Source organism: Hibiscus syriacus, unplaced genomic scaffold (genome assembly GCF_006381635.1).
Source record: "Hibiscus syriacus cultivar Baekdansim isolate YM2019G1 unplaced genomic scaffold, ASM638163v2 tig00000778_pilon, whole genome shotgun sequence".
In the NCBI taxonomy this organism is placed as follows: domain Eukaryota; kingdom Viridiplantae; phylum Streptophyta; class Magnoliopsida; order Malvales; family Malvaceae; genus Hibiscus; species Hibiscus syriacus.
In genome coordinates, this window is record NW_024061825.1 from 2,109,692 (window position 1) to 2,181,780 (window position 72,089).

Genomic DNA, 72,089 nt, shown 5'->3' on the forward strand with positions numbered 1-72,089 from the left:
AAAACATTTTCTGAAAATTATTTTATGGTGTTTGGATAATGTTATTATTAAAATATTATATCTATAATTCTATAAATAAAAAATATTAAGATTTTTATATTTTATTAAAATAAAGTTATTATAAATTATATTAATTATTTATTATAATTAGAATAGCATAATATTGATTATATTAATTACTTATTAAAATAATAATCTTGTTAAATTATTAAAAATTATAATGTTAAAATAAAAATATTATATTATATTTTAAGGAGTATTTTTAAATATTTGATAATTCAATAACATTATTTTTATGAAATTAATAAATAATATTAATTTCATTAATAATTTATTATATATTATTAAAATAAAATTATAATATTATATATTATAACAATATAATTATAATATTAAAAATATAATATTATACTATTAAAATTATCAATAAGCATCATTTAATAATTAATATTTATTAAAATGATACTAAAATAATATATTAATATTCAATATATAAAATAATAATATTTTGAGTGTTTATATTTTAAAGTAAAAGGTTTGTAAAATGACTTACGGAAAATCAGACTTATTAAAACCTATAGAAACATAAACTAAAAATATAAATCAAAATCTTCCAAAAGCAAATTATTAAAACATAAAATATAATCCAAAGATTTTGTAAAATAATCTCTTTTTGGATAATTTTGAAAAATGTATTTGGGCTACACAAACACCTTTTTATGTTTTTAGTAAATTTTGAATTATCCATTATTTATACTAGAAGAAGTAAATTAATTCTAAAAAAATTAAAAAACATTGATAAAATATATTTGCTTTTATAAATTATTATATTTCCTTATTTTTTGTAAATATTTAAAAAAATTGATAATTGTTTCAAAATAAAACTGATTAGTGGTTTCATTAATTTCTTGTGACACTTGATCTGTCAGTATTCTTTATCAATAAAACCATACACTTAACTCCTCGAGGTCTCACCCATTCAATTACCGTTTCTCTCCTGCCAAATATAGTGAAGGTAACAACATCAAGTAACATCAAACAATCCGAATGATGGTCCCCTTCAAAGATTTCCCTTTACCATGAGCTATAATCCTGTTCTCCATATCTCCCCAACAACACCCAGACCAATAAACTTGACATGTCCGTAAAATACTATACAAACATGCATAGAGAAACTGCATTCAGCAAAGAGATGGTATATATTTTCAATGTCACAATCATAAAGAGCACAATTAGGATCAATATGACCCCCAATGGAGCATATGAAGCTTCTTTTGCAAACGACCAAGAAGAATTAACCACAATATAAATGAGTATCGGGGGATAAATAAATCACCCCAAATGATCCTGAATCAAGGAGCTTCGTTTGCGATGGCGGTATGTTGTACCACGAGGTACAAGAGTCGAAGCTGTGCGCCGTCCATTGCGTCAACACGGTGTTACAAGGACCTTTCTTCTCCGAATTCGATTTAGCGGCGTTAGCTTCCGGTCTCGACTCCAAAGAGCGTCGGATGATGCTCCAAGGTGCCGCCTCCGCCGGTGATTTCCCCTCTGAGGAATCCCACAATGTCTCCCACGGTGGCGATTTTAGCATCCAGGTTCCCTTTTTTTCTCTTTCTTTTTCCCTTGTTTTCGAGATTACATGGCGGTGAAGGGTAAACTCTAGATTTAAGGGTTTAAGATTGGTTTCTTTGTTGAAAACGTTAAAGCTTGTAGTTGCTCATAATATAAAACATTTTATGAAACAATCTTACAAACTTATGAATACGAATACGAACTTATGAGTGTATTAGTGTATAAAACATTTTCAATTGTACGAGCAAAAACGTTTTATTTAATTATTAAATTTTAATTAATTTTAACTATATTAAATAATTTTAATATAGATTAAATCATATATGATACTGATCACTTTATAATTGTATATCAACGTAATCTTACAAACTCAAATTTATTATTGTCACGAGAGATATATCAAACAATCTCATTCATTAATCATGTTAACATATAATTGACTCGACTTTTGTAGAGAACCATTGTTTAAATTTTCAATGAAATAAAAATATATAAAATTAATGAATATTAAATTAAGGATAAACTACATGTTTACTATCTAACCTATTGTTTACTATCTAAACTGTTACTTTTATTATGTTTTAATATCTAAATTTAGCGATGATGTTGATGTGTCACCGTAAAATAATCACATCATTAATTTCAAAACTTAAAGTTAAAAATGATTTGATTTTGAAAACCAAAGTTTGTTTTGAAAATCAAAATGAAATTTTGAAAAATAATTTTGAAATTTCAAAAATCAAAATCAATGATTTAGAAAAAGGAAATTTTGGATTTGAAAGTTAAGTTTGAGAGCTTAACAAAAGAAAAATAATTAATTTCTAAAAACAACTCATTATGTTTTAAAATGACAAAATGCTCACATTGTCATTTTTATGGTCATTCGGAACATACTTGTCCCATAAAGAAAATAAAATCTTTTAAAATTAGACAAATATGGGTTCCTAAGGGAACAAGAGGCATTAAAACTAACGTCCAAGGATACTAAGCAATTTGGATACCAAAATCCAAATAAATGTCTCTTGTAGGTGTGTGGGAGCAATGGTGATGGAAATGAAGAAATTGAGATGATCTAGTCACACTTGAAAAAAGAATGTGTATCCTCTAAGCTTAATGCTTTTATTTTAGTTATTTGGTTGCCCATTTAGTTTTAAGCACGCATGAGTTTTGATCTTAAATAGATATATTTTGTTTTCATCTCATGTATGTTGAAAAAGTTTTACGATGAACATTTTAAATTTTTAATATTTTTTCATAATTTTTAGTTCATCATAATAAATTTTGGTCAAAATTGATTTTCAATGTAAATGATATCTCTCTAACAACTGATAATTTTTAATATTTTTTTTCATAATTTTTAGTTCATCATAATAAATTTTGGTCAAAATTGATTTTCAATGCAAATGATATCTCTCTAACAACTGATACCAACTTTTCAAATGCTTTGATTTTACAAATTTTAAATTTTTGACCTAAATTTAAATGTTTATGCATGTGTTTTAAATGTTAAAGATATCTCTCTAACAATTGGTATCAAATTCTTCAAATGCATAACGTTTTTGAAAGCTTTATGCATATGTACTTAATTTCAATTACAAGTATTGCATAAAGTATTTTAGACTTTGATATATTGAATTTCATGTGCTACTAACATGTTTGTTACTCTTTGTTGAAATTAAATTTTGTTTATGTGTCAAGATTTTAAAGCTAATTTTTGTTTGGAATGCACTTTTTGAGGGGGAGCTTTTGATTTTTCAAATGATAAAATTTAGCACTTATTCTCCAAAATTATTTTAGAACTTTAAAGTTGAATTATTTTGATATAACAAAAAAGGGAGAAGTATGAGTTTGAAAATTTTATTTTCTTAATGAAAAAGGGGGAGCTAAACATTTTCACATATTTTCCAAACAATTGATATATTTTTCATTAATTTTTTTATTAAGGGGGAGTCTTGCTAAAAACAATTTTTCAAATGTTTTGTTACATCAAAAAGTGGGAGATTGTTGAACTATATTTTGATATAATAATTAACGCAAGAAGTTTTTGGACTTGAATTGAATTTGTTCAAAGTTTTCAAAAATAATTCATAGTCCTTAAACCTTGGAATTGAGCACAAAACAATTTTCTGGACAAGCAGTACCAATATTGTTCTTACAGTATCGATACCTCATGAACAATACTGATAATGTTCTTATGGTACCGATACCAAGGTAAGGGAAGTATCGATACTCACTAGGTAGTATCGATACTACAAACTTTGCTCAAATTCAAGAATGCAAAAATGGTATCAATACCCAAAGGGGTACCGATTCTACTCTACATAGTAGTATCAATACCGTGAGCATATATCGATACCATCAGGCCCCAATGACTAGTAACGACTAGTTGATTTAAATATAACAAAGGTAGTATTGATACTCCTTTTAGGAGTACCGATACCCTCTGTTCTGGACAGCTTTATTTTGCACAAAAATTGATCCTCAACGGCTCCAAAGCACTCCCAATGGCTAGAAACGGTCACACCAACATTCCAACATATAAAAACAAGTTGATGACATTTGAAGAAGGGTTATAAACACCTATCTAAACAATCAAACACAATAGAAGAATTTTTTATTCTTTTTTTCATTTCTCTTGTAAATATTGTGTTTGTGTGAGCTAAATTCTTGTAAACACCCTACCTTTGAGAGGATTTATTTGTTTATATTCTTTTTCCTTGTAAAGGGTTTTGGTTCTATCTTAGCCAATTCAAAAGATAGGGAGTTGTAAATGTTATCTCTTTATCCTTGAAAAAGAAAGAACAAATTAGTGAATTTGTTAGAAAATCCTTAGTGAGGAGTTAAGGTAGTAGACGTAGACTTGGTTGATAAGTCGAACCATTTTAAATCATTGTGCCAAATTTTTCTATCTTTTGCTCTCCTTACTCCCTAATTAAATTATTGTCAATTCACCCCTTGCACATTTTCGGTTGTTCTAATTGAGCCTCTTCAAATCCTAACAGATATCTTTCTAGATGTTGGAGGATTTCGATGTTATTTAACGAGAGAACATATCTTTGATTTGATTTATATAAAAACAATATGATAGGAATTTTCGGACTTTGTGGAATTTCTAATTTTCTTAAATGTTGGACAATTTTGAGGTGTTTTAAAGAGTTGTAAGTTCTAAATTTTTAGCACAATTCATAAAAATCGAGGTGTCTTCTCAAATGGGATAAATTTTAATATTTTTCTAGATGTTGGAGAATATAGGAGATTATGAAAGACTTCACTCTCGAAACTTTTATATATTAATTTGTGAATCTTTAGGGTTTTCATAATGTTGATTCTCTTAGCCGTTAGAGAATTCTAAGTTATTCTCGAGAATTTAAAATTCTTTATTAATATGAAAATACTTTGATTGCATGCATGAGTCGAGATAAAATATTCGTGGTGAAGTAAGCGTCGTTTTTACGGGTGTCGTGAGAGTGTTAACCCTTCCTTACACGTAATTGTTCCCCCGAACTCAACTTTGGTCTTCGCAGACTACAACGTTTTTTGGTTGTCCAATCTCACCTTAAATAGATTGGTGGCGACTCTCATCTTGTTTTCAAAAGTCAAACATCTAAATTTTTATTTTGTTAAAAATGTTGTTAACAATGCCGATCCCCGTGAAGAAACATGTGACTATGAGACAGGTTTTCACACTAAATTTGGAGTGGGAGTCGAAGACAATTTTTATATTAGTCGGCACTTACAAAAAAAGATAATTAGAAAACATAATAAGTTTCAACTAATTTAAAAATTATAAGTCTCGACTAATTTAAAAGATCCGTAATATTTTGGTCACAATATTTGAAATATTTTGGTCATAATATTTCATTTTATGGTAAAAAGATCCGTAATATTTGACTAAGTAGTCACTTTAACTCTTATTATATTTTTTTTAAAGCATTTTAGTCTCAATGTTTTATTTTAGGACAAAATCCCCTATTACTGGGTGTTCATTGTTTGTTGACTAAAAATTTCAATTTTACTAAAAAAAATTGACTTGAAAAGTTTTAAGTTCATAAACTTGATTTGACTTGAAAAATTTTAAGTTCAAATCGAGTTGTAAAATATAACTCGAATAACTCAAAAAATTTAATAATTAGTTGATTGATTTTTAAGTTTGAGTTGAGTCCATCAACTCTATATGATATATGTATATCACATATAAAAAAATATATGAAGAAATATATATGTATAATGGTTATAAATAATTTAAAATTAAATTTAAACAGAAACTCAAAAATTCGACTCGATTAAAAAAAACTAAAGTCAACTTCGAATTATAAAATTTCAACTCGATCACGTTACTGTCATAAAAATGCCTTTTTCCTGAATAACATCACCTATTAACTATACTAATTTGGACCTACTAATAATATGATAAAATTAGAAGGATCAGATTGTGTCAAATTAAAGCGAGATTAAATAAAAATAAAGAAATAGTATATCAACAGCCTACGATAAATGAATTAAACTATAAACATGAGAAAGGGAACAACAGCATATACATGTGGATGCTGATGATTTTAAACCAAAACAATGTCAAGCTCTGTTTTCTCGAGATTTACAAATGAAATTCTTACCATTCCTGGAAGAACATAAAGCCTCCTTAATCCAACATCATAAGGTTACAAGCGGCCCCACGATGGCGATACCATCGGCTTCCGGTCGATCTACGAACTATTCATTGCAGTGTCTACCTGGTTTGCATTGGCATCTTCTTTGCTCCGCTTATCCTTATCTCTGGTGCTCAACGGTAGCAAAAGAGGTGAACTTCCTTTACTTCTGTCGGGCAGTTCTGCAGGAAATCTCGGTGTTAGAACCACCGCCGATCATCAGACGAATGTACGATGCGATCAAAACATTCTAACCTGGCAATTTCTTGTCTATGAAGAACACCACTAAACTAACAGTATACCTGCAGAAAAATCTGTCAGCATGACAAAAAAATACAGTAACTTTTTGGTTATAAAAGGAAACTTCAGAAGCATACTTCATACCATGCGACGACTACGTCAACCGTGTAATGTTTGCGGGATGCTACGATCAAGAAACTCTGAATTATAGCTACCAGCCAACCAAACTGCTTTATACATCTGCAATTGTGTGATACCATCACAAACCAATCAATATTTATACTTCCTTCAGCTAAAAGCATAGCAAGTGCGTTAAAGAATCGAAACAAACATGTTTTACCGTCGTGTGCCGTATTTTTGGTAGGTGATGACGAAGACCAGGGTGAAGATCATGTGTGATGAGAAAATCAAGTCACCACAACCATATGTTAAACCTTGAGGAACTGCAAATAAGATGATCAAATGAACCAAATATTTACATTCTTAAAAGCAATAAATTGAGAGATTCAGCGAAAGAGGGGATACAAACAATTGATTAAGAGGACTTCTAGCACACCATCCGGTTTTGGCAATCTGGCAAGCTTTGAACCCTGCAGAAACACTAGTTATGTACTCAAATGATATTACAAATATAAACATAAAGTAGAGCAAAAATACGATATACCGCTCGACAATGATAATTAGGACCAGGAAGCTGAGTAGAATAGAATGTGAAGATTCGGAGAGTCTGAGAAGCCTGCAACAAAGAAATACTAGTAGAAAAAATACAATGTAGATGATAAAGGCTTCATGATTTATCAAGGTTCATCAAATTCAGCATTGAGGTCATCGATGAAAATGGTAGCATGCATTGGTGTAGTATGAAAAAGGAACCTTGAAACTATTCCAGAGCAAGGCTCAATGTTGGGTGCATATTAATCAGAAGAAGAAGACAGAATAAAGAATCAGCACTCACAACTAAAAATGCTAGCACCCTGCACCAAATTAGAACTGTATAGAACTTTTTGACCTTGAAGACAAAAGGATGGAAAGTCCACTGCAAAAAAAAAATGTTACTAAGAAAAACCAATGAATTTAATACTTTACATAAGAAAAATCAAACAAGGGAACAACTTTACCAAGAAAAATGATAGAAAGATGAAGCCGAACACCGTCTCGCTGATGTAAGCTTTATCTTGCCCAAGCTCCTAAATTTACAAGAAAATTAAGTATATGAATGCACTTTACATAATAATTGGCACGTAACAGATATAAGCAAAAGTGAAAAGAACAAGAAGAAACTTGTACTTACCGGAAGAAGAAAGAAGCCAAGATCCTGAAGCGTTGGCCCCGGCCGGTGTAGGTAATGAACTCCTCGAGCAGCTAGACCATGAATATACTTGAGAAAGAAATGCACATTTCAGAACCAAAACCGAGTATACTTGAACTTGGGAAAATTAAACACAGTAACAGCCTCGAGTGTAATTCGATTGCTAAAACAGTGTCATCATTATGAATCATGATATAAGTTTGGAAAACTACTTCAAATATCATTCAATCTGTTGTTTCTTTTACCCAAATTTTAATTTTGCCAATTATAACATTAAACTACAGTTTTACATTTAATTAAACCACACCGTCGTTAAGTCGGTAGTTGGACGATGACATTGCTAACGATGTGACTTGCTACGTCAAAACCGCGTCGTATTCTTTTTCAAATAGTTTTCTTTTTTAGAATTACACTTTTCATACCAACAAACATTCATATTTCGTGGCAAGATCGGTATCAAGACATTTATATTATACTCCTCTTCCTTTTGCTAAGATTGATTTTCCACGAAATCGATTTAATTAAAAAAAAAATCTAACTTCGCAGCAGGAAAACAGAAGGAAACCTGAAAAATGACTCCGGAGAGAATGTATTTCCTATTGTCTAGAAGAATGTTGATCTCTGTAATTGTCTCCGCACAAATCCTCTTCCATATCTGGAAAAAGAAATAAAAAATATCAAATCCAAATCCCTTAAAAATTCCCAATGTCTCAACCAATAGAACACGGACCTTTGAAGGCTCGCGACCAATGTAAAGCTTCATTCTGAGGTGGTTTAACAGCCAGATCCATACTACTTCAACCCAAACAGTTAACATGAACATGGTTAAGAATTAGAAAACCTCGCTCGATGTTTCAGCAGAATTATCTCGTCAAAAAACAAGAGAAAGGAGAAGAAAAGAAGCGAGATTGGTTCATGTTTCGCTTTCTTTGCTTCCTTCCATAACCGATTCTAGAAACAAAGGAAGGCAAAGAAAGGAATCGAAGAGGGAAAGGGTCGAATTGAAGGGCCTCTCTTCTCCAAGGCTTTGGGATTTCAATAAAATCAAAGGATTTTTTTCCCTAAAAATGGTGACAATTAAGAGAGAAAGGGAATAAAGAAAACAGAGAGTGGATCACGGAGAGACCGTTGAGAATATTTACATGTAAATATTTGCTACTAACTGTAATGAATCAAATTTATCAATACTTACATTTTCAGATCATGCCTTGCTTTCCTTCATTCATTCAAATTTGCATGGAATAGTTTCTTATTCGCATGCATATCAAATTTAATTAACTACAGATACATAATCCAAGGTTAGGAATACATAGTCTTGGATGCTCATTAGAGGAAGAACTTCACCACCTTCAGAGGTCTCTCACTTCTCTCACTTCACCACCTTCAGATACATAATTGACAACACATGTACCCTAAACCCTAAATCCGTTGTTCAAACTCAAAATATTTAAGAAGAATAACATTCCACTCAACCATTGATCACTTAATAAATTTGGAATAAAGTGAATGTTAAATATTCATACACTATAGAGAATAAATTATATTTTGTTGTCTTTTTTTATCTTCTCTTGAATTACAGTGTCATAATTTAAAATTAAAATGCTTAAATAAAATTATATAAATATATACATAATATTGATACTCGATAAATTAATACATAATATGACTAAAATAAATAAGATTAAATATAAAAATTATGTTCTTTTAATAAATGAACAAATGTGTCTTTGGTTCGTCTCTGTTAACAAATAAATTTATTTATTATCTCTTTATAAATTCGTTTATTGACTCGTTTTTTATTAATGATATTTTCTTATAAAATGTTATTTTAATATTTTCTTCTATTTTTTTATATGTATTCCAATTCATTAATCTAGATGTACATACTTATACCCGTGTAAGTATATGTTTACTTCTATGTACTAAAATAGTGGGAGAAATACATGCTTATATAAGTATGACGTGTGTTTATTTTTAGGTATCAGATTTACACCGATATTAATATGTGCATCTATCACTCTCATGACATCTAGAAATAAATATACATACACCGGTATAAGTATACACATTTTCTACTGTTTCTTTTTAAACTTATTTTGGTTGCTAATTTTTTCGATTTTAAATTACATTTTTACTAAAAAAATTTAAAATTTGTATGATGGGACTAGCTTTATGAAATAATTTTACATTTGAAGTTGTGGTACTTCTATAATTTTGTTTTCTTCAATAAATACTTTTATACAACATTAGCGAATATAATATTAAATATTTTATAAAATATATTTTAAAAAGAGATAAGATTAATTTCTTTTTAAGGGTCAAGATCTTTTAATAATGGTGTCATTTTTGTTGTATATATATATATACACCAACGAGTGTTGTAAGTGGTTGGGATTCAGAAATTTGAATTTGTAAGGTCAAGTTCGAATCCTACCACCGTCACTCTTGGTAGACAATTTGTAAAGCACTATGTAAATCCTAATTGAGTCTTAGGTTTGTACTGACCCTAGACAGGAGAGACACCCGGGTTTATACGGGAACCATGCAGGGACGAAAGAAGAGTGTAGACAATCAGACCCAACTTATCAAGTAGCCTCAAATATTGCTGTCAAATCCAAGTCTTCTCCTCCATACACCTTTCATGGAACGACTTGTATCTTCCACGATACGATTTAGCTTGGCCTACCTCCCACCGCAGCTACATGCCATTTCCCCTTTAACCTCGAAACATTTAAGCTCTCTTTTAGAACAAGAACAGCGCAAGCCGGTCAGACAGCTGCAGCACCAAAACGGACTTCAACGAGTGGAGGAGGTCTGTTTATATGTCAGTCCACATCATTATAACTCGCCTAACATTGTTATTCAGCAACAATCCAAATCATCAACAACCGCACAGCCGTATAGCTCCCTAAGAACTCACCAATCGAAACATCACTCTAGACCAGCATTTGCCATTTGTTACCCTTGCAGGAACATCGTTCTGCCTTTTCCCTAACCCACAGACCACTGGATAACAGATTACTAGTCGATACATTTCTCAGCATTATGACTTCCGTAGATCAATGACCACAAAACCAACTTATGAGATAGCCTTCTTAGCTAGCCTATCCGCATCTGTATTGCAGACCCTTGGAATGAATTTTATCACAATGTTCTCTCGGAGAATTGTTAAAGTGATCGAATGCAACCGATTTATCAAATCAGGAGGAGTCTTCGAAGGGTTAAGAATCCATCCAACCACGCTCGCACCGTCACTCTCCACAATTAAATCAAAATTGCTGTGCCATTTTGAACCTATGAATATTTTTATAGCATGGTCAATTGCCATTATTTCAGCTAGTACCGATGAACCTCCTGCTGAGTCCTTGAGGATTCTGCCTATACCACCAGCACTTCCATCCACTTTCATAGCACCATCAACGTTGAACTTTAGTCAGCCACATGGAGGCGGGCGCCAAGTTATCAGTTGTTGAGCTGTCTTCTCAGCCGGGATGTAACCGTCTGCTATAGTTAAATTAGCCTCAATGTCCTCCAGCAAACAAAGGTGACTCGGGGAACTTGGCTGTAAACCGGCTGCACACAATACTTATTACCAAATCACATTCATTCTAAATTTCTTAATTACTTTCTAAGAAATTACTTTTAACTATAGATTTAAGAAGGCCTGATTATGAGATTTTAGTGGTCTTGGGCGAACTAAAAAATTAAGCCCCTAATCAGAGTTAAATTATAATTTGTATTTGTGTCTTCGGTTGTGTTGCATTTATCGATACTATGAACATAACAGGTGATATTGCGGTAACTACAAGTATCGTGATTGTGGATTTTTAATAACATATATTATGTGGACATAAAGATTGTGGATATCGCAGTTTTAAATGATGCCGTTATCACTGGATAACGGTCATTACTGTGGTTACAGAGCGTTATTTAAGTAATTGCTCATATTAATTAATGTTGAAAAAAATAAATTTTATGGGCATCTTCATAATAACAAGTGTTGAAACAAATGAATCACTAATAATAAATACTAAAAAAAGTAAATTTTAAGAATATGCTCGTAATAAAAAATATTAAAAAATTAAACATTTAATAAAAAAGTATTGAAAATTTGGACCCATAACAACAAATAAATATTAGAAAATAAATTAAATTTTAAAAGTATGGCCCTGATAATAAGTATTGAAAAAATTGAACCTTTAATAACAAATGGTAGAAAAAATATGGATAAAAAATTGGATACTTATACAAATTTTAGAAAAAAGAATAAATTATAGGGTTAGGCCCTAATAATAAATATTAGAAAAAATCTAAGCCCATAATAATAAATAGTAGGAAAAAATTAAAACTTTAATAAAAAATATTAAAGATCAATAGGTCCTATAATTAATATAAAATCATTTTCTTACAAGTATAATATATTATAAAAATTCTGATACGAAACTAGATTTAAGTACTTGTGGCGTAATTTTATCATTTTCTTTAGCTTGTAAATGAACATATAAACGAATAATAAATGAACATACGAACGTTAAATGGACATGTTCATGAACACTAAATAAACACATTCGTGAATATATAATTGAACACGTTCGTGAACATATAAATGTATACATTCGTGACCAATATATAAACGAACACGATATTAAAAATTTAAACGAACACAAATTGAACACGAACACTTTCATAAATAAGAAAACAAACACGAACATAAGGTTGTTCGTTCAAACTCGGTTCATTTACACCCCTACAAATGGTCCCTTGATTATATAGTGTTGCTTTATTGAGTCATTCAACTACTAAAACTTACAAAATGGTCTACTGACTATATGATATTATTTTGTTGAATATATCGACTATTAAAAATTAAAAAATGGTCACCCGACCAATCATATATTTCAAACTCGTTCTTTTCTGTTAAAAATTGACGGCCGTCTGAGTTGGACGTTAACATATTAATTGAGATATAATAAAATATGATCTCAGAATTGTTTTGGATTGTATTTTGTGGAGACAGTGTTTGAAACATTATGTCGGTGAACCAGTGCTTGAAAGCAACTGTGATGCTAGTTGACATTATTAAAATATGATTTTATCGTATCTTATTTAACAGATTAACGTCCAGCTCGTCAATTTTTTAACGAGAAAAGACGAGTTTAAAACATATGAATAATTATGTGATAATTTTATAACTTTTAATAGTCGACGACTCAACAAAATAAATATCTATACTCAAATATTATTTTATAACTTTTAATAATAGGGGTTGAATAAAACAATATTCTATAATAAAAAACCATTTATACAGTAAAACTATTTATTCTTGTACAGTAAAAAGAACCGTGAATTAATCACGTGTGATTAAAATATCTATTTACACGCACAACCAAGCTAAAGAGAAAATCTTTATTTCCCCAGGCGAGATTTGAGTTTAATATCTATGTAATTAGGGATGGGAATGGGTGAGTCTTATATATAATTTAAAAATTCAATTCAAAATAATAAAAATATTATTTTTATTTAATAAAAACAGTTACTTAATTGAAAAAAAAAATATAGAGGGGTATTATTGTAATTATTTCTAAATATATAAGGTAAAATTATTTTTAAAAAAATCAGGTCGGGTCGGGTCAGATATTTTTACCCTAAACCCGAACCCAATTTTTTTTAAAATAATCCGATCGGGTCAGATCGGATCGAAACCCGTCAAGTTCGGATTCCATATCCATCCCTATATGCGATCATCACGTTTTAACCCAACAGTATCAACCACATGACAACCATTTTTTTCTTGCATAATTTATGGGCAACAAACTAAAACATTTTTGCTCTAAACAAGAAGATTGAATTATTATTATTTTTCAACAGATTTTTAGTTAAAAGATTGGCTCAAAATTTTGAATAAAGAAATGGGACTTGGTCACTTCGGTTCTTCAAATATTTGTAAATCATCTGTGTTTTCCCTGCAAGTTCCTTTGATGGTTTATACCCAGTGAAGCCATGAATGCCAGCCACATGATGGATTAAAAAGGCATGATCTTGCTCACACTCAGTTACTTTGGTTCTTCAAATTAAAGTAATTTCTTTTCCTTTTTTCCTTGTTTATACCCAATGAAGCCACGAATGTCAGTAACGAGATAGATCAAAAGAGTGAGTCGTTTATGATATGGTATGATCTTTGCTGTTGTTGGTCATGGGCAAAATAGGTCAGGAGAAATGGGGTCTAATTTGTTTTAAATATAAGCTTAATTTTTGCTTTTAAATTTAGGGTTGTTAAGAGCTGAGATAGTGGTCTAATTTGTGTATTTATCATTAGCATTTCAATTTTTTATTAATACGAGAAGATTATAACGGAGTATATGTTCAAAAGACTTTCAACTGCTTAACAATGATCGCTCAGTTTACTCATGCAGGCTTCATGCTCGAACCCATACCTTTAGGGATAACAATCATCCTTTTAATCACTGAGGTCGTTTGATTCGTGCATTAGCAGTTTAATTTGTCACAGCTGCTGGATAATTTTGTTTGTTTGTTTGCAAATAGGTTAATTTGGGTGAGAAGTTTTTCTATAAGCCATCTTGGGATCAAAGTTTTTGATATCTACAAATCAACATGTTTCAAAAGGGAATGATTTTTTGAGTTGGATTTTGTTGTGAAAAAATTACTTCAAATGATGATGAAAGGAGGAAAATATGAGGCAAGCGTGATGAACCCTATGTTTCCTAGGCTTCATGTGAATGATACTGAGAAAGGAGGGCCAAAGGCACCTCCAAGAAATAAAATGGCTCTCTATGAACAGCTCATTATCCCTTCCCGAAGGTTCAATTCAGGATCACAACCCATGTTGCCTCTTTCACCAAACAACACCAACATCTTGGTTCCTTCAACGTCTTCAAGCTATGCAAGTTTGTTAGCCGTTTTTAAGGATTTCCTGAAGTCATATGATGCAGTTGTCTCCTTCAAGTTTACCTTGTTTGTTTCTGATTTTTGTTTGCATGTCTCTGTTTAATCATCTACGTTATTTAGTCTTAGGTGTTACGGTTCGACAAGGGTATTTGTCGGATATGGATATGTTTAACTTTATTTCGAGTTTTTCAATGTATTTTAAGGTCTTTGGACGGCCATGTCTTTATGTACAGATCTGAGTATGTGTCAGCCACGGATACAAGTACTTCAAGAAATATGTAGAGTTGGAGCAACATAGTTAACCATGTCGGACACATTTGTATCCCACATTCACAGCGAGTGCGAGTAACAGATCTAGATTTAATCAAATGTTTCATTAAGCATTAGTCTTTTGCATTGCTCATATTTGTAGGATGGTGGAAAGGAACATGTTTTTGTCACTAGTAAACTCCCACGAATCTTCAGTTTTGCCTGATGAGAAGTTTGGTTCTTGTTCTACCCCTGGGACTGAAATAAACTACATGAAAGGAAGTCGAGATAGAAAATCTGCGAAAACTACCGAGTATTGTAGTTTGGATCCATTGGAGCCGTCCATTTCTCTAACTTCAAGAAATTTTCTTTGCGGTCACTAGTACATGATGTCCTTATGATTCGGACCACTTTTCGGTCCGGAATAGATCGAAATTGCGGTTGCAGTAAACAAAGTGAAGGTGGGGAAAGTTCTTCTAAATTGAACTTGAACTCTTCAAAGAAGCTGAAGGAAAATGGAAGATTATGTGAAAGCAGCGAAGATCTTACGGAAGGGCCTAATTCAATTGTGTGAACTAGAGATGATAACTCGGCTGGCACGTCATCAGACCCGTCAATCAAAATCAAGAACTCGGGAACTGTAAAAGCACCGTATTCGTTGTTGAATCGAGAAAATAAAAGTATCACAGTTGATATGTTGAATGGTGATGTTCCAAATGCAAGGTTGCATCTGAAGGAAAATATCTTGATGGAATCCGGCAGATGTCTGGAAAATGCTTCCATGTTGAAAATTGAGCTATGCTCAAGACAATCACATGGACTCGATAATGGAAGTATGACGCACGAGGAAAAGACACGTGCAAGTATACAGCTTGAGGGTATTAACAGACATAACAACGTCCCTGATGTATCCGTGGCGGATTACACATCTGCTTTCGATATATGCCCCGATGATGTTGTGGGGATAATCGGCGAAAAGCATTTCTGGGTAGTAAGAAGAGCTATAGCCAAGTAAGTATCCTTTTCTGTTGTTGCTATGTGCATATCTTACAACCAATGTACATTGAAAGGTGTAATGAAATCTGTTTTGCACTCCTGCATTTTTATACCAATATCTCATCATATAAACAACATTCAAACTCTTCCCAAATGCATTAACATTAGTCATTAACTTCCTTCTTATGAGATACAAACGTTATTTTGTATTTTTCAGACAACAAAGTGTATTTTCCGGGCAAGTCTTCGAGTTGCATAGACTAATAATGGTAAACATGTAACTGTTGTATTGACTTGCTAGGCATTGCAGCAAACTATGTATGTAATCTCATTTCTAGGTTTCTTGCTGATCGGTGCTACACGAAAATTGAATTACCTTGACCGATTCTCTTGTTTCTTGGATCGAACCAGAAGAAAGGCAATTTGAATTGCATTGGTTTTGGAACAGGTTCAGAGGTTGATTGCTAGTTCACCACATATGTTGTTCGGAGATACCTTTTATATGGACAAACCATCTTTAGATGTTTTAAAGTAAAATGTAATTCCCGAAAACCCGATATTAGAGTCGAATATGCAGACGAGAATGCATTTGATGAGCTGCCTTGTTCTTCTGCTAATGATGATACCAGCAAAGGACTTTTTATAAAGTGGCCTAAATACGGGCCTTATTCGGGAAAAGCTTCGTCAACACCGAGGGCTTCCGATTCCGGACCATCTCCTTGGTGTGTCTCGCCACTCAGGAGTCTGTGGTTGGTTCCCATAATGTCTCCTTTGGAAGGACTTGTTTACAAGCCCTTCACAGGCCCTAGTCCCCTAACTGCAGGTTTATTTACACCAGTTTATGGAAGCTCTGATCCACTTAATTTAGCCGTAGGCAGTTTGGAGTTCCCTAACATGGCTAACAGAGTTGCAGCTTCTCAGCAACACGAAATCGGAATTCTTCAAACCGACCCTCCGAAATGTCCGAGCAACTTCCCACATTACGGCCAACTTGAGCATATGAGTCAGGTTACTACAGTCCAGTCTAAGGCCAACTTCACCATAGCTCAACCGGGTTCATGCAACATGTCGAGCCAACCGAGTGAAGCACTCTCATATCGTGCTACAGAACCGCCACCTGCATCATCGAACGAGACAAGTAGTCACCGTGAGAGGGTAAAAGTGGATGCACTTCCTCTTTTCCCTACCAAACCGATAATGCCTTCATCTAATCATGAAGAACGAACACCGGCGATTAAGGTCATACCCTATAGCCGGACATCGGCAACTGAATCCGCAGCTTGCATTTTCCGGTGTATACAAGAAGAAAGGAAACAACACGAGTAAATTTTCCGTGGTGCAATGTTTGATGTTTTGTATTTGTGCACATTTTCTTTGTAAGGATCATAAAACCATGGTATGCTCGATATTAGAGGTGCACAAAAAATCCGAATATCTGATTTTGTCTAAAAAATATCCGAAACCGGATTTTGGAAAAACCGGTTTTTTTTAAACCGGATCGGATATTTAAAAACCGGATAGTATAACCGGTTTGGGAAAAAATTGAACGACCGGTTTTTTTATCGGATTAAAAACCGGTTTTTTTTTTCAAACCGGATAAAAAACCAGTTTTTTATCCGAAAAAATCCGGTTTTTTTAAAAAAACCGTTTTTTTTGCAAACCGAAACCGATTACACCATTCGGCCCTCCAAACCGGTTAGGATCCGATTCGGTTTTTTTAAAATCCGGTTTTTGGGTTGGGGGAAAAAACCGGATCGGTTTTTATCCGATCCGGATCGGTTTTTATCCGATCCGGATCGGTTTTTATCCGATCCGGATCGGATTGAAATCCGGCTTCTGTGCATCTCTACTCAGTATGCATCAAGTAGGTAAAACACCATATCATGTAGGAATAAACATTCGATCGAATCGAAACAAGTAAAAGATCCAACTTGAGAAGAGTAATTCCAACATCACTCACACTTGGAGTCATCGGCCTTTGATACTCCGATCCAAACCTTGTCGTTCTCTACGACATATCGGCCGTTGTTTCACGTAGTAGCTGAATTTCGAGCTGTTGCATTATGAATTTGTCAAGGAATGTGTATTCAGAGATTGTTGAAAGAATAGCAAGTTTCAATTAATCCAAGAATTATAAGTTTTGACTAATTTAAATTTTGTAACTCTCGATTAATCCAGTAAGAATACTTTGTACGATGATTGATGATATGTCTATATGTTACATTATATATTATGCATAATATATCTTTTTAAAAATATATTTTTTTAATTTTTAATAAGTAATTATTTTATAACATATTATATATATATATATATATATATATATTCAATTTTTAGTAATAATTTATAAGAACTTAAAATAAATTAACTTTTTTCCTTCTTTTTCACCTTAAAATTTTAGTGATTATTGTATTGTTGACATATGTGAACATCTCAATCATTAATCTTACAAATATTTATATTCTTCTATATATAATTATAGACATAGTATTACATAAGGTAAATTACACTCATGGTCACTTAATTATGTGTGAATTTTATTTTGACCACTGATCTTTTAATTTTATCAATTAGATAATTTAATTATTTTAATATTTTTAATCAAGCTATCAACTGTTAAGATTTAACAGAAAAAGTGATATGACTAATACAAATTATATTTTTGAAAGATAAATAAAGACAATTTTATTAGGTGTCCTCGATTAAAAAAATTATATTTTTGAAAAATAAAAAATAAAAATTTAACCTCTCTTAATAAATTTTTAGTTCCACCTCTGTGTATACCTTTAGAATAAAAAGGCATAATACCAAAAAATATTTAATGTTTGATTAAATAATTATTTTTAATCATATTCTTTTTAGGATAAATTATACCAATGACCACATAACTATTTAGCTCTTTTATTTTTACCATCGATTTTTTAATTTTGTCAATCTATCCACTTAACTATTTAATTGTATTCAATCAAGCCACTTACCGTTAATTTAATGAAAATAATGACGTAAATATTAATAAAATTAGTATAATTATATTTTTAGACATTATTACTTACAGTTCTATCAATTTAGTCCTAACTTTAATAAATTAAAGTAAATTTAATCCTCAAATCGGATAATGATATGTGTCATGATAGAATTAAATTTATTTAATTTCAATAATTAATTTTCTACCATCCAGGGGATGACACATGTTCCCTTTTATTTGAAAGAAAATTAAAGGCAAAGAATGGACACATAATTATTTAGCTCTTTTATTTTTATCACTGATCTTTTAATTTTGTCAATCAGACCACTTAACTATTTAATTGTATTCAATCAAGCCACTTATCGTTACTTACCATTAATATTTGACAAAATAGTGATGTACAGTTAATAAAATTAGTATAATTACACTTTTAGTCATTATTACTTATAATTCTATCTATTTAGTCCTAACTTTAATAAATTAAAATAAATTTAATCCTCAAATCTGATAATGACAGAACTAAATTTATCCGATTTCAATAGTTAATTTTCTACCAATATGGTATGTGACACATGCCCCTTTTATTTGAAAGAAAATTAAAGGATGAAAGGTTTCGAACCTGGGACCCTTGTCCACTGAACCAAACGCTGATGAAGCCGATGGGGCAGCATGTCATTGTATGGTTGGGAAAAACTTTGGGTCTTGCATTTCGCACTTGTGTGGAACTTTTATTTTCTTTCACGTAGAAATAATGGAGTTTCTCATCTTCAAAGATGGCAAGGACTGGAAACCAAGGAAGAGGCCATTGGAGTGTTGCTTATAGGTCAAACTCTATTCAACTCGAAAAATTGATTTTTTATTTTATTTTGACTCGAATTGACTTTGAGTTCTAATGTCATAAACTCGACTTGATTTGGAAAAATTTCAAGTTCAAATCGAGTAGTAAATCGAATAACTCAAAAATTTTAATAATTAGTGAATTGATTTTAAGATATATGAACTAAAAAAAGTATTTAAGCTGAAAATGATAGGTCAACGTTTAATTTATCTAGTTTTATGATTAAGGACTTAAAAAGCAATTGTACGTAAAAAGAGAGGCTATGATCTAATCAACCTACTTTCAAAATTAAGAGGACTAAAAAGCAATTGATTTTTTTATATATAAATATGGGATGAATATAAGATAATATATGTTCAAAGACTTTCAATCATCTCACAATGAATAATATATATTCAAAGACTTTCAATTATCTCACAATAAAATGCTCATACCTTTGATATCACAATGTTCGAATCCGAGACTTCAAAAGATATCAACAATCCCTTAATTGTTAAGATTAATTGTACATATACAACACCTTGCCTGAGTGGATATATATTGGTTTTTGTTGTTGAACACAACAGACAACCTTGTTTTCACAGGACCTATGTTATCATAAGGACCAGTTTGCAAAGTTTATTAATCATTATTCATTCAAATTGGACCATATTCAAGAGAAGAACTCAAAATTCATCTAGATTTATTTATTCAAGTTCAATACAGTGACCTGCTTTATATTCAGTAGGCAAAGTTTCGGAGAAGAATGTCACATGTAAGCAGACAATCTGAGACATTCCTCCTTCTGCAAAGAATAAGTTTGGCTCGGACATGACAGCGGCTACAATATGAAGCTCGAACGGAAGAATGGCCATCTTCCCAAGTAACTCAATTTTTAGCTAGATTTGATGAGTTTAGATCTCAGCTAATGGCTTCTGCCATCGCCGGAGTTGGTTGAATGCCGACAACTTTAAAACAACGGGCACAAAGAGTAGGGTGTTCGGTAAAAGATCCAACTTGAGGAGAGTAATTCCAACAGCGCTCACACTTGGAGCCATCGGCCCTTGATACTCCGATCCAAACCTTGTCGTTCTCTACAACAACCTCTCCGGTATGTGAAATATTTCGAACAAATTCATGGTCTAAAGATGGAACTACTTCTACCTGCAATATTCCCATTCAAATAAAAGGAAATGAGTGAATTATATAATTGCTCTCGGCATGCAGGAAGAGATATATTTGCTTTCAACGAGACTTATCCAGGGCTCAGCCTACTAGTTGGACTCAGGCCAAACATGGACAAAGGGGATTTTAATTTGACCCGGCTCGACCTAAATGGGCTTGGAGAAAAGATTTTAAGAAATTTCCCCCAAGTTGCAATCCGACCTAACTCAGCCATTAAACACTCAACTAATTTGGTTAGGAGTCTCTTGGTTAAAATCAATTATCCTATCTTTATTTGTAAAGCCTAGCGTAGTTTTTATCTTTACCCTTATGTGTAGAGTTTAACATTGTTTAAAACTATATGCTTCTTCCCTATAAAGCCAACAAGTCGTGTAAAACACAGAATACAATAACAATTGTTTTCCTAAATTTATAGAAACTTTGGGCTTGCTGAATCACAGACGAAATAATTTAGTATTCTATCTAAACACATATACCGAATAAACAATATCACGACGTGTTACAATAAGGTAATATAACTGAGTAGAAGTTAGATTAGAATTCTATCCATGTAGGTTAACACCTAAATAGGACTCTTGAAAGATTTTATTTACGGTAAGACTCTACTGCTGCTGTAATCTGCCTATTTCTACAGACCTAACAGACTATCAGATTAGAAAAACAAAGAAAATTTTCTGTTCACAAAATTATTCCGTCTCGTTAGTTCTCTGTAGGCGATCAGCCAGTTGCAAGAGTATATGTGAAAGAAATTAAAAATACCTGAGATGCTAAGAATATGCGGTGCAAGGCATCTGCATCATTGTTAGCTGAACACATTTCGAGTAATCTAGATGCCAAGCCAGCATGAGACGCATGTAAATAAACTTTTGCTTCCAAACTGGATCCTATCAGCTTCCCCATACGAGCGACCTCCAGCACCTTGTTTACCTCAGTTCTTAGCTGGTATCATCAAGACAAACATTAGCCCTTTGCCAGTCTTTAATTGAATTTCAACTAGTATATCTAAAAAGTAACTATATATATATATATATATATATATACACAAACACATACATATATCTTCTCTAACGATAATAATTAATCTCCATCGATTACAAATGTTAAGGATGTTCTCATTTTTGAGACATTGGGTCAAAAATCAGCAAAGAAAATGCAAAATCCCGGAAAACCACAGTGATAGTAGAATTTATCACAATTATCGATGGAATTAATAAATTGAGATATAATAAGCTTATGAAATGGATATCATCCTACTTAAAAAATATAAAAAAAAGGTATGTAATTTCTCACAAAATAAATCCAAAATTAAACATTCAGTCATGTTTTATTCGAATTAACTTTATTAATGAAAATAATTTCATGATTCAGACCTTTCTTTGAACGACATCACTGATATAAGGACGAAAGATCGGTTACCTCAAGGACTTTTCCCCAGAAATCAATTTCTTCCGCTGGAAATGTGAACCATTTCTCATTAACAGATGGCCACTTTGATTCGAAAACAAATCCAGCAACAGAACCATCTTTGATTGTGTACTGAAAAGGAAGATTCTGCCATACATCCTCTGCCAAATGTGGCAGGATAGGAGCAATTACCCTGGATAGGGAAAGGAGATGTGCAGCAAGAACAGTTTGACAACTCCTCCTCGTAAAACTTGTCGTACCCCTGAAAATTGTCAACTTATTAAGAAAAATTATAAATAGAGACAGATGCTTTTTCACAATTCCTTCCTTTGTAACTAGAGATTCAACGAAAAATTAAGCATGATGGTTAATAGCAGTTGAAACTCCACCCCTAAGTGACTTGTCTTTGTATATACAATGCCGATTCTGTCAGAATTTGTTTATACCAGGAGTAAAGGTCATTCTTGTTAGAAAATAAAAGTGAACTGCAAAAAAAAAAAAAAACAACTTGTCCCTACATGAGGGAAGAGGCAAATAACGTAAACCAATATTACACCGTGAGAACACGTGACAATATAGACAAAAGAAATCGTAGCAGTGCATCAAATTGAACAAGTGGATATCTTTAAGACAAGCACACTAAAATCATCAATTCAATAAAATGGGGTCCACAAAAACAGTGTAATGAAGAAAAAGCAAAGTAGAATTGCTATCTGGATATGATACATTAGTGAAAGAATTACCCAACATAAAGTCGATCTTTGGCAATATCAAAGTAGAAATTTGATAAGTCAACAATGACGAACCGTTGTATGATCTGGAAAAGGGAAAAAAGAATTGTATGGTATTAGAAAGAAAGCAGTGGTGTGCATTTAGCTAAATAAAAGTTCAACAATATAGCAAATAAGTCAACTGTTATAACGCAAAAAGCTGAAGGTTGGAACTGTAATATGAATTTGAATTTTTACTCACAGTATCTATACATTGTCAAATACTAGGATCTCTATTAAGAAGAAAAACGTAGAAGAATCTCTGTGCTTTGGTGCCATTATTATTAATAAGAAAAACTAATTAAGAGGGAAGAGAGGAAAGTGTATAGAAAGCATTTTCTGTGACCAACAACTTTACACTGGTTGTTGCGCTTTTGAGAATAACAAAAATTTCAAAATGCTAATGAGATTGAAGCTAAGCATACACGACATCATGAATTCGATAAACAATTTAAAAAGGTACATTATATACCTGGAATATTTTGAAAAACTGATAATTTTCGTAACCCTCCCTTATATTCTTTACAACATTTTCAAGCTGAAATAGTGCATGCTGATCAATCATGGGCAGTTCATGGTAAGAGACAGCATTTTCAACCTGCCATGTAAGTAGGTCAAACTGTAAATAACAAATTATATCAACTAAACCGAAAAATGCAATATAAGCTTCTCAAACTCTTCCTTCTGAGTATGTTTCATACTTTTAGTTATTATTTTTGCGTACGGGGTGGAGGTCAGGTAGTGAAGAATCAAAAAGCTTATAGAGCAATTTAACATAATGGTGACTTTCGATGAAGTATTTTATTCGTAGAGAGATTCAAAATTCAAAATATTATATATTCTTAACTTGTTTGACAAAATAAATATGTAAATTGTCAAAACTCTTTGAATTCGAATAAGGAATTTGGCAGACTCAAATACTAGTTTCAAATTCCACATCTTTAAATTTGTTAATTCCTTTGCTTTTTAAAAAAATAATAAATGAATATATCTGTTAGGTTTCATTTTTATACAGCTTTTATTTTATTTAACTCTTAACAACTAAAACCCGTTTTAAATATCATTTTTTAGTGTTTACATATTTTTAGTAATATTAGTTTACAAATTCTATACCCATATTGCATATTGTTCCTTCTCTATCTATACCATAATTACTTTTCTATTATATATTTTTTATCTCATCAATTTCCAATACTTAAGATTTCTGTAAGAAGAGAATTTTATCTAAACAATGCAATTTTAACTGGTAAAAAACACAATGCAATTTTAGATGTCATAATGAATTTTAAAATGCCTTCAGAATTTTCAAAAATGCTAATTCAAGCATACTTTCCAAAAACAGGATAATAAATTATGCCAGAAAGATTTTGAAAGGATGGATTTTAAAAGGAACTAGAACATACTTTCCAGTCATGCAGATTCCCCAAGAGATATCTCAATGTTCCTCTCAGCTTCCGATAAACGTCAGACATTTGGCGGAGGATCTGGGGGCCAATCAACACATCACCAGTATAATCTACACTAGAAACCCATAGTCTCATGACATCAGCTCCGTAGCCAGGTACTTCCTACCACCATGAGATAATTATCATGCGAAGCTGAAAGAAACAGGAAAGAAGAAAGAATTCAAGGGTGAGGTGTATATTGCCAAAAACTAACCTTCTGGTTCTTCCCTCCCTCAATAATGGTACGAGGATCTACAACATTCCCCAAAGATTTGCTCATCTTTAAGCCTTTCTCATCCAATACAAATCCATGTGTGACAACACTGGAATATGGAGCCTTTCCTGGATGGTAGATTAGAAAGAATAATCATTTTGGGTTTTACAGATCCATATGTAAAGAACGTCTTCATGAAATTGTGATACATTAGAAGGAACATAAACATACTTAGAATATTAGATGGCTAGGAGCCAAAACGTAGGTGAAATTGAATGAACAACATTGCAACAAGGGACAAGCAGGAAGCTACTAGATTGCAATAATAAATCCTATTCAGCAAGCTAGTATAATACAAAGTCAGAGCTGTGATAGCAAGCACTAGCACAGCGCATAATTCATATGGATTATTTTTTATAGATACCAGATGCACTTACAGTCGTGCAGAATAGGAAGCAGCTTTATGAACTGTTTAAATTTAATTAACGACATTGTTATACGATTGGGCTTACTCACTATTTTTATATATTGAGAATAACATAGACTATTTGGGTAATTAAATGTTAGTGTTTTGTTTGTCTAGAGGTGATAAGCCATCAAAGTTTATTTGGCATTTCGAGTTTATATTTTGGTTTCTGGTGTACTCTTACTCTTCAACCTATAAATTCTTCCTTGCCATCTAACAACACTTGGTAATAATGAATTAATTAATAATTGGTCCATTTGCATCATTGAGATTTTCAGATTTGAAGTATTCGAATGAATCTTTCACTCTTTGGCTATATTTTACCTTTTCCCTCAGTTGCCCCCCCCACACACCCCCAAATCTGTATCTTCTTGTTCTCTATCAGACACTCTGACCCATGGTAATCACTAATCGTGACAAAAATCATGCTTACTAATAAGGTGATAATAACAAAATTCATGCTTATGCATTCAATTTTATTCTTTTTGATGGTTCTATTTTGGTTCTTAGCTCAAAAAAGTCAAGAAATAAAGAAAGAAAAATTACAAGAATATGGTTACAGGCAATATGAAAGAAAAATAACATTGCCATTTACTATTCAAAATGGAAAAAACCAGGCGAGAAGTAACCATAGGAAGACCAATGCTAATGCAGTTAATTTTAGTCTTAGGGAAATAAGCCCTCTGCAGTTCTACATCTCTACTAGCAAAATTCACAGGTGTTCACTTATGGATGCGCTTCTCATTTGATACCTTTTGTGGCAATACTTGTTAACAAGGAACTTTGGAACCACCCACGGTGCTGATCTGTACCCTCAAGATACAAATCTGCAGGAAAATTAAGGCCATCTCTTTCCCCCAAGACAGCAGCCCAGGAGGAGCCTGTCATATAGGTGCAGTTAACAAACATCAGAAAACTAAATAAGCAATTTATCACACTAACCATTTCTAAGCCATAGTAACGGAATTCGAAGTTAAGAAAGGCAAAAGAAAGAAGGAAAAACAATTGTATAAGACTTAATGATGTCTCTGTGTTATCTACAGCCACACCAAACAATAGATTCTATAAAGTCTAAAAAATGCAATCGACTTCATATCATAAATCTAGTATTCAGCACAGCAAAAACGTTCTTCCTCATTAAGCTGGCCTTCAGGAATAGCCTTAGCTAAAACCATATGCCAAAGGATATCATGTAACCAGCACGCACAACCCAAAGGAACAATGAAAATTAAAGGGAGGGAGGAAAAAGTGGGGGGACACTTCTAGTTTCAGAAACAAACAACTTGATGCATAGTTATCTGGAGAATTCTCGAGACAACCATAACAATTTTAGGACCGTGGAAATGATAATGTCAATCTTGTGATGATGCTCAGGCAAGAACAAGAAACTTCTACATTCCAACTTATTTCTCTTAGAAGCTCAACCCCTAAAACAAACCTGAGTCAAACCAAACATCCATAGTGTCCGTCCCCTTTTCATACTCTGATGCCGTATCACGATATTTCACAGGTAGCAGGTCCGTCACTGTCATGTACCACCATGCATCACTGCCTTTTTGGGCTATAATGACTGCCACAAAAAATGACAGGAATATCATGGCTTGAAACCTTAATAGCTACACAGAAGTTTAAAAGTATCATACAAGGGCAATAATTAGGGACTCTCATAAAAGTGGAAAATAACCCAAATTTGAATATAAATCCATAAATATCGCTAATGAATCCTCGAAAGATTATCAAGTGAGAAAATCTAAATGAAGGCCTTCAAGTGGAAAATAACCCCAACTTTAATAGAAACCCAAAAACACAACTAATGAATCCTTCAAAGACATCAAGAGAGAAAAACCTAAACGAAGGCAATAAGACTTAGTGGACACCTTACATTTGATATGATCGATAGTCTCTTTGTTCATGAGAGGTTCCTTTGATGCCACGTGATAGAAGACGGGTATGGGCAGACCCCATGTTCTTTGTCTTGATATGCACCAATCAGAGCGGCCGGAAGTCATGGCAGAAATTCTATTTTGTGCCTAAAATGTCATTATCAAAACATATGATTACATAACATGTAACTGTTAACATAAATGGTACCATTTGTCAAAAGATAAAATCAAGGCTTCCCTTGGTAAGGTGGAAAGAAATTGGAAAGATGAAAAAATTGAAAGAGACAGAAGGTGAAAGATAAAAATATATAATTTTTTCTTTCTATCAGTGTGCTTGCCTGCTTGGTAGGAAAAATGGAAAAGAAAAGTAATTTTCTTTCATCCATTACTTGATAGAGTAGAAAAAAATAAGAGGAAAGAAAATCGAAATCTAAGATGTGGAAAGCAAATTAGCAATGAGCTTAAATATATTTTATGACTTTACATAGTGTTTAGCATCCAACATAAAACCTATGTTGCTCATACTCGAGTACAGGTGTCAGACTCGAGTACATGTGTCAGACTCGGATACATGTCTAGATGTCCAACTTGTCAATTAAGTTAACCTCAAGACAAGGGATACATCACAAAAAGATCTGACAATAGGACGTGGGTGTGGGGACGCGTTTTATATGTACTTTTTTTTATAAGAAAGGGAGACCTCATTAAAAAAAACCCTTCATAACCGTCGAAACACTAATAGGTATCTCAACAGACATTGGAAGGAGGAAAAGAATGCCTCAGAGATTTTATTACCAAAACAAAATAAAGTACACTTGCAGGAGCCTTACAATCCACAACACAACTTAAACCATGAAAAACTACCTCCTTACAAAGCAGAACCCAAACTCCAAACACAACGACCAAATCACAAACAAGAGAAGACAACACCCCTGAAACCCATTAGCCAATTCCAGATTTGGCTAACTCATCCGCCTCCTAGTTCGCGCTTCTCGGAATAAGCCTCAGAATAACCCTTACGTCCGAGATATATGCTGAAATTTCCTTCACCAACGAGCAGAAAAGAGGAGAACACGACCCCGGATTCTTTATCCACTCAACAACTTTAGCACAATCAGTTTCCAAAATTAGGCGGCCCTTGTTGCACCAGACTGAATCCGCAAACAGCTTCAAGCCCGACTTTATCGCCAATAATTCTGACAGAACAGGAGGGCCAACATCGACCTTTTCACAAAAAATCTGCAGCACATTACATTTCGCGTCCCTTAACAAACCACCGATTCCACCTTTGGACCAGTCCTTAATCATTGCTATTGAAAACATCAATAGTACATAATATCTTATTATTAACAATTCGAGAACATAATATGATATATGTCTATAAAACATCAATAGTACATAATATTATTTTATTTTTTATTTATTAATTATTTTAACCATTATTAATTGTAAATGAATATTAAAAATAAATATAAAATATAAAGTTTACTATTTTATTATTTGGATTGGCTTAATTAACAAGCATTTGAGCTTCAAACCCAAAACTAAGACGTTTTAATGTTCCACTTTTTTCACTACTTTTCCCCTTGAAAACTGAGATTTCAATCTAGATTCTAATCTCTTTCCTCTCTCTTTCTCCTGCTACTACTTTCTTTTTTTTTCTTTTTTTTTCTTTCCTTACGGTTTTTTCTTCTACTTTTCTTCTCACCCAGTCACCAAGAGTATGACAGATTCGATCCATATCCCATACCCTTATCCTTGTTGTGTCGCATCAACACGGGTGTGGCTGCCATTTTGACAATTCCGAGCAACAGAGCCAAAAACCAATTCACGATATGCGGACAAGCCCAACTTCAATTTAAGACAAGAAACCAAAGACTAAACAGATGTGAGATTACAGCAATTAACAATGTCCCTGACGTGTAGCTGAACACGAACCTACATGTGGACAACCTCATACAAGGCATCCAACATCAAACCAACTGGAATCTATGTGGAGAGAATCAACTGAAACATAAGACTACAGGAGACTTAAATCTTAATGATGTGGGATAACACCACATAACACATAATTCACACTCAAATCACATTGTTCACATTAGGCTCAATGAAAGGTGCATTATTTACAAGACAGGAAGGGTCGTCTGATTATTGAAAGCGACAGCAAAGTTGCGGTAGACTGGATTAAGAAAGAGGATCTAGTTCCTGATGTTTATGCGTTTTTGATCAAAGATATTGTTCATAGGCTTAATGTTTTAGAAGGTGTTGTAAGATGGGTTAATAGGTCAGCCAATCTAGAGGATGATGCCTTAGCTAAAGAAGGAATTGGCTGATTCTATTCTAGTCTTATATTTCGGGTGTTTTATGGTTGTTTCAAGTTTATTTGGTTGGTGGGGTGTATGATGGTTGTATCTTATGTAATTTTATGGTTCAATAAAATCCTAAGGCGCTCTTTTCCTCCTTCCACTGATTAAGGAGTTCATATAAACTCCATTAATCAAGAAGGGGGTTTTTAACGAGGCCTGAAATTCTTATCAAAAAAAAAAACTCAATAATTACTTCCAACACCAATTAAAATAAATACCTGAGCAGGAATCCATTTTACATGACCAATTGCATCCATAGCAGCCTGACGAAAGCCTTCCACAGATGCAAACCATTGTTCAGTTGCCCTAAATATCGTAGGCTTCTTTGTACGCCAATCATATGGATACTTATGTTCTGCATAACAGAATAAGGATGTTGATTATTGGCATGGCTACCCTTTCGGTTTAACAATATGTTAGCAAAAGAATAGCAGGCAACAATAACAGACCATAAAATCATCGAAGAAAAAATAACAGTAATGGAAATAGTAAAAAGATTGGTTTTAAATGAACCTACCATATGATTCTTCCATTATAAGGGCCATTTTTTCATCCAAGTATTTGACAACTGCAACATTACCATCTCCAAGAACATCAAGCCCACTAAATTGCCCGGCTTCATCAGTGAACTTTCCATCATCATCTACAGGAGAATTTATAGGCAGTCCATACTTCATACCAGTTACATAATCCTCCTGGCCATGACCAGGTGCTGTATGCACCAATCCAGTTCCTGATTCTGTAGTAATGTAATCTCCTCCAATGACAACAGGGCATTCCATATTGGTAACTGGATGAACATACCTGAAACCACAAGATCTATCTTCAGAAATTGAAAATTTGACTAATAACCCCAAACATGCATTGTTAAATAATGCCTCGAGTTAGTTAAGTAAATATACGCTTTGGTTTTAACTCAACCTGCAATTTTCAAGATCTGAACCCAATAGTGTTTTCTTGATGATGAGCTTAATTCCCCATTTTGCTTCTAGTGTTGGCAAAAGATCATATGCCACTATAAAGAAAGGCATATTTGGTTCCTTCAGAACATTTCCAATTCTTTTCTTCTTATTTCCAGTAGATAGGTGGGCATCTTCAAAGAGTGGTTTCGGTCCAACAACAGCATATTGAAGCTTGGCATTCACCGCAACAGCTGACAGGAAGTAGAAGAAACAAGACAATATTTTTCCAGATTAATAAACCAACTACTTGTGATCAACCTAGATGGCACAAATTGAACAGATTAAGCTTAGTGCTTCAACATTCAAACAATCAAAGTAGCAAGGTTTATAGGAAGCTGCTAATGCATCTTCAAATTCAATGATAGTTTTCATATAGTACCATTGACTTAAACATAGACATCGAACTAAAACTAAAGGACATGATTTGTTTGACAATAGTTGGATTTAAATAAAAGTAGTCACAAAATGCCGTCACAATTTAAACTTAAAGCAACAACCATATACACTGCATGCAAGATAAATCAAGGGAAAGAGAATCCAAATCAGATTAGAATAACATTCATTGGTTCCAACAATAAAATTCAAAAATAAAATGAAAAGCATACTTTCATTAGTTCCAACAATATATTAATAGAAGGTTGTGAGGAACTGGCTTTGTATTATTGTTCTGTTAATAAAATCTTAGGCACTCTTTTCCTCCTTCCAATGTCCTTCACGTTACTGATGTAACATGACGGTTATGAAGGGGGTTTTTAATGCGGCCTACTCTATTTCTATCCAAAAAAAAAACCTGATCATATTTGTGACTGATAATTTGCAATTTAGATATACTGTTGGAATTCCTAGAATCAAGGAACAATATCTTTTTTTTCTTAATTCTAGGAGTTTGCCATATGTAAATAGTCAACTAATCTAATTCCTTGATCTTAGGAATTATTTCCTAACTTAGAATAGTTCTTCCTTATAAATTGTAATTTACGTTTAGAGCAATAAAGTAATTCATTTCTTCTCACATTTGTTCATGGCATCAGAGCTGTAGGACTCATTCGATCCTATTCTGCTCTTCCTCTAAAAATTGTTCTTGCGTTGTTTTCTTCCTATGGCAGAACAACCAGAAAATATTTTCGAATCTAAAACCACAACCCTTGTATCATCCAACACTTCATCCTCTACAGAAAATACCTTCGATGTCCGCCTAACCAAATCTCAACTCGAAGCCCTACACAAGATACTTGAAACACCTACTGCTCATGGATCCTTGGCTATTCAAGGTATTGCTTTTAATATTACTTCGGATTCAACTAATCAATCCGCTTGGATCCTGGATTCAGGTGCCTCCGACCACATGACAGGTAACTCATCCCTGTTCCACAGCTACATCCCCTGTCACAATCAATCTCATATCCGAATAGCTGATGGTTCATACTCGCCTGTTGCTGGGACTAGGGCAGTTCAACTCACTGAAAAACTCTCTCTTGACAAAGTCTTACATGTCCCAAGTTTATCCTGCAATTTACTGTCAGTTAGTAAACTAATTGAGGATAATGCTGCTCTTGTTGAATTTTCTGCTCGTGGTTGTGTTGTACAGGAACAGAAATCGAGGAAGATGATTGGCACTGCTAAGGTTGATGATGGACTCTACATATGGAATAAAGACAATAAGAAAGGAAGTTTGGTGTTATCTGCTTCACATGAGGACACAATTATGATGTGACACCAAAGGCTAGGACACCCAAACTTCTTGTACATGAAGTATGTATTTCCACTGTTATTTCGAAATAAAAATCCAAATTCCCTAAAGTGTGAAATCTGCCAACTCTCAAAACATACTCGTGTTCCTTATACATTAAAACCTTACATCTAATCCAAACCTTTCTCCTTAATACACAGTGATCTGTGGGGGGCTAGCCAAGTGAAAAATATTACGGGGGCTAGATGATTTATAACATTTATTGATGACCATACTAGAGTTTGTTGGGTTTATCTCCTCAAAGAAAAGTCCGAAACACCCAAAGTATTCCAAAATTTTCATTCAATGATTAGAACCCAATTCAATTCCACCATAAAAACGCTCCGCACCGATAATGGAAGAGAGTACTTCAACTCGATTTTAAGTCCTTACCTTGCAGAACAAGGCATCATACACCAAAGCTCCTGTCCAGACACACCACAACAAAATGGAATTTCGAAAAGGAAAAATCGGCACCTATTAAATGTTGCTCGAGCCCTAATGTTTACCACAAATATCCCAAAATACCTATGGGGAGAGGTTGTTCTTACCGCATGCTACCTAATCAACCGAATGCCATCCAAAGTCCTTAAATTTCAAACACCTCTAAATACCCTTCAAAAAGCTTTCCCTCTTTTCCATGTTCCTACCTTACCGGTTAAATTATTCGGGTGTAAAGCCTTTGTCCATAGCCATCAACCCAACCTATCTAAACTTGACTCTCGTGCTCATACTTGTGTTTTTGTTGGCTACTCCCCTGCGCAAAAAGGGTACAAATGTTACTCACCTACTTTGCATCGTACATTTTCTTCCCGAGATGTAACCTTCTTTGAAACAGAACCATATTTTTCAGCAACTCATCTTCAGGGGGAGATTCTCAATGAAGATGAGAACCTCAATACCCTCCTTATTACTCCACCACCCGATCCTAATCTACCACAAAATTTTAATACAAATGACATCCTCATAGTCCCCTCACAGCAGCCACCTAATGACATCCTCATAGTCCCCTCACAGCAGTCCCCTTCCCAGTAGCACAATGATGATCCTAGTCTGCAAAAACATCAACAGCTTGCTCCACAGCTTGCTCCACAGCTTGCTCCTGAAACTCAGCAACTTTGTTCTCCTGAACTCCGGGTTTATTCAAGGCGTCATTACTCTCCTAAAACTGACATAGCAGTGCCAAATTCATCTACAACCGTAGACTGTTCTACAACAGAGGTAACCCTTGATTCTCCATCTATTGATCTCCCAATTGCTATTCGAAAAGGTGTAAGAACCTGCACCCAACACCCTATCTCTCGGTTTGTGTCTTATGGAAATCTATCCAAGTCATACAAAAACTTTGTGACAAATATTGACCATGTAAAAACTCCAAGGGATGTGAAGGAAGCTCTTGAATCACCCGAATGGAAACATGCTGTAATGGAAGAAATGAATGCTCTAAAAAACAATGGAACATGGGAAATCTCGGATCTGCCTGAAGGGAAAAAACCAGTAGGCTGCAAATGGATTTTCACCACCAAATTCAAAACTGATGGAACTATTGACAGGCACAAGGCTCGATTTGTGGCAAAGGGATTCACTCAGACATATGGGCTCGACTATGATGAGACCTTTGCACCTGTTGCCAAACTTAATAATATTCGGGTTCTTCTATCACTTGCTGTAAATCTTGATTGGCCTTTGACTCAGGTGGATGTTAAAAACGCCTTCCTAAATGGTGAATTGGCCGAGGAAGTTTATATGGACTTTCCACCAGGATTCGACGAAGAAAAATGTCGGGTATGCAGGTTAAAGAAATCACTATATGGGTTGAAACAGTCCCCAAGAGCTTGGTTTAGTCGATTTGCCAAGGCTATGACCAACAGGGCATATACCCAAGGACAAGCTGACCATATCATGTTCTACAAACATTCAAAGGAAGGTAAATGCTCCATCCTTATGGTCTATGTTGACGATATCATTCTAAAAGGAGATGATTCGAATGAAATCAGATGCCTAAAAGAGTTCCTTAGCACTGAATTTGAGCTTTAGGACTTGGGAAATCTAAAATACTTCCTTGGAATAGAAGTAGCAAGGTCTCAAACAGGTATCTCCATCTCTCAACGAAAATATGTTCTAGATTTACTGAAGGATATAGGTTGCAGACCTGCAGAGACCCCGATGGAATTCAATTTGAAACTTGGAAATAATGAAGATGGAGAGGAAGTAGACAGGGGGAGATATCAACGACTTGTGGGAAAACTTATCTATCTATCCCACACTCGTCCTGACATTGTTTTCAGTGTGAGTGTTATCAGCCAATATATGCATAACCCAAGGGAGAAACATCTAGAGATTGTCCATAGGGTGTTGAGATACTTGAAGGGAACCCCGGGTAAGGGCCTATACTTCAAGAAAACAAATAACCGATATGTAGACATCTACACAGATGCTGATTGGGCAGGTTCGGTGAATGATAGAAGGTCTACAAGCGGTTACTGCAGTTATGTGTGGGGTAACCTTGTGACGTGGAAAAATAAAAAACAATCTGTTGTAGCCCGCAGTAGTGCTGAAGCTGAATATCGAGCTGTGTCACATGGTATATGCGAGGGAATTTGGATACAACGACTAATGAGGGAATTAAAAATGCCTCACACCAGACCTATGAAATTGTACTGTGACAATCAGGCAGCAGTGAGCATAGCATACAATCCGGTTCACCATGATCGTACCAAACATGTAGAAATAGATCGCCATTTTATCAAAGAAAAGATCAAATCAGGGGAAGTATGCATAACCTACCTACCAACTAAACAACAAATTGCAAACTTGTTTACCAAGAGCCTAAACAAGAACATGTTTGAAGATCTCACTAGCAAGCTGGGTTTGATGAACATCTATACACCAGCTTGAGGGGGAGTGTTGGAATTCCTAGAATCAAGGAACAATATCTTTTTTTTCTTAATTCTAGGAGTTTGCCTTATGTAAATAGTCAACTAATCTAATTCTCTGAACTTAGGAATTATTTCTTAACTTAGAGTAGTTCTTCCTTATAAATTGTAATTTACGTTTAGAGCAATAAAGTAAGAATTTCATTTCTTCTCACATTTGTTCATATACATATATTGATTTTGTCAGTTGAAAGTGCAAAAATATAAATTACTTCTGTGATCACTAGTCACTAGAATTCAGTATACAACAACTTGAATACCTATACGAGGAAGTACAATGCTATGAATCCAGCTGGTAACAGTTTATGTATAAGTTTCAACATCAATAACATATTATTTGTCTATTTATACATATTTCTTTTAACACCAATTGAGAGTTTTGGTGAAGGAAAATTTCTCGTATTAAATCAAGAAAAATACAGTGTAATATATAATGAGATAAAAGATATAATCCCACACAGTTAGGACCAAGAATTTAAATAGCGGACCGCTATCGGAATAGCGGCTGTTATATAGCGGTTTTAGTGCCATCCAAAACCGTTATTGCATAACAGCGATACCCGCAATGACTGCAATAGCATCAGTTATGTCCGCAATTGCGATAAACGCAACGCAACCGAAAAAGCGACTGCAACCGAACAACTTATTGATGTAACCACAATGGCACTGAATGAAAATCGAGTTCAATATGTAACAAGCTAGGCATGACTAACATCTATCACTACCTTGAGAGGGAGTGTTACAGACTACAAATTAGTATAGATGGTAGCAAGATCTCAGGCTAATTCTTAGGAATGTGTTGATTTACTTTCCGTTCATATTAGCTTGTATAGTTGTATAAATAGCCTATATAACAAGCCGAATAGAATTATATTTCTCTTATCTTCTCTGTTTTACAACAGAGATCAAGACATGACTAGTAAACCAAAAATAGTATAGTATCAAACCTGCATGCATAGCAATATAAATCTTTACCATATTTAACCACATGTTCAAATCTCATAAACATGAGGGACAATAGAGTTTCAAGAAGGAACCAAACTAACATGAAGAACCAAAAAAAATCTGCAATAAGTAAAAACCAGTACCAAAGGTGGAGAGGAAGGAAGAAAAAAAAAACTGATACTTCATAACCAATCTCAATCTGATTGTTCAAATCCCCCATCATAAGAAAAAGTACATATGAGTAGGGTTTCATCCTTGATAAATTTCTTTTGACCATCATAAATAAAAGGAAATTACCCATTTCACACAACTATTTACAGGTAATGCTCCATGTCAATTTGACTCAATTAGAAAAGGGTAATTAATGGGTTGTTTTGCTATGGGAGACACGGCATTATGAACCAAATGTAGATTTGAAGGGACATTTGATATCAAAATATCTCTTGAAACCATTTGAAAGCTAACAAAAGACCACCAAAAGGGGCAGAAATAAAATGTGTAATCAACTTTAACAAAGGATCCAAAAGACCATAATTTTATTCAGACCATTACTCCAACTTACAGAAAGGGTGCAACACTTTTGCGAGAAGCATGTCTAACAAATTGAAAAGAACGCCGGTTTCATGTCAGTATAAATATGGGAAGTTTAGGGCAATGCAGAGCAAAAGAAAAGAAGACCTACCAGCATTGGCTGGAACAGTCCAAGGAGTTGTAGTCCATATTGCAAGGCATAAATCTGGAAAGAATTCTTCCAATAAGCTATCATTACTTGCAGGTGCACTCACCATTCTAAAGAGAGCATATATGCTTCTTGAAACGTGGCCCTCAGGATACTCCATTAGGAAGAAAACAGAAAATTAGTAACCTGGCAATCCTAGAAGAATGCTAAGTGCAAAAAGGTATACGACAATAAGAGATGCTTGGAAAATGGATTTTTACCTCCAATTCGGCCTCTGCAAGTGCTGTACGTGATGATGGACTCCAATGAACTGGTTTCCTACCCCTATATATGTATCCTCTAAGTGCCATCTCGCCAAACACTTCAATCTAGCATATACAGATACAAGAAAAAACAGATAGCTACTTGGAAATAATACGCTACTTCCATTAGAAATTTTATATAATACCAAATGGCATTTTCTCATCACATGTGCTAGAATCAGGATTTGAATTATAGATTTTCTCAGGCTAGACCGGTATAAGAGGGAGTGAGACATGATATAAACGTCTCCAAGAAGAGAACAATTAACACTAATGTTGGAAAGAAAACATAGGAACTTAGGAAGGTAAGATTTTAGAATTATATTCCCTTAAAATTCAAAAGAATCCCTTTTGTCCCTTGACGCACTTCTCTTTCTTTCTTCCTCTACTCGTAGCAAAATATGCAAAGTGTTTCATATCCTCCTCCCAATTTTTGACTAAATTTTAAGACAACATAAGGAAAATCTGCATGTTTACGATTTATACTCTAATTAAGCAGTGATAAAGTAAAACGAATAAAGACTGTCCAGATACCTGGGCAGCTTCATATTTTGGATCTAGTGTTAGATAAGGATTATCCCAGTCTGCCCAAACTCCAAAGCGCTGCAAGAATTTAAAATTCAAAGAACTCAATTGCAAATTTTAGTAATCTATTATTAACCATGACAAAAGGGAAAACAAATAAATTTATCATCAGTGTCAATATTACCCATGAAAAAATGTTAAATTTTGAAGAAAAAAACCAGTGAATCATGCATAGCATGAATCGATTAAACAAGCTAAACTCATTAACACCTGAAATGATGACATTTGCGCTTTGACAGTTGCTTTGGCAAATTTGGCAGCTTTCGCTCTCAATTTCAGTGGTGTTAGATCCTTTCTAGCATCTTGATCCAATGATTGAAGAACTGTTACAATTAGAAGCGATAGACAACTTAGAATTTCAACTGGGAAGATTTTGACCTTCCTCGTAAGTTGGGTATCATATCCTGCTATGAAGATGTCATAAATGAGAAAACATTCTATCACTGGACCTAGACTCAGAACATGACAGGGAGGGACAACAGATCATTATGGTCAATATATCTATTAATGAAAAGTAAAATCCAATATCAGCCATAAAAGATACAAATAGGGCATGCAGAGTTGACCCAAAGCAGAAATAGCCACCTCAGTCTGATTCGACCAAGAAAAATAAACCAAAACCCGTCTAACTTGAGACCAAAATTTGATGAAATATAGTTTTTATTTTAAAAATGTTAATGCAATAGAAATAAATAAATATAAAAATAGTTTATTAAAATTAAAGGACTTCTAAAAATTTAAATTTCATTATTATCTTTCATAATAATATTAAAATTGTGAAAAATGTTTCCATCATTATAAATGTTTTTATTATTTTTTACAAAATAAAATAATGCATTTGTTATAGAGACCTAAGGAGGGTTTTGGCAACAAATATAGATCTGACCAATTTTTTCAAGAGAATTTTACAGCTCCCAAAAGAAAGTATAGGGGTTACAGAAGCAAGAGACATCAGAGTAAGGTGCAGTGGGAGGAAGAGGTGTCTGTTTTTTATGGCAGATTTATATATGATTCTGACTTTCCAGCATTGGGGCAGTCTCAACAGAAGGATGCATTCGATTCCTTGCATTTTGGGAAAGAATTGGGTTGTGAGTCTAATGGCTCAGTAGTGTATATGATTTCGGAAGACTATGGCGGGGGAAGGAGAAGTTTTAGGTGATCTGCATCATGCTTTTTGTTTGGAGCTGGAAGTTCGGATGGTTTTAGCCGACAAGACGAGTTAATGTGGTGGAAAGGCGGCTATGTGCGTGCTTTTTTGTAGTCTTATCATGAGAAAGCTAAGTGGCTTTTGAGTTAGAAGTTGGCTTCTATGGTTTTAGTCAGCTGTTACCCTTGGCTTTGATTATGGTTGTTTTGTTTTGTTTGGGCATCTATCGGGCCATGTTTAGGCTTTGAGTTTGACCAGTCTGTTTTTTAGGCTGTTGTTGTTGCTTTGTTGGATTAGGCTGGTTTTGGTAGGATTGTTTGAGGTTGTTTTTTGTGTTTTGTTTTATATTGGGGTGGCTCCCTGGTTGTATCGTGTATTTTCTATGGTTAATGAAATCTTAAGGCACACTTTTCCTCCTCCCGCTGATTAAGGAGCTTCTCTATAAGCTCCTTTAATCATGAAGGAGGTTTTTAACGAGGCCTTCAATTCCTATCAAAAAAATAATAATGCATTTGTTATTATCTTCTTAATTTTATATAATGCATTGACATTTACATTTTAGAAAAGAAAGCTACCTTTATGGTATTAAAAATATAAAATGGGAAGTATGCATATCCACATGCCCCTAGTTCATTAAAATGTAATCTTAAATAACTTAATTACCACAGATAAATTTGAACTTAATTTGTCCAAAACCAATCTGATATGATGTAAAAAGTTAACAAAATGGACACAAACTGACCCATAGCGAAGTATGAAACCTGAAATGGAACCTAAGACTACTTGAATAAAAAAATGACTTAAACCTAAATGACATGAACTCGAAATTACTATGCCTTAAATAGCCTAACCTGAATTCAACCTGCCAAAGTGACAGTCAGAAAACAGATTCCTAAATTAAAATATTATGTAGGATTATGTGAATATTCTTTTAGTAGTTACAATCCCCAACTTTAAGGGAATATATATTTCCCTAGAATTAGTTACTTTCCTAGTTTAAGAGTTTCTTAAGTTAAGATTATAGTTTGTGTATAAATATGTAACAAATCCTATAGAATAAATATAAGTTCAGTGAATTACTTGACTTTTAACATTGTATCAGAGTTGTTTTAAGCTTATTTTTGGGTCCTGTAAATCTCGGTTTAGCAACCTTTTCTTTTCCCTAAACTCTTCCCTTAAGTGTGTATTGTTAGCCCAACAAAAACATGGTTGAGGTGGTCGATACCAGAAGTTCTGAGACTATTCAGGGAGGCACAATGAGTGAAGGAAGTTATTCCAACCCGATGGGTGATTTACAAAATATACAAGTTGCCCATAGGTTGAATGGAAAAAACTACCTTAAATGGTCTCAGCTAGTTCGTACATTCCTAAAGGGTAGAGGTAAGTTAAGCCATCTTCTTGGAATTGGACCTAAGGAGGGAGATCCTAGGTTTGATTCTTGGGATGAACAGGATTCATTAGTCATGTCCTGGTTATGGAATTCAATGGTGCCGAAGATCAGTGATATTTGCATGTTCCTCAATACTGCCCATGAGATATGGGAGGCTGTAAAACAAACTTACTCAAAGGTTAAAGATGTTGCCCAAATTTATGAAATCAAGAGCAAGATTTCATCCACCAAGCAAGGAAGCAGATCAATCACCGAGTATTCTAATATACTGAAAAATCTTTGGCAAGAGATGGATCACTACCAGTCTATCCAAATGAGGTGTAGTGAAGATGCAGTAGCCCTAAAGAGATTTGTTGAAAAATATAGAATTTACGATTTTCTTGCTGGACTAAATATTGAATTCGATGCAGTGAGAGTCCAAATTCTTGGAAAGGAAGATCTGCCCTCACTAAATGAAGCTATTGCAATTATTCATGCTGAAGAAGGAAGAAGAGGTGTAATGATTGAAAACAGTCAAGTGGAAAGTTCAGCCCTAGTCACTAAGCTGTAACCAAGAGGAAAATTGGTTTGGAATAGCATATCAATAAAGAAAATAAACCAGAGGCATCAAAAACAGTGAATAGGGACTCTTTATGGTGCACCTATCGCAAGAAACCTCGCCACACAGAAGAGAAGTGCTTAAGACTTCATGGAAAGCAATAAACAGCAAGTAGAAATTTTTCAGAAAAAGAAGGAACATCAAGGGGACAAGGAAGAGCATATACAACTAAACATACAGTCTGGTTTTCTCAGGTATATCCTCTTCTTAGGATTCTAAGGCCTCGGATTTACCTACCCAAAGCTCTTGGGTAATTGACTCGGGAGCTATAGACCATATTACCAATTCTTCACTTAGATTTATCACTTATACACCCTGTCCTACCAACAAAAAATAACAGTTGCAGATGGTATTATGATAACAGTTGTTGGCCAATGATATATTGTTATAAGCAAAAACCTTACACTAAAAAATGTCCTTCACGGACCAAAACTATTTACTAATCTTCTATCTATCCAGAAAAATATCAAGGACAAACTGCAATGTTCATTTGCATTTCTCTCAATGCATTTTTCAGTAACAAGGAACGAAGAAGATGATTGGACATGCTAAGGAAGTAAATAGCCTATATTACCTTGAAGACCCCGGTGGACAAGTCAGTGCACTGAACTCCCCATTTTTTTCGCTTTTATCATAATCCAAAAACAATAAGGACCATATATGGCTTCATCATCTCCACCTTGGTCACCCATCCTTTAAAGTTCTAAAACTTATGTTTCCCTCTTTGTTCAAATCCTTAAATATTGAAGAATTCCAATGTGACATATGTGAACTTACAAAACATAAAAGAACTTTTCCGGCAAGTAATAAAAAAAAAGCCTCTAATACTTTTACCCTTATTCACAATGATGCTTGGGGACCACCACTATTCCAAATATAATCGGGGCCTGATGGTTTGTCTCATTCATAGATGATTATACCCGGGTGTCATGGATATTTCTTCTAAAACAGAAATCAGATGTAACCTCTACCTTTAAAACCTTTTATACCATGATTAAGACTCAGTTTGGGACATACATTAAAAGGTTTCGATAAGATAATGTTAAAGACTATTTCAACCAAGTCTTATCACCTTGCTTTCAAGAAAAAAGGTATCATACAAGAGTCCTCTTGTGCGAATAACCCTCAACAGAATGGTGTGGCAAAAAGAAAGAATGGTTATATCCTTGCCATAACAAGAGCCCTTTTATTTCTAAAAAATGCTCCTAAACAGTATCGGGGAAAGTTGTGTTAACCGTCACCTATATGATCAATAGAGTACCCACTAAAGTCCTTGAATCTCAAAGCCCTATTCAAATCCTAACCAATTTCTTCCCAAATTTCAGCCCCTCACTTAACCTTAGACCTAAAATATTTGGTTGTGTTGCCTTTGTCCATATAAATTCCAAAATAGGGGCAAGTTTGATCCAAGAGCATTCAAATGTATCTTTGTTGGTTACTCTTCCACTCAAAAGGGGTATAAGTGATATTTTTTTATAAGAATTGCCTCATTAAAAAACCCCTTCATGATTAATGGATCACTAAGAGGTGCTCTTTAATCACTGGAAGGAGGAAAAGAATGCCTCAAAATTCATTAATAACCGAAAGATACATAATGATTAAAAACAACCATAAACACCCCCTTACAATAACCAACCCGAAACATAAAAAAACACAACCTAACCAAAACAATGAAACTAGCCAATACCAGCCTTAGCTAACCCATCAGCCTCAATATTAGTTGTCCTAGCAACCCATCTAATAACACCCTCCAAATCTCTTAACCTAGCAGCAATATCCTTCACTAAATCTACATAAACATAAGGACATCGATATGAATTCTTAACCCAATCCACTGCTAGTTTTCTATGACTTTCAACAATCAGAAGTTCCTTGAACCGTTGTTGGAGAGAATCAAAGAAAATTAAGCCCTTTTTAATGGCCTTAAGCTCCATCAAAGAAGGACTTGGGCTAGAAGCCTCTTGGAAAAAACCCATCACCGAACCAACCTCATCTCTTAATAAACCACCTACACCACTTTTCCTCCAATCTCCACTCACAGCTGCATCCGCATTTAGTTTTATAAAGCCCTTTGGGGGAGGAGACCAAGGTATAATTTTGATGATCGAATTCCTGGAAGGAGAGCATAAATCCCTAAGAGAGGGATCATTGATGAGAGTCCTTAGAAATAGACACATCCTTGAACTTAGCTAAGAACCAAGAAGCGAGCCTAAATCTTGCCATTAAAAATAGATCAATCTGACCTAACATTCCCCCTTCAAACACAATGGCATTTTTGAATTTCCAAATAGTCCAAGAACAACTGCCGGAATGAAGGACCAAATAGAAGAATAAAACACCATGTCTTCCCAAGCTAATAAAAAGCTTTGAGCATTGCCCTGTAGAACCGAACTAACTTTCCAAATTTTCAGAAACTTATTCCATAGGGACCACGCCACGAAGCAGGTGAAGAATAAATTTGAGGAAGATTCAATCTCCCTTTTACAAAAAGGACATGCAATGTCTACAATCCCCGAAACCCCTCTCTTCTATAATTCTGACTTTACTGCCAATTTCTGATACACCACCTGCCACATAAAAATCTCCACTCTAGGAGACACCAAACCCCTCCAAATGTTTTTCATCCACTCTAGGGGTATAAGTGATATCATCCACCTACAAGGAAACACTTTGTTTAAGTTGATGTTACTTTTGTAGAAAAGGAAAGATATTTTACTCACCCTTATCTTCAGGGAGAGATTTCATTCAAGGAAGATAAGGACAAGGATTATTTTCTACTTCAACCTCTTATTGACTTTCCTATACCAGCCCAACAGCCTAATTATGTCTATCAGCCTATCCAACCTGTCCAACAGCCTGGTTTTGACCAACCTACCACATTACAATCTGATCCTAACAGCACTCATCAAAAACCTCAGGACACTACTCTTCCTCTACTAGTCTACTCGAGGAAGAAGGCACCAGTGCAGGTCCAATCATCTCCTTCCTCTCCTATACAAAACGAGCTAACTATTGAATCTATCTCTGATCTAAATGCCACTGAAAAATATGATTATGTTTTTTATCACAGAGATTTTGATTTTCCTATTACAATTAGAAAAAAAAGAGAACTTGCACCACAAAAAAACCCTCATTACCTATTTATATCATACAAGAACCTATCTAGCAATCATAAGGCCTTCCATACTAACCTAAATGCCATTGTCATTCCTAAAAATTTGTCTAAGACATTAGAAAATGAGGATTTGAAGAATGCCATGCAAGTTGAGATAGAAACACTTGAGAACAACAAATGGGACTTGGTGAATCTACCAGAAGGGAAGAAAACAGTAGGGTTTAGATGGGTGTTTACAGTAAAATACAAATCAGACCGTTCTTTAGAAAGGTGCAAAGCAAGGTTAGTGGCTAAAGGGTACTCTCAAACTTATGGGATAGACTACCTTGAGACATTTGCTTCTGTCGCAAAGATGAACAATGTGAGAATTTTATTGTCATTAGCTGTCAATCAAGAATGAAAATTACAGCAGTATGACATTATGAATGCTTTTTTGCATGGGAATCTTGAGGAGAAAGTCTACATGGACATCCCACCTGGATTTGGTCCAATTAGTGGGCAAGCAGTGTACAGATTAAAGAAGGCCCTATACAAGCTGAAGCAGTCCCCGAGGGCCTGGTTTGAGAGATTTACTAAAGTGATGCTAAGACTGGGCTACAAACAAAGTCAAGATGATCATACTTTATTTGTGAAACATTCCTCTCCAGGGGGAGTTACTGCTTTACTGGTTTATGTAGATGATATCATAGTTATAGGAGATGATTTGAAAGGGATTGATGACTTCAAGAAGTCTTTGGAAGACTAAAATACTTCATTGGGATTGAAGTGACACATTCACAGCAAGGAATCTTCATATCCCAACAGAAATACACCCTAGATTTGTTAATATAAACTGGCAAACTAGGACATAGGCCAGCAGAAACGCCAATAGAAGTTAATCACAAACTCGAAGATTCGATAGAGGATGCAGCAGTTGATAGAAGCTCTTATCAGAGACTTGTGGGAAGACTGATTTACTTATCACACACCAGCCCTGACATTGCTTGCGCAGTTGGAGTTATGAGCCAATTTATGCACAGTCCTAAAGAATCACACCTACGAGCAGTAACTCAATATTCTACAGTGTTTGAAGAGTACACCGGGTAGAGGAATTATGTTTAAAAAGGGAGAAAATTTAACTTTGAAAGCCTATACTAATGTTGACTATACATGGCCCATGGTTGATAGAAGATCAACTTCAGGATATTGCACCTTTCTTGGAGGAAATTTAGTGACATGGAGAAGAAAAAAACATAATGTGGTGGCTAGATCCAGTGAATAAGCTAAGTTTAGTGTAATGACACTTGGGATTTGTGAATTGTTGTGGCTTAAGATTATTTTGGAGGATTTAAAGATTAAATGGGAAGGATCAATAAAGTTATACTGTGATAATAAATCAACAATCAATGTTGCTCATAATCCAGTTCAACATGATAACACAAACAAGTTGAAGTGGATAGACGTTTCATAAAGGAAAAACTTGACAGTGGACTAATTTGTACTCCCTATGTGTCCACTGGAGATCAAGTTGCATATATACTTACCAAGGGACTACCTGGGAAATATTTTCAGAAGTTAGCAAGCAAGCAAGCTGAAGATGGAGGACATCCATTCCCAGCTTGAGGGGGAGTTTCAGAAAACAAATTCCTAAATTAGAAATATTATGTAGGATTATGTGAATATTCTTTTAGTAGTTACAATCCCTAACTTTAAGGGATTATATCTTTCCCTAGAATTAGTTACTTTACTTGTTTAAGAGTTTCCTAAGTTAAGATTATAGTCTGTGTATAAATATGTAACAAATCCTATAGAATAAAGATAAGTTTTATAGTGAATTGCTTGACTTTTAACAGTGACACCTCTAGATATCATCAATAGCAATTCTAAATTTATACAAATACTTTTCTTGAATTTCTAAGAGCACCTTTTTCAATAGCATTCAAATAAGGATCACTTTATGTCATTTCACATCTTGATAAACAGAAGCAGCAATCTTGGTGATACTTGCCTTTCAACTCAATTGGTAGACCATGACAATCCCATCCAGGAACAAAATGAACTTTATAATTTTGAAGAAGCTGCCCAAATAAAGAACAAAGTAAAAACAGATGAAGGCAACTTGATTTGAATTTACAAGAAAAAGAGATAAGGAACTTGAAAAGAATAAAAAGAATAGGGTATGATCAAAATAAATTACAGTAAATACTATTCATATGATGCAATCACTACAGCATAAAGTGTGTTTATCATCTGATATCCAACAGTTTGGGCCAATACTAAAAAAAAACTATGTTGGTTAGAATGATATTACATATATAGAAACTTGAAGACTATATAAACATAACTTGAATCAAAGTTATCGTATTATGCTCCACAAATAAGCTGTAAACAAATCACTAGATCTAGACAATAGACAATTTAAACTGCCTCAGAAGGCCATAGATCAGGCAGAGATTTGAAGCAAGAGTGTTCTGTAACAATAAATACGTTTCCACAATCCAAGGAAAAGTGTCTTTCACAATTATTACTACAGTTCTTAACAGTTTTAACTGAGCTTGAGTATCAAGCTCCTCATCTTTTCCATTATATCTCTGGAATGGGAATAATTATGGTCCATAAATTCTTCACTTGATTCTAATTAAACAATTAGAGTGATTATTGCCTTTTACTTCAACCAAATGTCGTGTTCCTAAGTTTAACAATTTGAGTAATCCTAGAAAAATAAGAATAATTAGTATTTGAATATTTATAATTGTATTTACCAACATGGGTTTAATTTTAATGCAGGTCATGCCATGGGAAAAAAATTATGGGAGTGCTACAGAAAAGTTATGATTAACAATTCGAGTCAGGCCCAATTTAGCAATGTGATTGCAGTTAGAAGCAAACACAATCACAATGCAGGTCTCCATCTGCTTTTGTGATTGCAAGCAACACATTACAGGTCGTAAAAGCTCAGTCTTTGTCTGGGTAATATGTTTTCAATCAAGTGTGGTAATTGCAATAAAAAACAATTCAATCAGAATGGCTAACGGACTCAAATTCCCTCTTTTTCTTGCTCTTCCGATCTTGTGCATCTCTCAACAGAGGAAAAGAGCCCATAAATCCAAATTCAAATTAGATTTCCGAAGTAAATAAGCCAGAATACCTACCTTGTAACGATTAATTATGTCCTTTAATATCTTATTTAATGCATGACCCATGTGTAGATCCCCATTGGCATATGGAGGGCCATCATGAAGGACAAAATTTCCCTAAAAAAAGAAATTAAACCTAAGATAACAAACCCATATATGCAAACATGGGAGGAAGTGTATAGTAAACCTACCCCATCATTTTTCTCAACAACTCTCTTGAACACTTGATGGTCATCCCAAAGTTTTTGAATTTCAGGTTCCCTCGTCAACGCATTAGCTCTCATGCTGAATGCCGTCTTTGGTAAATCAACAGTATGCTTGTACCTTCCTTCTTCTTCCTTTTGACCTGGATGGGGGGAGAAAAGGAAAGTATTCGGCGAACAAATAGATTAGTTAACAGCCACAATTAAGTTAACTCGTTAACATCTTCCATTAAAGAAAACAGTATGATGAAACTGACCTTGAGATGCTTTCTTTGCAGACATAACAGGTCCGTGAGACCTTCTCTTTGAAGAAGAATAAAATTCATCTCGAGAATAACTTGAATAGCAAGCAATATTTAAGAAAGAGAACACTCTAACTGAAGAGCTTCCTCTGATATAAAGTAAGCTAACAGAAGTGGTTTTCCTAAGAGATGAACCAGCTTTCTGTGACAATACCTGTATGTATATAGCATACTACTATTAGTACAGAAACTGAACTCATTTTAATAGCACTTTTCTGATGAATGAAAAACAAAAGCAACCAACAAGAATTGCACCACCTTGCAGTTTTCCTGATTTCAAAAGTTTGGAGAAAAAACTTGATAGAAACACCAAGCATCTGACAAGGTAAACAACAGAAACACCAAGCATCTGACAAGGTAAACAAGTGGTACCGAAAAAGGCCTAAATGCAACTTTTCAAAAGCAACTAAGAGGAAAATGTGAATCAGGTCATAGTGCACATTCTCTTCATTGATCGCTTTTGGTGTGGTTTAGGGGGAAAGTACACTAAATCAATAGAATTAGGGCTGAAGAAAAAAGTAACAACGAAGTTGGAACTCTAGAAAACATGGTAAATCAATAGAATTAGGACTGAACAAACAAGCAAGAAGAAGCTGGATCTCTAGAAAACATAGGGTTATAAAAACCCTAGTTTCTCTCTATTAATTCGAGAAATAATAAAAAAGTTGCAGCAAGGTTACAATCAATATGTATCATAAGCAATCAGTACAAGCACCGAACTAAGTAACAAACTCAACTCAAACTAACTCATCAGAATAAATCTAGATTGAACTAACACATGAAGGAATTTGAAGCTAGGATCCCAAAGTTCCCAACACATCCTCCTTGCCATTAAGGCAAGCTCTCATTGGAAACTAGTAATCTTAGTCAAGATTTCAACCTTCAAAATAACTTTAATATTCGTAGACCTATATTTATATGCCTAATAATTAATAAATAAGACTAAAGTATAAAACAACATAATATTAAAGCTACTGTCTTAGCTTTGCAATCAAGTAGAATTGGCATAGGGCACCAAGAGGTAGTTATATAAATTAAGAATGGGTCATATTACTAATCAATAAATAAGACTAAAATAACAAAATAACATAATAATAAAACTCTTGCGTCAGTTTTGCAATAATGAGCAATTGGCATAAGGCATCAACAAGATGTTAAATTAATTAACAAGAATGGGTCATATTATAGAAAAGAAGTTTATTTTTGGAGCTCCTTAACTTCAAGAAGGTAATCGATACTAAATATGAATTTAGCCGGCAAACTATTCGATAGTAAGCTGCAATCAAATAAAAAACAAACATACTTTGTTGCAAAACAGGTCTTTCAAACAGTACCCTCTGAACATGAATATTGTTATTAATAGTACAGTTGTAATGGTTTCTTCCTTTATATTGCAGAAGGTTCCCATAACCCAAAAATAGTTTTCGGGAGGAATGATGACAAGGGAAACCAACTTCGGAAACTTAAAGCGTTTAAAGCGAAGTTAAACTAAAACAAAAGGAGACCAAAGTTCACTGCAATACTAAGTAAACTGATCAGTAACGTTAGCTTAAAAGAGGCAATAAGGTTCTTTTATTATAATTCGCATGCAAACAACACTTTTTCTGGGTACCAAACATTAATGAAGCAATATCATAGTCAACAAAAGAGTGATGCAGCATTTGTTTGCAACTGCCGGTAAAAGAAAAAAGAAGAAAAACAAAGGCCCAGTGGACAAAAAGAACCATTTGCAATCTCCATGACATTTTATCAAACACTTTGTTTGCCACAAATAACAGTTAGAGGAGCAGCGCACTCTATAAGAAGAAGATTGCCTCATGGCCATTGTGGCTTCCCTGGGAGTGAAAACAGAGGAATTTGCCGCCACCGATTTGAAGAAAGACATTATTGTTTTTCAATTATCTAAAAACTGCTTTGTTTTCCAGCTATGGACATACTCCATCCATTGCGAGGATTGGAAGGTGGAGCGAGAGGGAAAAATGAGTGGATAAATGCGGACCACTGTTTTCTTAGGGTACTGATTATATGACAGGAAGATTTAGACCTGACCCAAAATAAAAAATCGGTTTAATTAGAAAACAAGTATCTTAACTATACCGTTTATTTATTTTAAATGTCTAATGTTATTTATATTATCATTTAAAGTCTCTGACAGTTTAAAATCATTAAAAAAATATGTCAGTCATTAAAAATAAAACATATGACAATTTTTATAAATGTTTAAAAATATTTAAAAAATAAAATTATTATTATTTTAAAAAAACTAAAATTTTCTCAAGAATTTATAATTTTAACCTCTATTATTGTATAGGGATGACAATTTAATCTGAAATCGATATATTCTAACTCCATCTAATTTGAGAGGATTAGATTTTAAAAAAATGGGTTAGGGTCAGGTCAAGTTTTATATATAGTTGAGTTTAGGTCGAGTCAAGTAGATCTGGGTTTAGGGTGAAAAATCTTCGACCCGGCCTGAAGGTAATAGTGTAATTTTTTCATATAAATTTATTGATAGTTGTTATGATAGCCATCTATTTTTTTAATTAGGTCCTTATTTTATATCAGGTCGAGTCATATTTATACTCAAAAAATTTGAATTGAGTTTTGATAGGATAAACAGTTTTTAGGTTAGGTCAGCTAAACAAAAACTCGACCCAACCCAACCCATTGTCATCTATATTATTATCATCGATCATTGTTAGTTGTCGACCATTATGGATCAACCATCAGCCTTGTTGTCGCCATAGTCCATTAAATCTCTAAACTCAGATCTCTAAATTTATCAATAATCAAATCTCAATTTCTTCTTCTCCATTTCCCCAACGATTATTTATATCATTTATCATAGCTTGAGACTTGTATTCAGGATTATTTGGAGGGTAACTCTTTGTACAAAGAAATCATTATTTTTAAGGCTTAAGTCATTTTGTAACACCTCAACCCGTATCCGACCCAGATACGACTCTGAGGTGTCACATTGACTTTCCAACTCTTTGACTCTTTGAAATTTTTGACTAAAATTTGACTTTTATTAGAAAATTGAAAACATATTTACAAACATATCAGAGCATCGACAATTTAAACATAATTAGTACATGCTAACAACATTTCAAATCAAAAAATTATACAATTCAAATTTCTCTTTGATCTAATAATTCTCACCAGTACATTGTTATGCCCTTCATTATTCAACTTACACGTCGAAACTCATGGATCCTACGTGTGAAAACAATCACACGCTAAGTATATGACTTAGTGAGGCATAACGAATATAATAAAATCATAAAACATTTATTTACACATTTCATATAAAACATTTCTCAAAGAATTCCAGTTACTTTTCATAACAAAATGTATACTTTAATCAATTGTTCAATTTATATCACTTAATTTTTTTAATAACCCAACGCATACTACTGAGAACTTTATATATTTAAGTACATTAAGGTTATGCACTAATGCAGTCACCACTGCTCACATAATTTGTACCGAAGTGCCATATATTTGTCCCGAAAGACCATATAGGTTTGTCCCAAATGACTACATAGTTTTGTCCCGAAGGACCACATAAAACCCTTGACTCTTGGCATGCCAACTATACCTCTAATTCTCATATATATACCTTGGGCTTTAGCTTTATCATTATTTTCATTTCACTATTTAAAGTGTGTCTTATTCTCATAAAGTACATTCACATATGATTCACTTTCACATATATCACCTTTGCTGAGCACATAGATTATTTTCATATAGAAAATTTTCATATACACATTTCACATATCATCTTCACGTAGAAACCTTTACATAGTATATCATATAGTATTATATTTAAATCCATATATCATTTCATGTCAACTTTCATAAACAAAATATATCCAAATATCATAAAAGATCATGTCATAATTCAAATCATTTACGTTAACAAATTTTAGAGAATTGGCTCTTCACAAACCAAATTATTCACAATTTATTTATCAAAGTATGATAAAAGTGTTTCATTGTAAAATTCAAAACATTTTCTTTCAGAACATTCGAGGTTGACTCATCACGAGTCTTTCTCCTATTATATTTAAAAGGATAGTAAAATGCACTCACCTTTGCCTCACATAAGTTCTAAGCAGACATCATTTCACTGTAGCTTACTAACTTTACACATTCATTCGTTCAATACTTGCTTTCAATCAAATCTACACATTTAATATGACCCATGAATATCAGAACTCAATTACATTGAACCAATTAACTTTTACTTAAACAAAATGAAACACCAAATTTAACATTTCAACGTGAATATTATCGGTACTCTTCCTGTAGTATCGATACTTCTCTTATATGGTACTGATACCTACTTCAGTATCGATACCATTTCGACATTATGGAATTTCTTCTTTACTTACAGTATCGATATGTAACATCCTCAATACCGGGTTAGTGATCAAGTTGTAAAGTTTCAGAATTTGGGGACTAAAGTATAAGAATGAAATAGTTCAATGCTTATTGGATATATATGATGAAGGTTAATTAGTAATTATTAAAGGAAATTAAGGGTTAAATGGTCATTTGACCAGAAAGATTTTTTATATTCCTTTTTAAGGGTAATATAAACGTGGGATGGGTGAGAACCATCCAGAGGGCTCTTCTCCTTTCTTCTTCTTCATACGTGGGAGAGCAAGGCAAAGGTAAGTTTAATTTCAGTTGGTTAATTCTTGAGTTTTAAGCTTAGTTTTGATTCTTTGGGTATTAAATAAGCTTAAGGAAAGCTTATATGGGATTTAAACAATAAGATAAAGGAATTATGAAGGAATTTGCCATATGAGTTTTAAGATGAAATTTTGATATGGTATGGTTGTTGAAGTTTTATAGATGAATTTGACTTGTCATCAATCTAATTAAGAAGTATGAAGTGTTAGAATTGGAATTAGAACACATTGAAAATTTGGTATGATTTTTTAATCTCATATGGAATATAGGATTTTGAGGTTTAAGATGAAATAAATGAATATAAATTGGTTTAAGTATGTGTACTAGAGTTAAGAATGAAAAAGGGGATGATATATGAAGTGTTTGAGAGGAAATGAGGTAATTTTCGGGCTGAAATATGATTTCTGGGCAAGGGGAATCGGTACCCATTCAAGGGGAACCGATACCCCTTCAAACGACAGAATTCCAGAATGTCTCGAGGGAATCGATACCCCCATGGTAGGGAACCGATTCCCCCTAAACAAAAATGTTAATATTGGTTTAATAAGTTCATTTAAGTTGCTAGTATCCAATTACAAGGTGTAGGTATCTAATGATTACCTTGAAATGTACATTTATGTAGATTCTACGCATAAAGAATTCCGGAACGTTTGGCAAGTAAGATCGATCAAGGGGAAAGATAAGAGATTGGAATTGACTAGTGAGGCCAGGTGAGTGCATATTCATTAGTTTATGGTGCTAAATGGAAACAAGACTTGCGACAAGTCTATTTCCTCTGTTAGAATGCATGAATATATGATTATACGTATATGAATGACATGAATTGTATGTATGCATGATTATATGTGTTAACATGCTTTTGAATGTAATGTTATGAGAAGTATGTGCTATGTAATGTATATATATGAACATATGTGAAACTGAACTATGTGACTGCATGAGAAAGATATGAGTCATATGACATGATAGATGTGAACATGAGAAAACAAAGTATAAGATATGAACTATGAGAATATGAAAAGAAGCTATGTGACTACAAGTATATGTTATGAGATAAGATCTATGTGATTGCATGCAACATATGATATTAGATATATGTTTACACATACATGTGGTATGTGACAGAAAAGAAGGAACATGTGGTTATGAGATCAATGATTACACGTACATGTGATACGTGACTGAAAAGAAAAGATATGTGGTTATAAGAGAAAGAATATGAATAAGTAATATGAACTGTTATAAATGATAATGCCCATGTTATGTGATATGAGAGCTAGGGGTATAGTTGGCATGCCAAGGGTCGAGGGTTTACCTATGTTCTTCGGAACATATGGACTGTTTACCTATGTTCTTCGGAACATATGGACTGTTTACCTATGTCCTTCGGGACATATGGACTGATTACCTAGGTTCTTCAGAATCTATGGACTGGTCCTTCGGGACATTGATCGAGCTGTGGTGACAGCATATGTGTGCACAACCTCAATGTACTCACATACCTTAAGTTCTCACTAGTGTACATGGGCTAATAAAGTGATTAAACAAGCATACTGAATGTGATATGTATACGATGGGTTTATAAGTGGTTTGAAATGTGTTACGTGAACCATATGATGTTGTGTGTGTATAGTGTTTGATTGAAAAGGTTAACAATAAAAGTATGTGATTACATGATAAACTGTTAATGATGAATTATGTGTCTGTATGTATTTACTGTAATTAATCTGATATGATTTTATATGATACGAATAAATGTTTAAAAAGTCAATGTGACACTTCGGACTCGTATCCGGGTCGGATACGGGTTGGGGGTGTTACACGATACCTTATCCTTGGTATCGATATCTTCACATCAGTAACGATACTTCTTCAACCAGTATCGATATTGTTCATCCAATTTATACTATTTCCTTCAATTTAACATTATAGTATTAGTATTGTTCTTCCAGTATCGTTACCCTTACCCATAATTCATCCATTTCACTTTGAAAATTTACCCAACTTCACTAAAATCTCCTACTTAGACTCCATTCATGCCTTTAAACTCATTTACACTTATTACCATCCATTAAAACCCTTTTAACACCTCAATTTCTCCATAAAACTCTTGAAACTAAAAATCATTTCAATTCTTCAAACTTGTTCTTAATCATTTCTAACACTTCTAATCCCTTAATTAAACCTTGACAAGTCAAATATATCTTTAAAAATCCAAAAACAATCCATTTAAATCAATTCTCTTAAAAACCCATTTTATTAAATCACTATTAAATCTTAATATCTTAGTTTCAATTCATCCTTAAGCTTTATTAAGCTTCTACATCACCCAAATAACCAAAACCAAATCAGAAATGAAAGAAACAATCAACTTTGAAATCTTTTACCTTAGCATGGAGGTTTACGGGGAAGAGGAGAAGAGATGAGCAAACTTCAAGAGCTTTCCTTTCTTTCTTTCTCCCTTGATCACATGTTAAATAACCCTTAAAATGAATTTTTAATTCATTTCAAAGGATCATTTTACCCTTCTATCTTTGACAATAAGTCCTAAACAATAATTCCCAAAATTAGACCTTAAACTTTTCAGTTTATCAACAGATTACCACTAACTTTTAAATCCTTACATTTTAGTCACTGACCCGATGTTTGGGGCGTTACAAATCTCTCCCTTAAGAAAATTCATCCTCGAATTTTCACTGTACAAAAAGATAAAGAACTTTTCTATTTACATCCTCTAAACGCTTCCACGTCACCTCTTCCTTTTTGTGATTACCCAAAACACTTTTCCTAATGAAATCATATAATATCTTAGTTATTAAGCTTCATATATTATTTCTGCTTTATAGTCAGTTAAATTGAACTTATATTTCCTCAGGTTCTATGATGCGAGAAAGATAGGATCAACATCTCTTGAGCATTGAAACATAAAAGACACTTGTGAATCCTTTTCATTCTGGTGGCAACATTCACTGATAGGCTACTGGTCCAATTCCTTTAAGATCTCATAGGATCTAATGAATATAAGACTGAGCTTTTCGTTGTATACAAAATAAGGAATTTTCTTCCAAGGCAAGACTTTGAGAAACACTTCATCACTTATTTGGAATTCAATTTCCTTTATCTTCAAATCCATTTAGGACTTTTGTTGATCAACATCTATCTTAAAATTCTCTTAAATAATATTCACTTTTTCTTCAACTTCTTTGATCAAATTTGGCCGCACTAAATCTCGATCTTTCAATTCGAACCAACCTAATGGTGTCCTATATTTTCTTCTACACAAAACTTCACTTAAAGTTATCTTGATATCTTTCTTAAACTTACTTGTAACATCCCAAATTATGGGTTAGTGACCAATTTGTAAAGTTTCAGAATTTGATGACTAAAGTAGAAGAATGAAATAGTTCAATGATTATTGGATATATATGATGAAGGTTATTTAGTAATTATTAAAGGAAATAAAGGGTAAAATGGTCATTTGATCATTTAAGGAATTAAAAATGGAATTATATACACGTGGAAAGGGAGAGAATTCTCCAGAGTTCTCTTCTCCTTTCTTCTTCTTCTTCACGTGGAAGCCAAGAGCCAAAGGTAAGTTTCTTTGTTTATAAATGAATTGTTGATTTTAAGGTTGGGTTTTGATTATTATATGATAACTAAGCTTAAGGAAAGCTTAAATCATCTTAAAAACAAAGGATGGTGGAATTAGGAGAGATTAAAGATTTTGAGTTTTTGAATGAAATCTTGAAATAAAGTTGATAAGTTGAATTTTAAGTTGAATTTGACTTGTCAATAGTTAAATTAAGAGATTTGGAGTAATAGAATTGGATTTGAAACGTATTGCAGAATTGATGTAATTATTGAATTACATATGGAATATAGGATTTTGAGGTTTAAGATGAAATAAATGAATATAGATTGGTTTAAGTATGTGTACTGGAGTTAAGAATGAAAAAGAGTATGATATATGGAGTGTTTGAGAGGAAATGAAGTAATTTTCGTGCTGAAAATGATTTCTGGGTTAGGGGGAATCGGTACCCATTCAAAGGGGTACCGATACCCTCTCAAACGACAGAATTCCATAATGTCAAGGGGGAACCGATACCCCCACAGGAGGGAACCGATTCCCCCTAAAGGAAAATTATAAATATTAGTTTAATAAGTTCGTTTAAGTTGCTAGTATCAAATTACAAGGTGTAGGTATCTAATAATTGTCTTAAAATGTATAATTATGTATATTCAGAGCCTAAACAAGTTCCGGAATCATTGACAAGTAATATCGATAAAAAGGGAAGATAAGAGATTGGAATGGACTAGTGAGGCCAGGTGAGTGCAATTTCATTGTACTTATGTTATCGAATAAGCATTGGCTTGCAATGAGCCAGTGACGGAGTTACTATAGTAATAAGTAACTCTTAAAATGTTATTTGATTTGTGAATTTTATGTATGCATGAGTATATGTGACATGATTTATATGATTCATATGATATGTGATACTGAATTACATGAATATATGAGAATATTATATCAGTTGTGTGATATGTTTGACATGTTATTTTATGTGATACGTGTTTACATGATCACAAGACATGAGTTATATGAAAGAGAAAGTCTATGTGATATGTGAAAGTGAATCTTATGTTTATATGAATATGAACTCATATGAGAATGGATATGAACAACGTGATTACATGTATATATGAAGGAAACCATGAGCTTATATGAATATATGATATGGTTACATGAATATGTAAAAGGATATAAAAGATAATGCCTATGTTATGTGTCATGAGAGCTAAGGGTATAGTTGGCATGCCAAGAGTCGAGGGTCTATGTGGTCCTTCGGGACATATATGTATTCTTTGGAACATGTGTGAAGTCTGGTGAGACACATACTTGATCCTTATCATATGTATATGATTCTTAAGGAATGATATGTGGTCCTTCGGGATATATATGTATTCTTTGGAACATGTGTGAAGTCTGGTGAGACACATACTTGATCTCTATTATATGTATATGATTCTTAAGGAATGATATGTGGTCCTTATGGACATTATTATATGGCACTACGGTGCAATTCTACGCGGCACTCCGGTGTAATTATTATATGGCACTATGGTGCAATTCTACGCGGCACTCCGGTGTAATTATATGTGGCACTTCGGTGCAATTATATGAGATGTGGTGACAGCATTAGTGCACAACCTCTATGTACTCGCATATCTTTAGTTCTCACATGAGTATCATGGGCTATTAAATAAATAATATTAATAAAATGATATGATAATATGTTTGTTTCCTTGTGGAATTTCATGGGTGATATTGATTGTACAAATGGTAACTTATAAGACCATATGATGAAAGGAATCAATGATAGTGATAAAATAAGAAAGAAATGAAGATGATAATATAATTTCTTGGGTGTACGTGTTTTATGATAGTATATATATATAGTGTACACGACATGATATGTATATGTGCAATTGGTTATGGTATATGTTATATGATATGGACATAAGAGATCATAGGAACATGAGATAAGAGATATGAATGATAACGACATATATGTATGCATATATTTGTTACATGTAAAAGTATGAGTGGTATGAAATGATAGTAGTAATTGTTTAGGTATGATTATTAGTTACCGTTTACCTTATATGTTTATATGCCTCACTAAGTCTTTGACTTAGCTTGTAAGTGATTTACACGTAGGTTTCGAGAAGAGTAAAGAGCAATGTGGAGCAAGACAGGTCAGTTCTTCTTACTAAAGGTCAGATCAGAAAAGATGTGAATAATAGGTATTTTAGTATATAAAGTTCTAGTTGGCATGTTTTCAAAAGAATCTATTGTTTAAGCTATGAACCGTTTTATAAATGTTTCGAATAGTTATATATAAATAATAAGTGAAAGATACATGCTCTGATTGGTTTTGTAATAATGAAAATGTCTTTTATGTAAATTAGTTATTTATATTTTATAAAAGTTTTAAATTACTCACTATTTTATACAAGTAGATGTTTTTAAAAGTCAATGTGACACCTCGGATTCGTATCCAGGTCGGATACGGGTTGGGGTGTTACATTTAATGGTATCAGAGCTACGGTTTAGCCGATTCTAGGCTTAAATCGAAGTCAGAAGTGTTTTAAAAAGTGTACATGCCAACTCAAAGTGAAAAATTCTGATATGATAGTGTAAGGAGTATGTTGTCTTGCTAATAAAAAATAGATTATTATGTGATAATAGAAGTATGATAATAAGAGCTTCGAAAGAAGTGAAAGGTAATAAACCTGAAGGTAATAACATTCACCTGCCCTGGCCAGGCAGGGAGAAGAGCGAACACCTCAGGAAATGCCTGTATAAAATTTGGAAAATTATTCTTCATGTTGAAGAATGTTCTGATGTGTTTTCAATTTATACTTCTTTAACTCATAGAATGAATGTATCAAATTAGTTGATAAAGTTGCGAGCACCCAAGTTCAAGGGTGGATTTGAGGAAGGTTCTATTCTTATAGACCTTTGGTTGAATGATATGATAGAAGGTTTTCATTTCTTCAAAGTGGAGATGTTGAATTGAGTAGTTTTGTTACTACTTTGGTAAGTTAGAGTATGGTGGACAATTGTCACCATAAGAACGTTAAAAGATTAAATGATGTGATTAGAATTGTATAAGAGTTCAAGAATAAGTGTATTGATGACCAGTTTATAAGACAGATGAAACTGGAATACACGAGCTTGAAACAAGGGAATTACACCTTGTATAAGTATGATTATAAGTTTATTAAGCTAAGCAGAATTGCTGCTGAGTTAATTCCTACTGAAAATAATACATGTGATTTATTGTTAGGACTTGCGCCTTAAATTAAAAGAGTGTTACTGGTTTTGAATTTGTTATCGTTTCAAGAAATGGTTAATTGTGTTAAAGCTTTAAAGAGAAAAAGCTCAGAACGAAAAGTTTGGAGAAATAAAATCTCAGATGATTAAGAGAATTAGTGCTTCATAGAATTTTAGCACCATCAAAGAAATGTAGAGATTCTGGTTCAACTTTAAACCAGACATGAATTAGTTGTATTCTCCGTCAGATAATCAAATCAGATGAGAGTTCGACAGACTCCAACCGTAGGTTTGATCTTGAAAGATTAAACAAAGAGTTAATTGAGGATAAGTCAGGGTTAAAGACAACCCTTGTGAATTGGGTTAAAAGCTCTTTTAGAAGTTATGTAAATCGAAGCAGAAAAAGTATTTTAAATGGATTAGATGAGTATTGAAATCTGGTGATTTTTTTTAAACAAGTGGAGAAAACATAAGTATAAGAATGGTAAAGAATAAGGTTTTGTGCGAGTAAAGTTGACTATCAAAGTAATGAAAATGTGATAAGGAGTGATAGCTAAGGATAAATATATGTGATATAAAAGAGCATGGGAGTATGAAGAACATGATATGGTTTAGTTATGTATAAGACAATGCAGATTATAAAAGGATAAATGGATAAAGATCAAGGAATGGATTAAGTGTTTTGCTAGAAATTAAATAATGTGAAGGATAAGAAGTATTTTAAATGTATCAAGTGAGGTAGATATTGTTTTTGTATTTAAGATGGAAAGAGTTAGCGTGGGCTAACAAGATTATGGGACGGAATGTATTGAAATTACAAGATTTCAAGATATGGTAGGTTATGATAACCAAATATGAAGTGAATCTGGATACAGTTGTATACTGTGATTATAGTAAAGTGATAGAGTGAAGGAAGTGAGGATTCTAATGTTTGAGTAAAACTAAGGATTGATAAGAAGAGTTTAAGTATGGGTACATCAATAATCAGTTTATAAATAAAGGAAGTTAGAATGTTAAGCTTGAATAATGAAAGTGACATGGTGTATGAGATTGAATGTTTATTTGATTAGTTGAGTAAACTATTGTTGAAATAATTCTGACTACAAAGAATGTATATGAATGGTTCGATGAAGGTTTATGTTTTAGATTGGAAGAATCGATGTTGACTAACAGAGTTATAAGATAGTAGTGTATTAAAGTTAAAGGATTTGAAGATGATTTCAGGGTAAGCTAATTATGTATGGGGTGGATTGAGATATGGTTATGTATTTTAATCATTGAAATGAAAGGTAATAAAGGAGACAAGGCATAATAATGTATATGAATGAGAGTATGGGTTCAATAAGTGAATTACACTGGGTTGATTTTAACTGAAATGATGTGTATGATTAATTTGATCAGGGCTTACGCCCTAGATTGAAAAGTTGTTATTAATTAGCTATAGTGGCATGGATGTTAGAATTATTAGATTTGAAGGAAACATAAAGTAAGTTAATAAAATGAGATACAAATCTGGATGTGGTTGTGTATTTTGATCATATAGATATGATATAGGCAAGGAGATAAATATTTATGTGTTTTAAAGAAAATTTTGATGGAAGAAAATACAAGCAAGATACGATAAGAATGAGGTTCTGTATAAGTGAAGTGATTAGTAAAGTTATAAAGATATAATAAAGATTGGTAATCAGAGATGAGTTTAAGTGATAGGAAAAGAGTATATGAACATGAAAGAAAGATATGATTGGTGTATAAGAAGATTTTGAGTTATGAAGAAAATAAAATGATGAAATTTAAAGAATTAGATGTGATAAAGATTATGTTGAGATATAGGTTATAAGTTTAACCAGAAGTAAGAAAGGTATGTCAGGTAATATGAGAAATTGTTTAGTTATGCAAAGTGTATGTTTAATCAGTTATGATGAAGATTTAAGGTTATGTTTCTTGGTCAAGTGAATGTAGTCAGAGAAATGAATAAAGATTTATATGTATTAAGGAAGTTTTGGAGTCAGTCAAGTAAGGATGAAATAAAAGTTTGGTGATTCTTGAAAGACAATTGAAGATTGACAAGGAATTTGATTGATTTATGAGTTTGAGTAATAAGAATTAATGTTTTTGTCTATCTGATAAGTGACATGATAGGAGATATAAAGTAAAAAGGTAGTCGAATAATTGGAAAGATAAGAACCAAGTTATTAAAGATGATACAAAAGATTAAGTTCAGAAAGCAGCATGAGAACGTTAGAAGATATGTCCTTCTCAGGATGTGCAGTGAAAATTCGAGGATGAATTTTTTTAAAAGGAGGGGAGATTTGTAACATCCCAAATTATGGGTTAGTGACCAATTTGTAAAGTTTCAGAATTTGATGACTAAAGTAGAAGAATGAAATAGTTCAATGATTATTAGATATATATGATGAAGGTTATTTAGTAATTATTAAAGGAAATAAAGGGTAAAATGGTCATTTGATCATTTAAGGAATTAAAAATGGAATTATATACACGTGGAAAGGGAGAGAATTCTCCAGAGTTCTCTTCTCCTTTCTTCTTCTTCTTCACGTGGAAGCCAAGAGCCAAAGGTAAGTTTCTTTGTTTATAAATGAATTGTTGATTTTAAGGTTGGGTTTTGATTATTAGATGATAACTAAGCTTAAGGAAAGCTTAAATCATCTTAAAAACAAAGGATGGTGGAATTAGGAGAGATTAAAGATTTTGAGTTTTTGAATGAAATCTTGAAATAAAGTTGATAAGTTGAATTTTAAGTTGAATTTGACTTGTCAATAGTTAAATTAAGAGATTTGGAGTAATAGAATTGGATTTGAAACATATTGCAGAATTGATGTAATTATTGAATTACATATGGAATATAGGATTTTGAGGTTTAAGATGAAATAAATGAATATAGATTGGTTTAAGCATGTGTACTAGAGTTAAGAATGAAAAAGGGGATGATATATGGAGTGTTTAAGAGGAAATGAAGTAATTTTCGTGCTGAAAATGATTTATGGGTTAGGGGGAATCGGTACCCATTCAAAGGGGTATCGATACCCTCTCAAACGACAGAATTCCAGAATGTCAAGGGGGAACCGATACCCCCACAGGAGGGAACCGATTCCCCCTAAAGGAAAATTGTAAATATTGGTTTAATAAGTTCGTTTAAGTTGCTAGTATCAAATTACAAGGTGTAGGTATCTAATAATTGTCTTAAAATGTATAACTATGTAGATTCAGAGCCTAAACGAGTTCCGGAATCATTGACAAGTAATATCGATAAAAAGGGAAGATAAGAGATTGGAATGGACTAGTGAGGCCAAGTGAGTGCAATTTCATTGTACTTATGTTATCGAATAAGCATTGGCTTGCAATGAGCCAGTGACGGAGTTACTATGGTAATAAGTAACTCTTAAAATGTTATTTGATTTGTGAATTTTATGTATGCATGAGTATATGTGACATGATTTATATGATTCATATGATATGTGATACTGAATTATATGAATATATGAGAATATTATATCAGTTGTGTGATATGTTTGACATGTTATTTTATGTGATACGTGTTTACATGATCACAAGACATGAGTTATATGAAAGAGAAAGTATATGTGATATGTGAAAGTGAATCTTATGTTTATATGAATATGAACTCATATGAGAATGGATATGAACTACGTGATTACATGTATATGTGAAGGAAACCATGAGCTTATATGAATATATGATATGGTTACATGAATATGTAAAAGGATATAAAAGATAATGCCCATGTTATGTGTCATGAGAGCTAGGGTATAGTTGGCATGCCAAGAGTCAAGGGTCTATGTGGTCCTTCGGGACATATATGTATTCTTTGGAACATGTGTGAAGTCTGGTGAGACACATACTTGATCCTTGGCATATGTATATGATTCTTAAGGAATGATATGTGGTCCTTCGGGACATATATGTATTCTTTGGAACATGTGTGAAGTCTGGTGAGACACATACTTGATCCCTAGTATATGTATATGATTCTTAAGGAATGATATGTGGTCCTTATGGACATTATTATATGGCACTACGGTGCAATTCTACGCGGCACTCCGGTGCAATTATATGTGGTACTTCGGTGCAATTGTATGAGCTGTGGTGACAGCATTAGTGCACAACCTCTATGTACTGGCATATCTTTAGTTCTCATATGAGTATCATGGGCTATTAAATAAACAATATTAATAAAATGATATGATAATATGTTTGTTTCCTTGTGGAATTTCATGGGTGATATTGATTGTACAAATGGTAACTTATAAGACCATATGATGAAAGGAATCAATGATAGTGATAAAATAAGAAAGAAATGAAGATGATAATATAATTGCTTGGGTGTACGTGTTTTATGATAGTATATATATATAGTGTACACGACATGATATGTATATGTGCAATTGGTTATGGTATATGTTATATGATATGGACATAAGAGATCATAGGAACATGAGATAAGAGATATGAATGATAACGACATATATGTATGCATATATTTGTTACATGTAAAAGTATGAGTGGTATGAAATGATAGTAGTAATTGTTTAGGTATGATTATTAGTTACAGTTTACCTTATATGTTTATATGCCTCACTAAGTCTTTGACTTAGCGTGTAAGTGATTTACACGTAGGTTTCGAGAAGAGTAAAGAGCAATGTGGAGCAAGACAGGTCAGTTCTTCTTACTAAAGGTCAGATCAGAAAAGATGTGAATAATAGGTATTTTAGTATATAAAGTTCTAGTTGGCATGTTTTCAAAAGAATCTATTGTTTAAGCTATGAACCTTTTATAAATGTTTCGAATAGTTATATGTAAATAATAAGTGAAAGATACATGCTCTGATTGGTTTTGTAATAATGAAAATGTCTTTTATGTAAATTAGTTATTTATATGTTATAAAAGTTTTAAATTACTCACTATTTTATACAAGTAGATGTTTTTAAAAGTCAATGTGACACCTCGGATTCGTATCCGGGTCGGATACGGGTTGGGGTGTTACATTACTAACATGCAACTCACTTAAAAACAACTCGATGACAACTTTATCCATGGCATATAAACATTCATCAGACTTTAGTCCTCCCTTTTTCCTACTTATTTATACTTAACAAGTACGAAAATTCCATCTTTCTCTTAAGATCCTTAAATCGATCCAACATCAAAAGCTTAAATTTAATTATACAATCAAAACACTATCTATTTTATAAGGCACTTTCATATTCAGAACTCTTAAAATGAAAATGTCTCTTGACCCTATCGTATTAGTACCATACTTAGCCTTTCATGATTATAATTGATAAACACGTCCTCATTCTTCAAAAATTTCAATCTATATCCTGTATTTACACTCATTCGATTCAATACATACCTTTAGTTTTTGAGATCCTTATAGGTATAACATCCTTTACCTTGAAGTTAATAGTTTCCTATCAACAAAGTATCTCCAATTATTGTTAACTGGATATTGTGAATCAGATGATTTCTTTCATACTTATTTAGTAGCTTAACAGCGTAACTAAAACTTTTTCTTCTTATGCAAACACACGTCCTATAATTATAATACATATTGCTATGAATACCATCTTTTCCAAATTCTAATCATATTATCCTTAGAATTTATATCAATATTCTTTGTAACCTCTTAACATTTCTTGATACTTATCAATCCAAATAAGTAATCTGTCTATCCTCAATAACTTAGTAAGAGAAAATACAATCATGAATTATATTCTTATCAATCATTGTAATTTCATTCAAGTATATCATAAGTTTCCTTAATACACATATCTTTATAAGTTTACATGGCCTAGGATTATAACCTTAGAAAATCCTCACTTATGTTTAGTCAATTTAGCGTACAAATTTTCTCCTGATCCTTTAAACCCAACCATACATGCCTTAATATAACTTTTAAAATGAATAACCTGATTGGACCAACCATCTATATGTGGATGTAAATTAATGCTAAATTTAAATTGAATTTCGAAGGCCTTGCTCAAATAATTCTAAAACCTTAAAGTAAACCTTAGGTCTCATCAGATACAATTAAAACTGACACTCCATGCAAACTATTATCTCCTTGATGTATAGTTCCACATATTTATCCATTGAAAAAACCTTTCGAACATGAATGAAATGCGTGGTCTTTACTAAATGATCCACCAATAGCCCAAATTGAGTCATTTTTATTTCATGTCAAAAGTAACACAATTACAAAATCCATGGTCATATTTTTCTCATTTCTACTGAGAACTGAAAATGGTTTCCTTTCATTCCAAATTTATGCAATACCTTATTTCCAACATATCTAGCTTATGAGCTAAACCTCTTTAAAAATCTTTGTCATACTTAGTGCTCCAAACCGTTCACTTTAATTTCTTATATCTTTATCACCTTAATATATATATATCCTATACTGCATCTATTTTCCTTTAATTTAACAAAATAAATTAAATTTTATCTTAGCATTCCTGTTACTATCTTCTTCTTCTTCCAACAACTAATGGACATAGCATATGAATTTCTATAACCTTCTTAACATCCTTAGAAAGTTCTATCATTTTTCTTTGTTTTATTTTCGACTTGGTAATTTGACTAATACTTCAAGTTTCTCCTCTTTATCACCAATATCGTTGATCCAATGATTTGCCATCATCTTTAAACAAAAATAATAATTTAAACTTCCTTGCATTTCCTTGTTTCTTACTAATCCAAATAAATTCTGTCTCTTTTACTCATAATTTACTTAGTGGGGGAAGGGTTACTAAAAGTTATTTATATATATTTTAAATAATCAGAGAATTCCAAAATATTTTGAATTCAAAATAACTTTACAACTTTATACTTAAACACTGTTCATACGTACACTATACTTTCTACTATTTATACGTACTCTACTTCATGTCATTCCTTTATCTTCATCAAATCCAATATCATTGAAAAGTACAATTATTGTTAGCTTTTGAGTAGAATTGGGAATTTAATTCCCTAACACATAAACATCAACGAAATCTAGTTCAACTTCAAAAAATTTCGCCAAACTAGCCTTAATCTCTTCTATTTCTAATATTCAATCAAGTTTATAAAGAAATGTTTGTATACTTTTAACTGTGAAACTCGTCAATTCTTAACAAGAAATCTTTATCAATACGAATCCTTGTTGTATCTTATCGTGGAAGTTAATCATTCGCACTTGTTTCCTATAAAATCTTTCCTTATGAACCTTTCTAAATCATTAACCTTAAACAACCATCTATTAGGGCTTAATAATAGAGAGGTTTAATCAGGGTTTCAAACGATCGTAGTCGCATTTTCGGTCATTTCGGGTTTACCGTGATTGTGATCGTCGCTGGCACTATTGCAGGTGTAGCGGGTAACTCGAACGGCAGCAAAACCGCTATTTCGCGGGCGCTATAACCTTTTCTGACCGTGATTTGAAACATGGGTCTAATCCATAACCAAATTTATCCTGAATTCTCGGTAGAGACATATACTATTCATCCTTTCTTTTGTGACCTAAAATATTTAACCCTTACTTTCTATTCTAATATAAAATCTAAATCCAACAGTTCTCAACTTCTTTCTTACAATTGAATGTTTCTGAACTTCATATCATGTTTTACCTTGGAAGCCCTCTTAGTCTGGCATCTATTAATATTTAATTTCTTAACTAGACTAGCAAGGAAAACATATTCATTACACCATCAGATCAGAGATACTTGTTATTTCGTTGGCATGTACAAACCAAACATTTTTTACAGTCAACCGGCCGGTCTATTTCGAAAACTTGACTCAACCTAGGCTCTGATATCAATAAATGTAACACCCCCGACCCGTATCTGACCCAGATATGACTCTGAGGTGTCACAATGACTTTTAAACTCTTTGACTCTTTGAAAATTTTGACTAAAATTTGACTTTATTAGAAAATTGAAAACATATTTACAAACATATCAGAGCATCTATAATTTAAAACACAATTAGTACATGCTAACAAAATTTCAAATCAAAATTTATACAATTGAAATTTCTCTCTGATCTAATAATTCTCACTAGTACGTTGTTATGCCCTTGCTTATTCAACTTACTCCTCGAAACTCGTGGATCCTACGTATGAAAACAATCACACGCTAAGTCTATGACTTAGTGAGACATAATGAGTATAATAAAAACATAAAACATTTATTTACATATTTCATATAAAACATTTATCAAAGAATTCCAGTTACTTTTCATAACAAAAATGTATACTTTAATCAATTGTTTAGTTTATATCACTTTAATTTTTTAATAACCCAACACATACTACTGAGAACTCTAGGTATTTGAGTACATTGAGGTTGTGCACTAATGCAATCACCACTGCTCATATAATTTGCACCGAAGTACCACATATTTGTCCCGAAGAACCACATAGTTTTGTCCCAAAGGACCACATAGAACCCTCGGCTCTTGGCATGACAACTATACTTCTAATTCTCATACATATACCTTGGGCTTTAGCTTTGTCATTATTTTTCATTTCACTATTTAAAGTGTGTCTTATTTTCATAAAGTACATTCACATATGGTTCACTTTCATATATATCACCTTTGTTGAGCACATATATTATTTTCATATATAATATTTTCATATACATATTTCACATATCATCTTCACGTAGAAACCTTTACATAGTATATCACATAGTATTATATTTAAATTCATATATCATTTCATGTCAAATTTCATAAAAAAAATATATCCAAAAATATCAGAAAAGATCATGTCATAATTCAAATCATTTATATTAACAAATTTTCAAGAATTAGCTCTTCACAATTTATTTATCATAGTATGATAAAAGTGTTTCATTGTAAAATTCAAAACATTTTCTTTCAAAACATTCGAAGTTGACTCATCGCGAGTCTTCCTCCTATTATATTTAAAAGGATAGTAAAATGCACTCACCTTTGCCTCGAATAAGTTCTAAGCAGACATCCTTTCATTATAGCTTATTAACTTTACACATCCATTCATTCAACATTTGCTTTCAATCAAATCTACACATTTAATATGACCCATGAATATCAGAACTCAATTACATTAAACCAATTAACTTTTACTTAAACAAAATGAAACGCCAAATTTAACATTTCAACCTGAATAGTATTAGTACTCTTCTTGTATTACCGATACTTCTCTTATATAGTACCGATACCTACTTCAGTATCGATACCATTTCGACATTACAAAATTTCTTCTTTACTTACAGTATCAATACCTTATCCTTTGTATCGATACCTTCAGATCAGTATCGATACTTCTTCAACCAAAATCGATATTGTTCATCCAATTCATAAAATTTCCTTCAATTTAACCTTATAGTATCTGTACTGTTCTTCCAGTATTGATACCATTTTCGGAATTCATCCATTTCACTTCGAAAATTTACCCAACTTCACTAAAATCTCCTACTTAGACTTCATTCATGCCTTTAAACTCATTTACACTTATTACCACTAACTTGTATCCATTAAAACCCTTTTAACACCTCAATTTCTCATAAAACTCTTGAAACTAAAAATCCTCTCAATTCTTCAAACTTGTTCTTAATCCTTTCTAACACTTCTAACCCCTTAATTAAACCCTTGAAAAGTCAAATATATCTTTAAAAATCCAAAATAATCAATTTAAATCAATTCTCTTAAAAACTCATTTTATTAAATCATCATTAAATCCTTAATCTCTTAGTTTCAATTATTCCTTAAGCTTTATTAAGCTTCTACATCACCCAAAGAACCAAAACCAAATCAAAAATGAAAAAAACAATCAACTTTGAAATCTCTTACCTTAGCATGGAGGTTCACGGGGAAGAGGAGAAGAGAGGAGCAAGCTTCCAGAGCTTTCATTTCTTTCTTTCTCCCTTGATCACATGTTAAATAACCCTTAAAATAAATTTTTTAATTCATTTTTGTCAAAAGACCATTTTACCCTTCAATCCTTCAATCTTTAATAATAAGTCATAAATAATAATTCCCAAGATTAGTCCTTGAACTTTTCAATTTATCAACAAATTACCGCTAACTTTTAAATCCATACATTTTAGTCAATGACATGATGTTTGGGGTGTTACACATTTGGATATAGGGTAACTTTGTGTGTGAAGAAAACATGATTTGTTTTTATTGTGCACGCTAACTTTTTACAAATAAATAATCGGTGGGTAAACGACGTTAAAGAAGATGGTAGTCGTTGGATGGATAATGATTGAGGGGTGACTATTTAATGATGAGATGATATGAACGGTAATTATAACACACCGAATTTTGGGTTAGTAGCTTCGAATAAATCTAGGGTAGAGTTTATACAAATCATTAGCTTGTAATGGAGCTGTAACACCCCAACCCATATTCGACCCGAATATGAATTCAAAGTGCTACATTGACTTTTCCAATCTCTGACTTTTAAACAAACAGTTGAGAATAAAACATTCTTTTGAGCAATATACATTTTTACAAAAGATAAAAGATAAAAGGTACAACTTTTAAATTTAAACTGCAAAAGTATAATACATCCGTTACATAAACATTACAAAATATTTATATTTACAAAAGAAAAACAAAACTGATCAGAGCATTCTCATTTAAAGTAGGAATACATGCCAACAAAACAAACAAAACGTAATAACTTACAAATGATTCTAATCTGATCTTCATTGCTTATGTTGTCCCCGCCTAACCTTCACTCTTCGGATCTCTTAGAACTTACGTAGGAAACAATCCACCCGCTAAGTCTTTTGACTTAGTGAGATAATAAGTAACATGAATCATTTAAAATATCTTTTCAATTTCATAACAAAATGCTTTCCTAATGGAATGAACTTTGGATTTCTTAAACTTCATTAACTTATTATTTATTAAGCTTATAACTTTATTCACTTAGCCCAAAGTATAACACTGAGAATCTAGGATATCTGAGTACTATGAGGTTGTGCACAATTACTGTCACCACAGCTCATATAATTTGTACCGAAGTGTCACGTAGAGTTTGCCCCGAAGGACCGCGTAGAAGTTGTCCCTAAGGACCATGTAGGAATATCCCGAGGGATCATATAAATTGTCCCGTAGGACCGTGTAGAACCCTCGACTCTTGGCATGCCAACTATACCCCTGATTCACATATATACAAATTGAGCTTTTATTTATATTATATTAAGTTTCATCATTTAAAGTGTATCTTATGTGCATTTGTATCATTCTCGTAGATAATTTACACATAAGTATTTCGAAATCTCAGTCACATATTCATGTTCAAAACAATAGATCACAAAACTTACTTGGACATATAATTGAATAATATCAAAACATTTTGCATAAAAGAATTGAAATTGGTTTTCGATCAAAAACTTTGAAGTTGGTTTATCGCAAGCCATCCTCAAGTCCAAATTAAAACAATTTGATTACACTCACCTTTGCCTAACTAAGATCCTTTACTCTTATATTCGAAACTTGTAAAATTGAATCGTCCGAACGTTGATTTTAATCCCAGTCTACACAAAACAATCAAAATGAATATCGAATCACTTATATTTAGTCTTAAGACTTAAGCAACAAGAAACTCAAAATCTATAGTTTCATACTTAGTAGTATTGGTACCACCCCAAAGGTACCGATACCTCCCTTGGTTGGTATCGGTACCTCATACCGGTATCGATGCCCATATTGCATTATGTAATTCTCCGCTTCAAAGTGGTATCGATACCCTTCCATGGGTATCGATACTTCCCCCTACAGTATCGATACTCTAGCAATCAGTACCGATACACATTCTTCATTTTTACTTATTTAAGCCTTGAAGTATCGGTACTGTTCTTGGGGTATCGATACCCTTGCCCATATTTTCAATTCTTCTATTTCGAATTTAACCCTAAAAATCATATACATCCTTTATTTTTAACTCTAATCATCTCCTCAAACTCACTAATACTTATAATAATCATTTACCTTCATTAATCCTATTAGAACTTCCAAATTTCTCACTAACATCCTTGAACTAAAAATCATACCATTTCATCAAACATGTTATAATTTATTTCCAACACTTCAAATCTCTCAGTTATAACCTTGACGATTCAATTCTACTCTTAGAATTCACTAATCAATTCATTTACAAATTTTCACTTTCAAACCCAAATCTTTCATTCCCTAATAACTTCTTATTAACTTAGTTTTCCTTCACTTCCAAGCTTCCTTAGTCTTCTCTACTTCAAATAGCTTTAATATAAACCCATAATTTAAAGAAATTAACAATTTAAAAGAAACTTACCTTATCTCCCAAGAGAGCACGAACCAAGAGAAGAAGAAGAAAGTAAACTAAATTTTCTTTCCCATATTTCTCTTCCTTATCCACTTAAATATCTTAAATGAAATGAATATAAAATTCATGTGTTGAAAAAACCATCATGCCCTTCTTCTTTTCCTTCTTTATAAATAACTCCTAACACAAAACATCCAATCATTAGTGTCGTAACCGGTTTTTGTCCGGGCACGAAATATTATTTTGGCGGGAAAAATTGATTTAAATAAATGTTTTTGAAAATAATTTGAGAGTCGCCATCGGCCTTTTGGGTCAGGTAGGTCGAATACCTAAAAATTATTTTTTAAAAGAGTTTTAAAGAAAACACTAATAAAAAATGAACTGATCTGCGTTTTATAACCAAAAATTCGTTCTTTTTAATAAAAAGGGATTCGTGGTCGGTTACGTTTAGGGAATGATTAACACCCCTACAACGCCCAAAATTGGTACTTTTTAATTATAAATTGTCTCTATTATTAAAATTTAAAAATTCAAAAATATATTTAATTTTTAATCTTATTATTTCAAAACTATATAAAATAGATTTATTTATTAAAAAATATCCGAAAAGAACTTCTAGGTGCCTTAAGACAGCTCTTTTCTTTGATATTGATAAATATTAATTTAAATAATATTGTTTACTTTTTAATTTTTAAAATATCAGAATAGGACATCCAGTTGTATTAAGACTGTCCTTTTCTTTGATATTGAAAAAATATTAAAATAATTTATTTAAAAAAT

General features: G+C 33.0%; 2 protein-coding genes and 1 pseudogene across 2 annotated transcripts; 1 reads left to right on the forward strand and 2 right to left on the reverse strand.

The window, feature by feature from the left end:
* Positions 1 to 6,072: 6,072 nt before the first annotated feature.
* Positions 6,073 to 8,108, reverse strand: LOC120219129 (phosphatidylinositol:ceramide inositolphosphotransferase 1-like). Its single transcript, XM_039216000.1, has 10 exons — positions 8,073 to 8,108; positions 7,753 to 7,839; positions 7,580 to 7,648; positions 7,417 to 7,497; positions 7,126 to 7,197; positions 6,991 to 7,051; positions 6,802 to 6,904; positions 6,606 to 6,701; positions 6,477 to 6,523; positions 6,073 to 6,403 (listed from the first exon to the last, which is right to left on the reverse strand). Exons 1-10 carry the CDS (start codon positions 8,106 to 8,108, stop codon positions 6,279 to 6,281), a joined length of 777 nt encoding a protein of 258 aa, XP_039071931.1. The 3' UTR covers positions 6,073 to 6,278.
* A 6,335-nt stretch (positions 8,109 to 14,443) lies between these two features.
* On the forward strand, positions 14,444 to 17,247 carry LOC120113432 (annotated as a pseudogene).
* Positions 17,248 to 20,600: 3,353 nt separating this feature from the next.
* On the reverse strand, positions 20,601 to 49,435 carry LOC120115030 (isoleucine--tRNA ligase, chloroplastic/mitochondrial-like). The gene is made up of 22 exons (XM_039135806.1): positions 49,241 to 49,435; positions 47,401 to 47,599; positions 47,132 to 47,286; positions 46,956 to 47,057; positions 45,812 to 45,881; positions 37,785 to 37,897; positions 37,524 to 37,592; positions 36,948 to 37,055; positions 36,691 to 36,841; positions 30,358 to 30,589; positions 29,954 to 30,240; positions 29,655 to 29,791; positions 27,070 to 27,217; positions 26,626 to 26,757; positions 25,940 to 26,068; positions 24,722 to 24,849; positions 24,466 to 24,630; positions 23,535 to 23,660; positions 23,036 to 23,109; positions 22,305 to 22,554; positions 21,648 to 21,827; positions 20,601 to 20,867 (listed from the first exon to the last, which is right to left on the reverse strand). Exons 1-22 carry the CDS (start codon positions 49,328 to 49,330, stop codon positions 20,625 to 20,627), a joined length of 3,288 nt encoding a protein of 1,095 aa, XP_038991737.1. The 5' UTR covers positions 49,331 to 49,435; the 3' UTR covers positions 20,601 to 20,624.
* Between the last annotated feature and the right edge of the window lie 22,654 nt (positions 49,436 to 72,089).

What these genes read in the sequence shown, in the direction of transcription:
- LOC120115030 (XM_039135806.1), bottom strand. Translation starts at nt 49,330, where the DNA reads ATGTCTTTCTTCAAATCGGTGGCGGCAAATTCCTCTGTTTTCACTCCC. An exon ending in TCTACCAATTGAGTTGAAAG is followed by an intron (nt 37,898 to 45,811) that starts GCAAGTATCACC and finishes TAATTGTAACAG; the next exon opens with TTCTTCAATCATTGGATCAA. An exon ending in CAAAATATGAAGCTGCCCAG is followed by an intron (nt 37,056 to 37,523) that starts GTATCTGGACAG and finishes TGTATATGCTAG; the next exon opens with ATTGAAGTGTTTGGCGAGAT.
- LOC120219129 (XM_039216000.1), bottom strand. Translation starts at nt 8,108, where the DNA reads ATGTCATCGTCCAACTACCGACTTAACGACGGTGTG. An exon ending in GGGTGCTAGCATTTTTAGTT is followed by an intron (nt 7,198 to 7,416) that starts GTGAGTGCTGAT and finishes TCTTTGTTGCAG; the next exon opens with GCTTCTCAGACTCTCCGAAT. An exon ending in CATAGACAAGAAATTGCCAG is followed by an intron (nt 6,404 to 6,476) that starts GTTAGAATGTTT and finishes GATTTCCTGCAG; the next exon opens with AACTGCCCGACAGAAGTAAA.